At 45.6% G+C, this 72,089-nt stretch overlaps 1 protein-coding gene, 2 non-coding genes and 1 pseudogene across 3 annotated transcripts; 3 read left to right on the top strand and 1 right to left on the bottom strand.

Annotated features, from left to right (window-relative positions):
- The window catches only part of LOC124696046, a 2,451-nt pseudogene extending 310 nt beyond the window's left edge, over positions 1-2,141 (top strand).
- Positions 2,142-13,429: 11,288 nt separating this feature from the next.
- Positions 13,430-22,187, bottom strand: LOC124696045. The gene is made up of 8 exons (XM_047228829.1): positions 22,052-22,187; positions 17,805-17,857; positions 17,390-17,512; positions 16,679-17,261; positions 16,106-16,592; positions 15,826-15,907; positions 14,493-14,732; positions 13,430-13,756 (listed from the first exon to the last, which is right to left on the bottom strand). The coding sequence occupies exons 1-8, from the start codon at positions 22,185-22,187 to the stop codon at positions 13,430-13,432; spliced, it is 2,031 nt and encodes a 676-aa protein (XP_047084785.1).
- Positions 22,188-26,247: 4,060 nt separating this feature from the next.
- Positions 26,248-26,319, top strand: TRNAP-AGG. Its single transcript has one exon. It is a non-coding gene; the product is annotated as a tRNA-Pro (tRNA).
- Positions 26,320-26,623: 304 nt separating this feature from the next.
- On the top strand, positions 26,624-26,695 carry TRNAP-AGG. The gene has a single exon. It is a non-coding gene; the product is annotated as a tRNA-Pro (tRNA).
- The last annotated feature ends 45,394 nt before the right edge of the window (positions 26,696-72,089 follow it).

Raw genomic sequence — 72,089 nt, 5'->3', positions numbered from 1 at the left:
TGTCGACCTAGTTCGATCCGTAGAACCCAGCTTCAAGGCGGGTTGCACGAATGACTTGTATGCAATTATGTGTTGCGTGTGTACCACCGTTAGGGGTTCTAGCGACGGATCATGGTAATAACCCTCGGATCTTGGGTATCGATGTGTGCTATCATCCCGATACATAAATAAGTTCTGTTCTCCCGCCGAGTCCATAGAGATGTGTTTTTGGTTCTGCCGCTTGCTGGTCTTGCATTCGTTACCCGTTTGATCTGGTTAGTTCACTCATTCGGCTAAATTTCTGCATTGCTTGTCTTCATCCGCATTCGTCTCGAGCATATATTGCTACATCTTGCTTGACTTGGATCCTAAGTTCGAGGAACCATCTTGTCGGAACCTCTATTAGCAATATATCATTGTTAGATAGGTATCATTTCTGAATTGTAGATAGGTAGGCATGTGCCTTTTGCAAAACTGTTACTTGACAAGCATGTGCGAACCTGTACCTGCCCCATTTTATCTTGTGCTAAGAGACAGGGTTTCATTTGGCAGAGGCGAAGACCCTCAGTTGTAGTGCTTATAACGAAAAGGATGAACATTACAAAGATCAATCATACACTTAAGTTTGCTGTTAGATCTGAATGTAGCGTACACATTTGTTCTCACTTTTAGGTAATGGAAAATGAATTCGAGACAAAGTTCTGCGCACGGTTGTATCACCATTTCAATGCTGTATTTGTATTCAGGTTTGTACTACAATTATTTGTACACTGTTCGAAAGTCAGTTTGCAATGTTACCTTCTAATCTGACCAACTGTAGCAAGAAATATATCCGTACATACTATAGCCCGGTTAACTGCAGCTGGCCTAGGTAGATCACTAGAATAGCAGCCTGGTATTCTCATGGTTGTGGTCTCAACTCAAACGAGCCATCCCAGAACAAGATCTTGCTGGCAATTGCTAAATTACAAGATGAAGTAACTTGTATCTCTTACCTTGTATACCATGTTGGTGTTAATGATATAATTTGGCAGGAGCTGGAGGAAACAATGATCGATGGGATGTTTGCTTTTCTTAGACCTGGAGCCTAAAGAATTTATACCCAGATTTTGAGGAGGACATGAGCTTGGCTTTGGTCCCTGCTCCAGCCGACGCCCCGCACGGTGATTGGAGCTTGCTTAATTACCATAACCATTGATCCGAATGCTGGCTTAATTCGAAGTAACTGACTAACTGCGATTGTTTCAGTCACGGGAACAGACGCTCTGGAACAGTCCGGGTGGGAAGGTCTCTGGGAAAGGATCGTCGAGTTGGTGATGTGGAAGGACGTCGCGAAATCAGCGCTCTGGTTCGGGCTGGGATCCATGTTCTTCTTCTCCTCGCTCCTTTTCTAGAGAGATCACCTTCAGGTACATGCTACTCTGCTGCTTCCGTTACCTGAAATTCCTACTTGACTCATTTTCCTGTGCTAATCCCGCATAAGTTTGCCATCTACAGCCCGATCTCCGCATTCTGTCACTCCGGGCGTCATGATCTTAGGCCTAGCCTTCTTGAAAGATTCTGTGCCACGAGGTATGCAAGTGTGAACCACAGATCATCTCGCTCGTTGCTCGTATTTCAGTCAACGAAGTAATTTCAGTTCGCATTTGTAGCAGCCAGCCACTGGAGACCGGAAGGAACTTCCAGTTGACTGAAGAAGATTTGCTTCGTGCTGCCAGAGCCGTGTTGCCGTTTGCTAACTCCTTGATATCTACGGCACAAGTGATCTTCTCGGGTAACCCGTCGATGACTCTCAAAGTAAGCATCAAATTCAGCTCGTGACTTCTAGATTTTGCTGAAGCAAAATGTTTTTGCTCGACTAATTTATATAACCCCCGAAAAAACATAGGTATTGCCTGTTCTTCCGTTCGGTGCAAAATATGGTAGTCTGGTTACCTTATGGAGGCTTCTAGCCACAGGTACAATTGGATGCAAAACGTACTATTGGATCAATGTTAGCATGATTGCAGGTTATATCATGTTCTTATTCATAAAACTTTGCAGGATTTTTCTCCAGTTTTACGCTCCCAAAGCTGTATATGTGCTATTCAACTCAAATTCATAGAACAAGGATAGAGAATAACTTAAAAGTTGCCTGCTGCACTACTGTGTGTTCTTCATGATCTGTGCAAACGATGTTTTCGTTGATTATTCTAAGATAAAATGTTTGCATTAGGCTGTTTGTTTATGCACCACATTTTCATTTTCGTCCTCTAAGTGTCATCACCTGAACTTTTTGTTAGGGGCTGACCACCGTAGAACAGTATACCCTATATTTTTTGTTTGCTCAGCTGTTCACGATGTGCAAGATGTGTTGCTCGCATGTTCACCTAGTCTCATATAAACATATTTGTTCTTCAAATTTATAACTAGCAACTAGAACTTGTATTGGTTTATCCAAATCTGTTTGCACCAGATCCACACTTGTTAATTTTCGTTGACATGAATCTATTGGGCCTTATTTTCATCGCTATTTTATATCATAATTTGCACGAAGGACAAGCGAGGTCTAAGCTTGGGGGGAGTTGATACGTCCAATTTTCATCGCTATTTTATATCATAATTTGCTGTTATTCATTGATATATTTCATATTTGGAGATAATACTTATGTTATTTCATCTATTTTGCATGATTCATGATTATTGGAGGATCGCGCACCGGAGCCAGGATTCTGCTGGAAAAAGCATCGTCAGAACACAATATTTCGGAAGATCAACAATTGACGGGAATTACACGAAAACTCCTATTTTTCCAGATGACGAAGGGAGCCAGAAGGGGGAGAAGAGGGGACCCGAGGTGGGCCCACCCCATAGGCCGGCGCGGCCCAAGGCCCGGCCGCGCCGCCCTATGAGGAGGGGGGCCCACAGCCCCTCTCGCCTCCTTTTCTTCGCGTATGCCTTCGTCCCGAAAACCTAAGCCGAAGGGGTACGTCGCGAAGAGCCACGGCCCGCCTCGCGGGGCGGAGAACACCGGAGAGAAAAGAGCTCTCCGGCGGGCAGGAATCCGCCGGGAAATTCCTCCCGGAGGGGGAAATCGACGCCATCGCCACCGTCATCGAGCTAGACATCGTCTCCATCACCATCACCATCATCTTCATCATCATCACCGCCGTCTCCACCGCTGCACCTCGTCACCGCCGTAGCAATTTGGGTTTGATCTTGATTGTTTGATAGGGGAAACTCTCCCGGTGTTGATTTCTACTTGTTATTGATGCTATTGAGTGAAACCGTTGAACCAAGGTTTATGTTCAGATTGTTATTCATTATCATATCACCTCCGATCATGTTCCATATGATGTCTCGTGAGTAGTTCGTTTAGTTCTTGAGGACATGGGTGAAGTCTAAATGTTAGTAGTGAAGTATGGTTGAGTAATATTCAATGTTATGATATTTAAGTTGTGGTGTTATTCTTCTAGTGGTGTCGTGTGAACGTCGACTACACGACACTTCACCTTTATGGGCCTAGGGGAATGCATCTTGTACTCGTTTGCCAATTGCGGGGTTGCCGGAGTGACGTAAACTCCGAGCCCCCGTTGGTATATCGATGCGGGAGGGATCGCAGGATCTCAGAGTTTAAGGCCGTGGTTAGATTTATCTTAATTACTTTCTTGTAGTTGCGGATGCTTGCAAGGGGTATAATCACAAGTATGTATTAGTCCTAGGAAGGGTGGTACATTAGCATAGGTTCACCCACACAACACTTATCAAAACAATGAAGATTAATTAGCCGTATGTAGCGAAAGCACTAGACTAAAATCCCGTGTGTCCTCGAGAACGTTTGATCATTATAAGTAAACAAACCGGCTTGTCCTTCGTGCTAAAAAGGATTGGGCCACTCGCTGCAATTGTTACTCTCGCACTTTACTTACTCGTACTTTATTCATCTGTTACAACAAAACCCCCTGAATACTTGTCTGTGAGCATTTACAGTGAATCCTTCATCGAAACTGCTTGTCAACACCTTCTGCTCCTCGTTGGGATCGATATTCTTACTTATCGAAGATACTACGATACACCCCCTATACTTGTGGGTCATCAGTGTTCATCATCCAACAAGAGGGTGTAGAGTCTAGCATCTATTTATTTATTCTGTTATGTGATCAATGTTGAGAGTGTCCACTAGTGAAAGTATGATCCCTAGGCCTTGTTCCTAAATACTGCTATCGCTGTTTGTTTCATCGTTTTACCGCATCTATACTTCCCGCAATATTACCACCATCAACCACACACCAGTCCCGGACAGCAAAGCACTTTTCCGGTGCCGTTGCTACCTGCTCGCATTTATTTATACCACCTGTATTTCACTATCTCTTCGCCGAACTAGTGCACCTATTAGGTGTGTTGGGGACACAAGAGACTTCTTGCTTTGTGGTTGCAGGGTAGCATGAGAGGGATATTTTTGACCTCTTCCTCCCTGAGTTCGATAAACCTTGGGTGATCCACTTAAGGGAAACTTGCCGCTGTTCTACAAACCTCTGCTCTTGGAGGCCCAACACTGTCTACAAGAATAGAAGCACCCGTAGACATCAAGCACTTTTCTGGCGCCGTTGCTGGGGAGGAAAGGTAAAAGGCATTCATACTCCGGTCCCATGTAAAAGTACTTTTCTGTTGCCGTTGTGTGTGTGCTCGAAGCTATTTCCTTTAGATCCTGCAATTGCATCTTTTTGTTTCTTGTTTACACTAGTTTGGCATAATGGACAACAATGAGCTTCTTATTCTATTTCCCGATTTAAGACATGGATGGTTTGATGCGAAAATTAAAAAACCCATGGAACATATTAGTATGAACACTTTGAATACCATTGTTGCTAATGATATAGAAAGTTCTAAGCTTGGGGAAGTTGGCTTTGATGAGCATGATCTTTTTAGTCCCCCAAGCATTGAGGAGAAAATTTTCTTTGATGATACTTTGCCTCCTATTTATGATGATTATAATGATAGTGGTCTTTTGGTGCCACCTACTATGGAGAGTGAATTTTATTATGATTATACTATGCCTCCTACACTTGATGAGAATAATAATGATAGTTACTTTGTTGAATTTGCTCCCACTACAATTAATAAGAATGACTATGCTTATGTTGGGAGTAGTAATAATTTTATGCATGAGACTCATGATAAGAATGCTTTATGTGATAATTATATTGTTGAGTTTGCTCATGATGCTACTGAAAGTTATTATGAGAGAGCAAAATATGGTTATAGAAATTTTCATGTTACTAAAATGCCTCTCTATGTGCTGAAATTTTTGAAGCTACATTTGTTCTATCTTCCTATGCTTGTTACTTTGCTCTTCATGAACTTGTTTATTTACAAGATTCCTATTCATAGAAAGCATGTTAGACTTAAATATGTTTTGGATTTTCTTCTTGATGCTCTCTTTTGTTTCAAATACTATTTCTTGCGAGTGCATCATTAAAACTGCTGAGCCCATCTTAATGGCTATAAAGAAAGAACTTCTTGGGAGATAACCCATGTGTTTATTTTGCTACGATGACCTCTATTTTATATTTGTCTTGGAAGTTGTTACTACTGTAGCAACCTCTCCTTATCTTAGTTTTGTGCCTAGTTGTGCCAAGTAAAGTCTTTGATAGTAAGGTTCATACTAGATTTGGATTATCGCGCAGAAACGATTTCTTCTGTCATAACGAATCTGGGCCTAATTCTCTGTAGGTAACTTAGAAAATTATGCCAATTTACGTGAGTGATCCTCGGATATGTACGCAACTTTCATTCAATTTGGGCATTTTCATCTGAGCAAGTCTGGTGCCTCAATAAAATTCGTCTTTACGGATCGTTCTGTTTTGATAGATTCTGCCTTTTATTTCGCATTGCCTCTTTATGTTGTGTTGGATGGATTTCTTTGTTCCATTACCTTCCAAGTAGCTTTGTGCAATGTCCGGAAGTGTTAAGAATGATTGTGTCACCTCTGAACATGTGAATTTTTAATTATGCACTAACCCTCTAATGAGTTTGTTTCGAGTTTGGTGTGGAGGAAGTTTTCAAGGGTCAAGAGAGGAGGATGATATACTATGATCAAGAAGAGTGAAGAGTCTAAGCTTGGGGATGCCCCCGTGGTTCATCCCTGGATATTTTAAGAAGACTCAAGCATCTAATCTTGGGGATGCCCAAGGCATCCCCTTCTTCATCGACAATTTATCAGGTCACTTCTCTTGAAACTATATTTTCATTCGGTCACATCTTATGTACTTTACTTGGAGCGTCTGTGTGCTTTTATTTTTGTTTTGTTATTTTTTTTCTCTGAATAAATACATGCTTGTGTGGGAGAGAGACACGCTCCGCTGGTTCATATGAACACATGTGTTCTTAGCTTTACTTTTTCATGGCGAAGGTTGAAACTGCTTCGTTCATTGTTATATGGTTGGAAACGGAAAATGCTACATTTAGTAATTGGTAGAATGTCTTGAATAATTTGATACTTGGCAATTGTTGTGCTCATGTTTAAGCTCTTGCATCATATATTTTGCACCTATTAATGAAGAAATACATAGAGCTTGCTAAAATTTGGTTTGCATAATTGGTCTCTCTAAGGTCTAAATAATTTCTAGTAAAGAGTTTGAACAACAAGGAAAACGGTGTAGAGTCTTATAATGTTTACAATATGTCTTTTATGTGAGTTTTGCTGCACCGGTTCATCCTTGTGTTTGTTTCAAATAACCTTGCTAGCCTAAGCCTTGTATCGAGAGGGAATACTTCTCATGCATCCAAAATCCTTGAGCCAACCACTATGCCATTTGTGTCCACCATACCTACCTACTACATGGTATTTCTCCGCCATTCCAAAGTAAATTGCTTGAGTGCTACCTTTAAATAATTCAAAATTTATCACCTCTGATTTATGTCAATGTTTTATAGCTCATGAGGAAGTATGTGGTGTTTATCTTTCATTCTTGTTGGGCAACTTTCACCAATGGACTAGTGGCTTCATCCGCTTATCCAATAATTTTGCAAAAAGAGCTGGCAATGGGATTCCCAGTCCCAAATTAATTAACCTAAATAGACACTCCTCCATGGTATGTGATTGTTGGACGGCACCGAAGGATTCGGTTAGCCATGGCTTGAGAAAGCAAAGGTGGGGAGGAGTGTCATCATAATAAAACTAAAATAAAAAAGGCACTCCTTCATGGTATGAGATTGTTGGCAGGCACCCGAGGATTCGGTTAGCCATGGTTTGTGAAAGAAAGGTTGGAAGGAGTGCCACCCAAAAATAAAAATAATTCATGGGAGCCGCTCTTTGAAAGTCTGTTTGGCAAGGGGGTTAGAGTGCCCACTACCATTCGTTGACAACAACAAACACCTCTCAAAATTTTACTTTTATGCTCTCTTTATGTTTTCAAAAACCAAAGCTCTAGCACAAATATAGCAATCAATGCTCCCCTCTGCGAAGGGCCTATCTTTTACTTTTATGTTGAGTCAGTTCACCTATCTCTCTCCACCTCAAGAAGCAAACACTTGTGTGAACTGTGCATTGATTCCTACATACTTGCATATTGCACTTGTTATATTACTTTACATTGACAATATCCATGAGATATACATGTTACAAGTTGAAAGCAACCGCTGAAACTTAATCTTCCTTTGTGTTGCTTCAATACCTTTATTTTGATTTATTGCTTTACGAGTTAACTCTTATGCAAGACTTATTGATGCTTGTCTTGAAAGTACTATTCATGAAAAGTCTTTGCTTTATGATTCAGTTGTTTGCTCATGTCATTACCATTGTTTTGATCGCTGCATTCATTACATATGCTTACAATAGTATGATCAAGGTTATGATAGCATGTCACTTAAGAAATTATCTTTGTTATCGTTTACCTGCTCGGGACGAGCAGGAACTAAGCTTGGGGATGCTGATACGTCTCCGACGTATCGATAATTTCTTATGTTCCATGCCACATTATTGATGATATCTACATGTTTTATGCATACTTTATGTCATATTTATGCGTTTTCCGGAACTAACCTATTGACGAGATGCCGAAGGGCCAGCTTCATGTTTTCTGCTGTTTTTGGTTTCGAAATCCTAGTAAGGAAATATTCTCGGAATTGGACGAAATCAACGCCCAGCATCTTAGAATCCCCGGGAGCTTCCAGACACCCGAGAGCCGCCAGAGAGGGGCCACAGGGGGCCCACACATGGTGGCGGCGCGGCCCAGGAGGGGGGCGCGCCGCCCTAGTGTCTGGTGGCCCCAGACCCCTTCTGACGCCGCCCTTCCGCCTACTTAAGGTCTCCGTCGCGAAAACTCTATCACGTTCGACGAAACCAGAGAAAACCTTCCAGAGCCGCCGCCATCGCGAAGCCAAGATCTGGGGGACAGTAGTCTCTGTTCCGGCACGCCACCGGGACGGGGAAGTGCCCCCGGAAGGCTCCTCCATCGACACCACCGCCATCTCCATCAACGCTGCTGTCTCACATGAGGAGGGAGTAGTTCTCCATCGAGGCTCGGGGCTGTACCGGTAGCTATGTGGTTAATCTCTCTCCTATGTACTTCAATACAATAATCTCATGAGCTGCCTTACATGATTGAGATTCATATGATGATGCTTGTAATCTAGATGTCATTGTGCTAGTCAAGTGGATTTTACTTATGTGATCTCCGGAGACTCCCGTGTAAAGGTGACGAGTGTGTGCACCGTGTGGGTCTCTTAGGCTATATTTCACGAATACTTATTCACTGTTATGAATGGCATAGTGAAGTGCTTATTTATATCCCTTTATGATTGCAATGTGTTTTGTATCACAATTTATCCGTGTGCTACTCTAGTGATGTTATTAAAGTAGTTTATTCCTCCCGCACGGTGTAATGGTGACGAGTGTGTGCATCGTGTAGTACTTGGCGTAGGCTATGATTGTGATCTCTTGTAGATTATGAAGTTAACTATTGCTATGATGGTATTGATGTGATCTATGCCTCCTTTCGTAGCGTGAAGGTGACAGTGTGCATGCTATGTTAGTACTTGGTTTGGTTATGTTGATCTGTTATGCACTCTAAGGTTATTTAAATATGAACATTGAAGGATCGCGCACCGGAGCCAGGATTCTGCTGGAAAAAGCATCGTCAGAACACAATATTTCGGAAGATCAACAATTGACGGGAATTACACGAAAACTCCTATTTTTCCAGATGACGAAGGGAGCCAGAAGGGGGAGAAGAGGGGACCCGAGGTGGGCCCACCCCATAGGCCGGCGCGGCCCAAGGCCCGGCCGCGCCGCCCTATGAGGAGGGGGCCCACAGCCCCTCTCGCCTCCTTTTCTTCGCGTATGCCTTCGTCCCGAAAACCTAAGCCGGAAGGGGTACGTCGCGAAGAGCCACAGCCCGCCTCGCGGGGCGGAGAACACCAGAGAGAAAAGAGCTCTCCGGCGGGCAGGAATCCGCCGGGGAAATTCCCTCCCGGAGGGGGAAATCGACGCCATCGCCACCGTCATCGAGCTAGACATCGTCTCCATCACCATCATCTTCATCATCATCACCGCCGTCTCCACTGCTGCACCTCGTCACCGCTGTAGCAATTTGGGTTTGATCTTGATTGTTTGATAGGGGAAACTCTCCCGGTGTTGATTTCTACTTGTTATTGATGCTATTGAGTGAAACCGTTGAACCAAGGTTTATGTTCAGATTGTTATTCATTATCATATCACCTCTGATCATGTTCCATATGATGTCTCGTGAGTAGTTCGTTTAGTTCTTGAGGACATGGGTGAAGTCTAAATGTTAGTAGTGAAGTATGGTTGAGTAATATTCAATGTTATGATATTTAAGTTGTGGTGTTATTCTTCTAGTGGTGTCGTGTGAACGTCGACTACACGACACTTCACCTTTATGGGCCTAGGGGAATGCATCTTGTACTCGTTTGCCAATTGCGGGGTTGCCGGAGTGACGTAAACCTGAGCCCCCGTTGGTATATCGATGCGGGAGGGATCGCGAGATCTCGCAGTTTAAGGCCGTGGTTAGATTTATCTTAATTACTTTCTTGTAGTTGCGGATGCTTGCAAGGGGTATAATCACAAGTATGTATTAGTCCTAGGAAGGGTGGTACATTAGCATAGATTCACCCACACAACACTTATCAAAACAATGAAGATTAATTAGCCGTATGTAGCGAAAGCACTAGACTAAAATCCCGTGTGTCCTCGAGAACGTTTGATCATTATAAGTAAACAAACCGGCTTGTCCTTTGTGCTAAAAAGGATTGGGCCACTCGCTGCAATTGTTACTCTCGCACTTTACTTACTCGTACTTTATTCATCCGTTACAACAAAACCCCCCGAATACTTGTCCGTGAGCATTTACGGTGAATCCTTCATCGAAACTGCTTGTCAACACCTTCTGCTCCTCGTTGGGATCAATATTCTTACTTATCGAAGATACTACGATACACCCCCTATACTTGTGGGTCATCAGTGTTCATCATCCAACAAGAGGGTGTAGAGTCTAGCATCTATTTATTTATTCTGTTATGTGATCAATGTTGAGAGTGTCCACTAGTGAAAGTATGATCCCTAGGCCTTGTTCCTAAATATTGCTATCGCTCGTTTGTTTACTTGTTTTACTCGCATCTATACTTTCTGCAATATTACCACCATCAACCACACACCGAGTCCCGGACAGACAAAGCACTTTTCTCGGTGCCGTTGCTACTCGCTCGCATTTATTTATACCACCTGTATTTCACTATCTCTTCGCCGAACTAGTGCACCTATTAGGTGTGTTGGGGACGAAGAGACTTCTTGCTTTGTGGTTGCAGGGTTGCATGAGAGGGATATCTTTGACCTCTTCCTCCCTGAGTTCGATAAACCTTGGGTGATCCACTTAAGGGAAACTTGCTGCTGTTCTACAAACCTCTGCTCTTGGAGGCCCAACACTGTCTACAAGAATAGAAGCACCCGTAGACATCACTCGCCTCGTCACGCACGTCGCGTTTCGTGACTCGAGTTCGAGTTCGAGACACACTCAAGGAAGCCTTAATTTTTGCTTGGTGCGCCAACTGAGTTGGGTACGTGTCGACCTGCATGTGCATGCTCGCGCGTGTCCCTGGTTTCCTACGCGTGGCAACGCGGTCGGGGCGGCTCTCCTCCCAGGCTATACAAGGAGACCGATCAGATATGGAGAACAGTGCTCTTAGATCTGTCTCGCGAAGTTCCTTTTGTTGCGCTACTCTCTAGTCTTCCCCATCCCGGCGACTGCGTGCACAGCCGTCCGGGAGAGCAGGTCTCCCAAACCCCGTCCGTTGAGATTCTGCACCGGGAGACGGGCGATAAGGTTTTTGGGGAGCGTCTCGGCGCGACTGCTCGCTGCTCACTGATGTTCGTGTTCCTCTTCGCTGATTCGACTGCTTCATCGACGACTCCAACTACACCATGGGCGACATCAACAACTCCCATGGTGGTGGTGCTGCTGGTGGTGCGACCTTCCCGGTCGCGATATACGTGTTTTTCCTCTCCTACCTTGCACTGCTACTTGTTCCATGTTCAGATCTGATACATGTGTTTAATCTGATACGTGTGGTTAACTATGCTTGTGCATATGTAATTACTTTCAGTAATTAAACTCACACGAAAATTGCCTAATAATCCAACACAAACAACCTACATGTTTGCCTTCTCCCAGATCTCCCGGGAATCATCTGAATCACATCGTGCAATGTGGGAGTGGCGACATGGCCGTCGTACTTCCCCCGGCCTTTGTCGTGTCACCTCACCAGGGAAAGAAGCATCCCCTTTCTCGTGCACACTGTTTAGTCCCGCACTTCGAGGCAGCGCTCCGAGCATTCAGCCAGGGACACAGGGCTCCACGACAAAGCTATAGCCAGATGAGTGAAGGCTGCGGTACGGTCTGTGCTCCTCCTGTCCGAGATGGCCGCGCCTGTACTCCATCCTCCGTCCAGTACTTGCCTTGCCTGCCCGCGGCCCGCCTCAAGTGTTCCCGGCTTTTGCAAATGCCCCGCAGCTTTAGAGCAAGGCGGCCTAAACAAAGCTTTGTTTTCTTCTTCTCCAACGTTGGTTTGTTGGTTTGCGCATGCGTGCGTCCTGGCCGGTCAAAGATCGGCACCACTCTTCATACCATGCTCCTCTCCTCTCGTCGGCAGCGCGCGACGGAGCGCGTGAGGGAGTACTAGCTAGTAGTTTAATCTCTTCATTAATGTGTTTACTGTCAGTTCGCGGTAATGAAGAGACATCTCCGCCAACATTGTCTCCTCCTCTTGCGCTTAGATTAATCACAATGTATAGTATCGTATAGAAGTATCATGCATATGATATTACTACATGTTATTATCTCCACAATGCATATTATCATATACTAGTATTATAGTTTTATATAAAAGATTTGTAGAATCTCAATATAAAGTTATGTACAAGATGTATTTGATATTAAGTTTTCTAATACTACGTGCTATGATACAGTATCTACATATGATACTACAATCTTCTCTCTCATCTTTAATTGCACTGCCACATCAGTTTTTTGCATGCGTGAGATGCATGATATTACCTATGATACTTTCATTGTGGATAGTCTTAGGTGCTTTGGCAGTAATGTCAGGCCTTTCACAATGCACTTAGCGCGTTATCCTATGTAGTGATATGTTCTGAAAAATAACCTCTACAATGCATTGTTTCTTAAAGTTGTGTACATTTATTGATTTTAGCTAATGCATGCATGTGATTGGAGTAGAAATATTTTTTTTATCTATAACTTGTAGCTAAGATACAACAATCCTCTCTTTTATCAATTAATATAGTGTCACATCATCAAATGGCCTATGATACCAAAGAACCACCCATTGTGAAAGGCCTCATTCTCGGGCATGTGGACAGAGGCACCAGAAATGGCGTGCTTAAGACATCTTCAATCGCTACCCATAAAATGGAATGCATTTGGGTTCGGATGTAGCGGTTCGTGGATAAGAAAAAGACCATGGTCCTTTTGCAGCTGACAGCGAACCTAACAGTTTAAACTAAAAAAAAAGATGGATTAAAATTGAAACATAGTTTTTATATATATATAGGGGTCCACAAAGGACGAGTTTTACAGCTAAAAAACGAAAAACAGAAAGATAGTGCAAACGGAAGCTTCTGGTCCTCCTCGCTGGTGGCTTCTAATTCTCCTTGCCGAGGTCGATGAAGACCTGCGGCGGCCACACTACTGCGTGCGCTGTATGGCCTCCTCGAGGCCAATGCAATTGGCCCGCTCCTACATCTGCTCGTAGTTGAGGTCGTTCTCGTCCGCCGGCGGGCTTCGACGAGACATGCCTGGTAATACGCCTCCCACGCGAACGACAACGCCCATGGTAAGGGCTTGACATAGTTCGTGGACGCCCCGAGGCACTGCAGCCAGCGGGGATGGCCAATGCGCAGCGTGGGAAAGACAAAGTCGGGTTACTCCTCCGACTACGCCTCCTCCTCCTCCTCCTTCACGGCCACCGGAGGCGGCAGTGCCTGGGGCGCAAGTGGCTCCACGTGCGCCTCCTCCTGTGCCTTGTAGTCCACGTCCTCATCGTCAAGGTCTTCGAGGTGCGCCTCGATACCGGCGCGCCGCTCCTCGTGTTCGGCCTCGAACCACCTTGTCCACGGTGGCGAGTCCACGGCGTAGGCAGGGTCCCGCCTTAGATCTCGCGGCAGGTACGCTCGCCGTTGCAGGATCTCCCAACGGCGGGCAGGGCCACGCGCTGGGATGGCGGGCGCCAGCACCCTCGCCTGGTTGAGGTGTGATTTTTTCTACTAGAAGTGAAAAAAAAAAAACTCTCTCAAACTTAAAAGGGGAGAAGGAGGAATTATGACCACATCCGAAATACAAAAAGATTCTACTATACAAGAAAGAAACCGTGCACAAAACACCATCGCCGCGTGATCATCAGATCATCCAGTTTTACCCTCAAGAGAGTACGAATAAACTCTATACAATGTGTTCATCAAGGAAACAAGTACGTATGGTTTTGTCCTGAAAATCAAGACTTGGTGCTCGAAGGGCACCACCAAAACATAATCCTGCGTTGCCGCCACTTGCCGAGCATGCTTTAAAACACCCATCCTCTGGTGCAATCTTCACCACATCTCTATCAAGATCTGCTCGTCCGAGTCAATCTCCGTCAACTAATTTAGAAGCGAGGCCTAATTTTGAACTAAATTAGTTATCACAGGTTCATATAAGTTTAGCTAGTATTTCTCTAAATACACAATTTGAATGGAGTATTTTGCGTTCTAGTATTCATTTCTCGATGTGCCCCACGTTCTTTCACAGGCATCTCAAGTTCACAAATACTATGGGTTACAGAAAGAACAATCAGTAATTAACCTAGTTAGTATATCATCACCTTGTAAAAAGAGAAATGAACAGCTTTGGTTACACGACACTGATGACAGCAGGCACCCATTCCACACATGAACCTTCCTTCTCCTGATCTTTCTCTGATGACGAACATCATGAATAATTGAGAAGGTTGCCGCTGCTGACGATGTTGTTGCTGTTGCAGGGGAAGCAGCCGCAGGACGCCGCGTTGGTCCCGGTCCCAGCTGAGAGATGGTGGCTTATCGTCTTCACCCTCCGGGCGTGGTGCTCCGTGGTGGCGCGCCTGAGCTGCTGCAGGTGCTGTGACTGCGCCGCCGCGCGCCACTCCTCGCCGCGCCTGTGCACGCTCGTCATCCGCTTCATCAGCTTCTCCTCCAGGTTCGACCGCATCTTCTGAATCTTCACCTGATCAACGCACGTCGTTACAAAGAAAACGTGAGGACTTGTGATCCGACAGAGAAGAAACCTGTCTAAATTAAGTATCGCGGAGGGAAGGGGATTTCGGGAGGGAAGATGTTTCAAACTTTGAATTCCACGAAATCATTTGCATCTGTGCCCTGTACTCGCAGCCTGGTACACAGTGCATTCGCATCGGTTGTAGTAATGTAGTACCACGAAATCATAATGATACCGCCGTAAGCACATGTCCTGATCTCGTTTGCCGCACTCGGAGGGAAGGGTTAAAACTGCGTCGTTTGCCGCACTCGGATCAAAGGAATTCACATGGCTACTCTGACTGAGAAGGGTAGTCCAACTCAACTCAGGAACATAACGGGTTAAAGAACTGCAGTGAGCTGCTTAAGAGGATTAGGGTTTAACATCGAAAGTGATGAGCAATCAATGCTTTCCACCGTTCTAAACAATTCCCTCCGATTAGTAGCAAAGCAACATTTGACTGCCTTGAAAGTTGCGAAAGGCGATGAAACGTGGAAATGACAGAGCCGGGATCCCAACCATCCTCTACAGTTTATATTTCTGAATTTTTCTCAATGCATGGAAATACCAGAGTTACTAAACCTGACACTCCAACAGATACTAACTTCCAAGAAATGTCCAAAATAGTATTAAATTCGTGGTGATTTGTTTGATTTTTGCTCAAAATAGTATGTATGCCAAAATTAGAGGTAGTCAACTGATATACAAAAGCAGCATTAAACAACTTTTGGTCAGGTTTGGATGCTATTCTTGCAATGAAGATTGAGACAAGCAATTATTTGTGTGAACATATTTGTGAACAGAAGCATATGAGACAGAGACTCGCAATGCAAAGATCATAAGGCTCAAAATGATCACATGGTTTTCCTAAAATTGCACTATTGTCACACCTTTCGGGGCTAGCGTTGGCAAGTTTTGTACTTTTGCCATTACATTTTCAATGTTTGTTAAAATTGTCAGTTGAATTTCAGTTACAGGAAATGCAAATGTGAATGCAGTTTATGATGGCACACCATTGTTTTTCAGCATTCTCACAAGAATGACACTGAATTTTGATTATTACCTCTAGCTTTCTGGATTGTGCTTCAGCTTTGGCACTCTCCAGGTTAATCCAGGCTTGAATCTTTGCCTCTTCTCTCTGATACCTAAACAAATCAAAGACAAGAAGACAGAACCAGTTTATAAACTGCAAATTTATAAACACAATGCAAGCTTTAGTCTTGCTAGATGTCCTCACGAGATTTATAAACTAATAAAACACAAGGAAACAGAACCAGTAATTACTAGATGTCCTCACAAGGTTTAGTATTCTTTGCACAATGCAATCTGCAAAATTCACGCACCTTATGCAGCTCTTAGTTCTCTCATCATCATCCCAGCGACAATCGGTGACGGCAGCACGCTTATCGCAAGTTCCTCCACCACCAGCACTTGCCTCGAAGTGCCTGAGGCTCTTGGACACCTCCTCTTCCTCCTCCTCCTTGGAGCTCCAGTTGATGAGCATGGCGTCGAACTGCGCGCCGAGGTCCAGCTTGGCGAAATGGCAGTCGGTGAGCTCCGAGATGTCCATGCCGCTGCCGCCGTTGTACGGCACTAGGGGCCCCGACCGACCCGTCGGCGTGTTGTGCCTGAGCGGTGAGGTGCTCTTGATCGGCGTGTGGCACCGTGAGGTCGTGGAGCTCCCTAGGGGCGTCATCTCCGTGCCTATATCCCTCCGGTGGAGGTCATCGTCGCCGGCCACCACCGCCGAGGCATTCTTCGCCGGCTCGCAGTAGGAGCTCCGGAACACGAAGCGCTCCTTGGACGGCTCCACATTGTCCGTGAACTTGTCTGCAACACTTAGCGTTTCTTAGACGACGAGCACATACACTGAATTTCTGGGTGGATGCAGAACAAGAAATGTAACTCGAGCTCACCTTTGAGGAGCACTTCTGCAGGTGGTGTATACAACGCAAGCGCATTGGCATCCAGCGAGGTTCTCCTCGCCGTCACCGGCGCCTTCTCCTCCTCTACGCCGGCGCCTCTCTGAACCAGGCCGCCACCATTATGGTGCTGCTTGGAGGCCGCCTTGGCATGGTGGTGACCGCGTTGGTCGGACGGCTGCCTCAGCCACTTCTCCGCGTCCTCCCACTTGGAGGGCACCGACCTCCTCGCGGAGACGAGCTGGTGGTGGGCAGGGCTCGAGGAGGAGGTGGCGAGGAACAGCAATGGCCGCCCCGGTGTCCCCGGGACCTGCTGCTCCACTGATCTCCGTCTCTGGGCCGAGGCCGTGGAGGAAGACGAGGAGGAGGTGGTGGAGGCCTCGTTGTGGTGGTAGTAGCCGTGGCCATTGCTGCTGTTGCTCCTGGCCAAGGCGGCCATGGGGAAGGAGGACCTGACGAACTCAGAGGTCTCTTTCAGGTGGAGGCTGCAGAGTGGGTCACTGGATGTGGGCCCAAACGGGCTGCTGCTTCTTCCTCCTCCAGCCGTTGCATCAACTCCTACTCCTTGGAATGAGTTCTGAAATCAATGGAGCAAGAATCCCGGTAATGTGGGCATCAGAACTTCAGAAGAACAGGGGAACGTTTCTATGACCTTGTGTGAAAGAAGCAACTAGGAAGAAGAAGAATGGTACGGTTGCCACTTACTCGTCTTGTGGAGGGCATAGTTGCAGAGGGCTGGAGGTAGGGGGAGGAGGAGGACTTGAGCTCCATGGAACAATGGAAGTGTGTTGGTTCCTGTAAGCTGAGCTCCCCGCTTAGCTTCACTTTCTGCAGTTAGACTGCCTAAGCGCATCAGTTACAGTGGTTAGTACTTGCCAGGACTTCTTAACACATATACTTATGGGTATGGCTGTGATTAGTAGGTCCTTGCTACATGATGGTCATTATAGTACTCCCTCCCTCTATCTAAAGTTTGTCTAAATTTAGATGTATCTAGACTAAATAGCCTCTAAATACATCTAGATTAAGACAAATCTTAGACTTTTATTTATAAAAAGAGCTACTACTATAGTACATTACTATACACTGTCTACTTCGTTTAGAAAAACGAAGTACAGACAGGAGGCCCCTGCTCCGATTCAGTTAAAGTATATATATACTTGGGTTCAAATGCTGAAGAGCATTCATTCACAAGTCTGAATATTCAGTGCAGCATGGTTTTGATCCACCATCACTCTTGCTGCTGCTACATGCATGTCCACTGGTGCTCTAGCAGGTTGCTTGCATTATCACGAGCCCATGTCCCCAGCTTTTACTGCTGGTTGTTTGGTATAGTCAGCACCTTTTAGCCTCTTGAATTCGTTGCTTCAGTCCGTGAGTCTGTCTAGGTTGCTACACACTTAGAGTATCTCCACCTGTCCCCTTAAATAGTCGCCGACACGATCCGACACTGCTATATTTTTTCGATAAAGTGAATATATTAATATTAAAAGATACCAATTACATTTAGCCTCTGCAACAATACACCATCCTAATGGCACTACGGATACACACAGCGAAACCCGGAACACCAAGCAAGTCCCTCAACAGCGTGGAGACTTGAACCTCCCTTAGCTAGTCCTTCCATCCAGCCTTCATGAAATTCCCTTCTTTCGACTTTCAGCATGGATCGATAGTCACTTGATGTCAACACAGAAAAAGAGCTTCGCGTCGCTCCCTCTAGAACCAAACGGTCGGAATAAAAACATAGGTGCGCGCGACCGAATACCACCTGATCCAGTAAACTACAGGCAAAAGATGCGTTGATGCATTCGCCAGCGGAGCCTTCCGGAACTCAACAGTCCGGTTAGATGAAAAGGATTAGCATCCGGTAGGTCTTCATCTTCGTAGAAGAAGAACCCTAGGACCACCACCTTCAAACCCGAAGCAGACGAATAGGCCCCCACGCCGCCATCCGCTGACCAACAATGATGAAGGAGAATTCGGTGGACGGCGGAAACCGCAACCACACCATCCTCGCCCCGCACATCGCCGCCCCCTTCCTCGCGCCGCCAGCAGAAGCCGACGATGGATCTCGACGGGCACAAGATCCAACAGCCGCCGCCACCATCATCCATCGCCGGAGGCCGTGGTGGAGGAGCCGCCGCCGCACATCCAGGGACGCCGCCCTAGACACGGAGCACGCCGAAGCCGGAGGTCGCCGCCCCAGCGCCATCGCCGACTGTTTCCACACCGGCGTCTCTCATATGGCGCCCCCAAAATTTATTTTTCTTTTTTACAATATTTTGAAACAACATATCAATCATATTCAAACTATATTTAATAATTCATACAATCATATAAATAGAATTAAATTATTCATGCAATCAAACAAATAGTACTTAAATTATTCATACAATCAATCAAACAAATAGTACTTAAATTATTCATACAACTAAACAAATAGAAATAAAATCATGCATTGTTGGCGGCTCCTCTCCTCGTCCACAAATGCGCAGCTAGATCCGCCTTCAGTTGTACATGGACACCTGCATCTCGAATTTTATTGTGCATATGAAGAAAAGCGGCAAATTCTTGGGGTACATGCTCTACCTCAGCAAGTGGCCCTTGATAATCAAATGGTTGATCATCCTACACAGGTTCATCACGCTCGCTCTCAATGATCGTGTTGTGCATGATCACACAGACGTTAATCACATCCTATATCTGAGACTCTGACCAAGTGAGAGCAGAAGCACCCCAAAAGCATGCTCAACATCCTTGCGTGCTATGTCAAAAAAAACATCCTTGCGTGCTGCTTCCTAGCATGTTGCAAAATAAGCTTCCATTTCGTTTGCTGGAGAGAGAATTGTGTTCACAAATGTAGCATACGTCGGGTAGATACCATCATCTAGGTAGTATCCCTTGTTGTATGTGTGGCCGATTACCTCAAAGTTCACGGCAGGAGGTTGTCCCTCAACTAGCCTGACAAACACCGGAGAGCGTTGCAGCACGTTGATATCATTATTTGTTTCTGCCATGCCAAAAAAATGCATGCCAAATCCAAAGGTCCTGGTCTGCCACCGCCTCAAGAATGACACTGCACTCACCAGTATGCCCCTTGTAGATCCCCTACCAAGCAAAAGGGAAATTCTTCCAGCCTCAATGCATACAGTCAATGCTTACGAGCATCCCAGGAAACCCTCTTGATGCATTTTTTTGCAGGATCCGAGCTGTATCATATTCTCTTAGTGCTCTCAAATAGTCTTTAGCAAACACAGCTATGACGGCTCGGCAAAACCTGTAGAAAGTCTCGGTACATCTCGACTCTGCCATCCGTAGGTAATCATTGGTTGTATCTGGAGGAGCTCCGTATGCAAGACAGCGCATTGCAGCAGTGCACTTCTGAATTGATGTGATGCCCCACAAACCTGTGCAATCTTGCTTGGCAATGAAGTACTTGTCGTACTCCCTGACGCCGTAGACAATCTTCAAGAACGACTCCTTCTTCATCCTAAATCGGCGCCGAAATTCCTTTGGCGAATGAGTCGCGTCGTCGTTGAAGTAGTCGGCTTCAAGCAGCATTGCGCCGGCTTGACGATGCCGGTTGATGTTCCTCCTCTTGCCTGCCTTTGAGCCGCCGCGCCGAGACACGACGAAGAAAGGCTGACGAACGCGCAACATGCTCGTTAGAATCAGCTGATGTTGTTGCCGCCGGACAGCCTCAACGTTCTGCTCCTCCGTGAATAGTTGCACCATCATCTCGCCGTCGCTATCCATCCCGGCAATCGGATGAACACCCTGCGGGCGGGGCGATTGTGCCGCGATGGCGGTGAGCTCTGTTCCGGGCGAAACAGCGGCCGCCGGTCGAGGGGTGGCGGCCGTGTCGATGGATGGCGGTTCCTAGACATGCGGCGGTGTCTATTGCAAGCAGGGGGCGCGGTGGCGACGGTGACGCTGACGATCTAGAGGGGTGGGAGTCGGCTCGGGCGTGGGTAGGAGGCGGGAAATCGGTGTGTCTGGCTGCCAGGCGGAGCCCACGCTCGTTTTTTGACGTTCCGCGAGGCGCCGACGCGCCCGATTCGCGCTCTTGGCCAAGGGGCTGGAACAGAGATGCCAGCGATTCCATTGGACTCGAAAACTAGCCAGCGCCGTTTAGGGCGTACCGGTACGAGACCAAAAACCACATCGGCGCGCAAATACCTATCGGGACCGCTATCGGAGTCACCGGTGAAGATGCTCTTATGTTCATACTCCTCTCTCAGATAAAAGGTTTTTGGCTTTCGCTTCATTAGAGCATCTCCAGTCGCGTCCCCCAAACCGTCCCCCAAACCGCGCCGGATTGAGCGTTTGGGGGACGTGTTTTGTTCGTGCCGCGTTTGGGGGACGTCGCTCCCCAGCCGCGTCCCCCAAACGCCGCCCCCAAACATTTAAAATAATTTTTTGAACACATAAACCATTTATATCAAATGTAGCATATGAAAAAAATGTTTTCGAGGATTGTTTTCAAATTAAATTACAATAATCAATAAAACAAGTAATCAAATATAATAAAAAGGGCTAGATGATACATCAAGGTGCCACGGTATTTCCTTTGATCCTCCACAAATGCTCAACGAGATCAGCTTGAAGTTGCTCATGCACATTGCTGACTCGCAGCACAGATCAGACGCCCAAACGGCCGGGAAATCCAGCGGCGGCGGTGGGGTGGGAGGCGCGGGAAGGAAGGAGCGACGAGAAAAGAGGCGCGAACCAACGATTTATGCAAATAGTCGCCGACATGTGGAAGCCCGCCTCGCTTTTCGTTGTGTCCGGCGTCCCCGGAGCGTCCCCTGTGGGACGGGGACGGGCTCGGGACGCCGGACACCGTATCGGAGCGCGCCGGACAAAAAAGGGCTTTGGGGGACGCGGCTGGAACGCTTTTTTTGTCCGGCGCGCCCCAAATCGCTTTGGGGGACGGTTTGGGAGACGCGACTGGAGAGGCTCTTACTCCTCTTTTTAAGAGAAGTGCGGTAGGAATAGGAATCTCAACGCTCGGAATGTGTTTTCTCTGAAAGTCTATTTTCAATGGCAGATGAACCACATTGTTTGGTCGCCTGTTTTTCCCCTTGTCTGAATCTTGCGCTCTGGTCTCCTGTCATGCAGGCTGCCCTGCATTATTAAGCCATGCATCTGACACCGTTCACTGTTGCTTGGTACGTAGTTGTAGGAGCAGGACCATGCCTGCTTAGCTACCCGCCATTCATTACAGTCCTATGCCTATGGAGAAGTGTGTATCTTTGACCAATACTATAGCACTTGGACCATAATGATCGGGATCTGGTTTTACCTGTGCTCACAAGTCACAAGCCGATAAGTTAAACAGATCCTGTGAAACGAACTGGTGACCTGGCTGGTTCGGTGGTTCCCTGCCCTTGGCCATGACGCGCTCCGGCTGCTCCGGCTGGTGAACTGGTGATCCAGAAGAGTACACGGTGGTGGTGTACCGAGCTGCTCCGGCTGTTGCAGCAGGACGGACGGCCATGAGCTAGGTCACGCAGGGCCCCCTCGCCTCACCTGCAAAGGTAAGGACAACTCAAGATGCAGCCGTGGAAAAAGCCAGGTACAGCTACGGATGGAAGTCGTGCCATTGTCCTTCAGACCAGGGCGAGACATGAAGAAAGGAACTGTCGCAAACATGTTTATTTTTGCTTGGTGTGGTTTTCGCCCATTTTTCTTAATTAACCTTATGTTGTGTGTTGTATAGTTTTTGAGTTAGGTGTCCAACCTTTTCTTCTTCAATGCAATGGGAGAGCTCCCCGCCCTCTTTATGAGGTTTGTCAAGAAAAAAATATTGGCCTGAGCCAAGCACCATGAACTTAAGAAGAGGCGCTCCGTTACCGAGGAGAAACCCCATAGCATGCTCACAGCGTGCACCAACATTCCACACCCGCAGTGTCAAATGCAATGGGCCGGCCCGCGGCCCTTTATGTGAACCTCATTGCTTCCTAACATAACCCCTCTAATGCAACTTAAAATATTGAAAAACGGTTTATGTCCCTTCCAACACTCATCATTGCATTAAAGTGCATCTCTATGAGCTCATATAGGTGAAGGGCATGTTTGTTTGGGCTAGAGCTTGTACTTCTACTGATTTTGGATTTTTATAAGCACAAGCCCAAACAAACACCTAACTTTTAGGCCCAAGCTTTTACAAGCGCTTGTCTATTTTGCACTACAAGCCTGCAAGCACCTTCGAAGGAACTTGGGCGCAGCTTCCCGCAGCTGGTGAACCCCCCGCTAACTCATGCCACCAGATGTCTATGTATTTACGGACAAAATGCCACCGGGTATATATAAGGAAATCCCTTCAGAAAAATCCCCAAATCCCACCCCGTTACTCGACTCGCACAGTCCCGCTAGGGTTCGTGCCGCGCCACCGGGTTCGTGCCGCGCAGCCGGCCTCTGCTGCCGCGCCGCCGGCGTATCCCGCCGCCCCCAGGCCTCTCCCGCCGCGCGGCCGGCCTCTCCTGCCGCACCCCTGCAGGCCTCTTCCGCCTCGCCGCTCGTCCGCCTCCAGCTGCCGGCGCCACGGCGACGCGCGCGCCCGGACGAATCCTCCACGCCGGCCGCCGCTCACAGCTCGTCTGCCTCCTCCACGTCGCTGGCACCGCAACCAGCCGGCCTCCTCGACGTTGCTGCCCGCTCCCTAACCTGCTGAAAGAAGAGCAAGGTGAGAAATCTTCCTGTAATCTTATTGCTGTGTGATTCAAATTGAGGTATTAGGTGATTATGGACTCAGACCTTGCTATTATGTGTGACATACTCTTGCTATTATGTGTGACATACTTGCTGCTCTGATTATGTGTGACATACTCTTGCTATTATGTGTGACATACTCAGACCTTGCTATAATATATATATTCTTTACATACTAGTTATTCATGTATTATTAGATGGAATCAGAAAGTAAGAATCAACCCAAAGCAAATTGGGATGCAATTGCCGCCCAAGCATTTTGCGAGATTTGTGCTCAAGAGAAGCAAGATGGTAACAGACCAACAATATTTTTTAGCAACACGGGTTACAAAAACCTAGAGATGAAGTTTTTCCAAAAAAAAACTAGAAGAGCTTACACTAGAAAACAATTCAAAACCGATGGGATGCGATGAAATCTCTGTACTTGGCATGGAAGTACTATAGAACTCACGCAACCGGACTTGGTTGGGATCCCGAGAAGATGACATTTACAGCTGATGATGCATGGTGGAAGGAGATCATAGCGGTATAATTTCCATTTTATTTTCTCTAGTAATTTATGTTGCACAATTGACTCAAGTATTGCATGCTCAATTCCAATACCCTTGTGCATAGACCAACAAGTTGTGTGCTGGTTTTCGTGAAGGACCTCCACCACATTTGAAAGAACTAGAGATTATGTTTTCTAAAGCTCATGTTGATGGCACGACTTCTTTCATGCCCGGGGCTGCCACCAATGTGAATGAGGTGGTATATGAGGAGGATTAAGAACTTGAAAATCGAGTCTTCTTCAACACTATGAAGACAAATGAAGGAAGAAAAATGTGGTTAACGAGGATGTACCAAGATAGGAGGAAGAATTAGCTCACCTATGTTCCTATCATGTATCTTGCAATTTCAAACTGTTAGTTTCCATTTGCATTGAACAAGTATTGTCGGTTGTAATATCTAAACCCGGATGTATGCACTCATTTGGATGTCTTGTTTGGATATTTGCTGATGTATGTTGCTGTTAAGTGCTGCTGTTATATGCTGTTGTATGTTGTTGTTAAGTGCTGCTGTTAAGTGCTGCTGTTATATACTGCTGTTAAGTGCTGCTGTTATATACTGCTGTTACGTGCTGCTGTTAAGTGCTGCTGTTATATGCTGCTATATGCTGATATGTGCTGCTATATGTTGTTTTTTGTTGTTTTGTAGATGAGCACTAGTGAGAGTGACAGTGGAAGTGATGATGAAGTTGCTAGGGATGCTCAATCAAAAGAAGACGAGTTGATGCTAATGGTTGGTTATTTTATTATGAACCACGATGAGAAGTACTTGAACAAGAAACCGAGGAAGGTACCATTATGCACCGGTCAATAATGGGTCTTTGAAAATCTTAGCGATCCTGCAGATTGTTACTCCATGTTCAGAATGTATCCTCATTGTTTCCATGCACTTCATACCACATTGGTTGAAGACTATGGATTGAAGTCAACGCGGGAAATGTGTTATATAGAGGCTCTTGGTATGTTCTTATGGATGGTTGGAGGCCCTGAACCGGTAAGTCAAGCACAAAATCGTCTCAAGAGGTCTAAAGAAACAATTCATTGTAAATTCGATGAGGTGTTGGAGTGCTTGGTTTGTTTGGCTATGGCAAAATTCTCCACTTTGCATTCAAGGCTTCAAGACTCAAGATTCTATCCCCACTTCAATGATCATGAATAGGAGAAACATGAGCACCATCAATAATTGTGACAAAGACAAGAAGCGTCAAACAGAGATGGTTTCCTGAAACGTTTGAGTAATTGTTTTCTTCCGGTGCAACGTACGGGTTCTTCTGCTAGTATATATTAGAAAGGTTATATTATTTCAAACCTTTTTAAATACAAATCTAATGGTATAGATTTATAGACATATAATTTATATTTTGTTGACCAAATTAAATTTTGTCTTAAACTACGTGGGCGAGGGAGTATCTACTTTGGCAAGTGAAGTTATGTCCGGAAACGCTTGGCTTTCAAAAACATACTCCCACAATGATCCTGGAAGGCTGCGATGGACTACAGAGTATTCCCACAATGCGATGCTGTTTTCGTGACAAACTGACAGACTGCAATTCTAAGTTGCGGATTACTCCATGGCAAGATGTTCAGATAGGGAGCTAAACTTCCTGAATTCAGTTTTCGGTAACTCAAGGACCAAGGGCAAATCTTTTTTCCATTTTTTCTGTAAAATAAAGGGCAAATGTTCTTCGCTTATCTTCAGACAACGCGGAGTTGATGATAAGGTTTGGACAGTCGGGCATGCCAAGATCATATTTGGATTGTGAAGAATTAAGAATATACTCCATGCATGCCACCGTTTCACAAGGTTCAGGCTTGATACATCATACTGAATGGTAAATAATAGAGTTTTGGAATTCCTCTTCTGGTAGCTACATAGATAGCAATTTACACTTGATATCAACAAAAGGTTCAGACAAGAACACCTACACGCAGCATTGACCTACCTAATAGTGTGGAGCATTTCCAAATGAAATCAATGATAACTTCTGGCAGTCTTCCTACCTCCTTTGTCTACACAGTTCACCATATCAAATTACCCCATGGATGTTCTCTACTGAATTTTACAGAGCACAGAAGTAAATAGAACGACCAGCAGTTAGCCAGTTATGAAATAAAATGGTCTGCTGGCAGTCCTTCTGAACTTATGATACATGAGAACAATGATAAAGTCAATAGATGGAGCATTCAGCATGCTCTAACCTGAAAACAGGTGAAAGAAAGAAGATAATGTAAATTTGGCATCTAGTGTGCTTGTCTGAAACTCTCCACTGAAAGATGTGGCAATGAGCTAGCAGAGTTGGGGATTTAGTCTAGTGGTAAGATATTCGCTTAGGGAGCGAAAGGTCCCGAGTTCAATTCTCGGAATCCCCATGTTGAAAACCCTTTTGCAGTGCATGGCAATGCTATATTGAGCTTTGGGTGGTCTGAGGATGAGGTTTTGGACCACAGGTCTGATGAGGTTCAGAGCCTGTGTTACTATTGTGCATGGCTGGCACAACAAGGGATGTTCCCCTTTTGTCTTGTGTGGCTAACTTGAGAAGTTAGGGGTTGTCCTGCATGATGCTGCAAGCTAGCACAGCTGCAGCGCTGGACCAGTGATGAGCACCCTGGATGATGTGCATTTCTCTGAAATATGATAATATTTGTAAAGGGAAATAGGATTTATTACAACAAAGGGCATTTGGTCTAGTGGTATGATTCTCGCTTAGGGTGCGAGAGGTCCCGAGTTCAATTCTCGGAATGCCCCATTTTTCAACTTTATTTGAATTGATGATGATGAAAATTCAACTTTCTGAGAGCAGTTTCAGAGCAAGATGGCCCCTTGTTTCCCCATTTTTCGACTTTATTTTTCTTGTGAGAGCAGTTTCAGAGCAAGATGGCCCCTTGTTTTTTTCTGTATTTTTTGACCCGTGCGCGTGAGGGCGTGAGTCTCTTTTACTAGCTACTCGGTTACAACACCTGTATACTATATTAAGAAGAAGCGTCCAAAAAAAACATAAACATTGTGGGTTATCTCCCCTTATAATATGATAAATCTATCTGACGGCTTACAAAAGGTATATATAGACGGTGCATCGATCCGTACCCGGCGACGCTTCGGCTCAAATCTACCCGACAACAGATCTCCTTCCGCTTGTTAGAAGTTAGCCTCTTTTTAATATGAATTCAAATCACAAAATAACAGTCAAGGAAATCCGTGTGGCGGAGGCCATCGGCGTCGCGATGCGGTTCGTTGTAGTGCCGCGGCCAGAGATGAACCGTCACTTCGGCCGGCTCCTCTCGGCTGGTCACGGGGCGGATGTCACTTTTGCATTACCGGTGAGATGTTCAACCTGCACCGCTACGTGCTTACCGCGCGGTCGTCCGTGTTCATGGCGGAGCTTTTTGGTTCCATGAAGGAGAAGATCACGACGTGATGTATAGCCATTCATGGCATGGAGGCCAGAGTTTTCGAAGTCATGCTGCACTTTATCTACACCGACTCTTTGCTGGAGAATGGCGAAGGCGAAACATGTGAGATGGCTCAGCATTTGCTTGTAGCCGCAGACAGATATAGGGGACGTTTGGATTGTGCCCGCACGTGCCTTACCAAACCAGGGCGAGCCAAATATTTGGCGGAGCTTTTCGCCGCCGCTGTTTTGCCCAGCCGTTGGCGAGAAAAGTGACCGTATGACCAAAAAATTGGCTGCAATCCCAGAATTTGGCTTCAATCCAAACCAATACCCACGTCCGTGGTCAACGCCAAAATTTTGGCTGAGCAGTTACGGGCAACAATCCAAACAGACCCATAACCTCGAGAGGCTCAAGATGTCTGCGAGGAGAAGCTGTGCAGATATATCGACACGAGCACGGTGGGCACTAGGCGCGTTTGTTTGCTTGAGGCTCCTTGGCTCGTATGGGGGCGTAAAAAAAACGTTTGGTTGCTTGAGCTCATCCACGTTGTCGCATCGTACGATTCTTAAAGCAGTCTCGAGCCAGGTCCTTGAAAAACGTCCGGATCGATCGTTTCTAGGGAGCCACACTCGTCTCCATAAAAGTCGGCAACGCCGTGTTCCCGTAGAGCCACCCCGGGCGATGGCGAGAGCTGACACGGAACGGCGAAAACTCAGCAGGATGAATTCGGTCACCGCGCTCCAAATTTTGCCACCGTATATAGGGGCGATTCTCTCACCGCCAAATTCAAATCCCACATTTCCTCCTATTTCCTCCCATTTCGAGCTCATCCATCCTTCCCGATCTAGCGACATGGTCGGCTCTTCCTCACTCGCACGGTCGACGAGGCTGGTGGCGGCGACGTTGGCTGTGGCGGCGGGTGGCTAGCTACTGTCGGAGGATTGTCGTCTTCTTCCTCTGTGTCGATCACTCCAGTTGTTGTAAGCATCTGCAAACCATAGCCTTAGATCTAGGTCTTTTGGGTACACAAGGGGGTCCGAAAGAATCCATTGTAGGCCTTTCCTTCATCGCCTGTCAAGGTTGTCGAGGTTGCATCTGAATCTTCCACGGGGACGGTTATCGCCGTTGCATCTGACTCTTCCAAGGAGACGGTTGTGCTTCCTGCATCTTCGCCAGGGTCCCCTGCTTTCCCGACCTCGGTTCTACATGTGGCTCCTCTGACTGTAAGACAGCTCTTTCTTTTCTCGTAGTTTATTGATGTGGAGGATGTGGATGTGGTACTAGTAGTGCATTGATGTGGTAGTGCTTAAGGATGTGGATGTGATAGTGCTTAAGGATGTGGATGTGGTAATGGTAGTTCATTGATGTGCTACCGCTTAGGTATGTTCTTCGGGTGTTTATCATGTAGGCGATCATACCATTGGGATTCCCTGATCTTTCTGGTCCTACTGTCAATGCTCATCATTGTCTGTTTTCAAGCAAACCTGCCATGGTTTGGAGACCTGAGATTTTAGAGTTTGTGCTCAACCAGTTAGTTCAGCTCGTCCTTAGCGGCGTCTGTTTTAACCTGGGATTCAAAGAGGAGCAGATGGAGAAGGTATCTGCTGATGTTTTTGCATTCGTTGGCATACATGTGAGCACTCTTCAAATTTAGAATCACATCAGAATGTGGAGGACCAAGTGGAGCGTCGTACTCAAGATGAAATCCGATCGCACTCTCGACTGGAACGAAGATGGTTGCTGCTTCTATGCTGCTGATGACGAGACCACACATGAGTACATTCAGGTAGTAAACTTCATTGAGTTCCTTCATAGATCTGAAAGTATGTCACTGTCATCTGCAGTAACAGTTGTTCCTTTTGCATTGCAGCGCTACACGAGATATCGTCAATACGTCGGACCCTGATCACTAACTATGCTCAAATGAAGATGATCTTCACGCCCCGGTTTGTCTGCAGGGCGCAGCTGTTCCAACCTAACTTGCTGGTCAGGGCAATCGACTACGTTGTAGACAACAAAGAAGAGTATGCCGAGTACCGTAAGCTGCAGCCATCAGAGAGGAGGAGCTGACTTACTTAGGACCTAGCTACTCAATCAATTTGTGTTATCACCAGAATTTGACCGGATCAGAGGTGGGCCGCAATTGGAGATGGGCTTGAAGAATATACATAGAAGAAATACATGAATCGGCCTTGTGTACCAAGTTTGGGCTAATTGCACGTGTATCTGTACCATAGTAGGATACGTGTCGGTTAGAAGTTAGAGTTTTACCCGTGCACGGTTAGGTGCACGCTCGAATTAGAAAGTCCCCCGAACTATAAATATGTATCTAGGGTTTATGAAATAAACAACAACCAACGTTCACCACAAATCAATCTCGGCGCATCGCCAACTCCTTCGTCTCGAGGGTTTCTCCTCGGTAGCACCATGCTGCCTAGATCGCATCTTGCGATCTAGGCAGCACAAGCTTTTTTCGTTGTTCATGCGTTGCTCGTACTGAAGCCTTTTTGATGGCGAGCAACGTAGTTATCTTAGATGTGTTAGGGTTAGCATTGTTCTTCGTATCGTATGCTATCGTAGTGCAACCCTTATACATTTAGCCGCCCTTACACCTATTTTAGGTGTAGGGGCGGCACCCCGCTTGATCATCGTTTAGTAGATCCGATCCGTTACGGTTGCTCCTTGTTCTTCAAGGATTAGTTTAATATCCGCAATAGTTAGGCCTTACAAAGGGTTGGAGGATCCAGCGGCGTGTAGGGTGTAGTTTGCAAGCCCTAGACAGGTGATGCGTGTAGTTGACACGTCCGTTGGGAACCCCAAGAGGAAGGTGTGATGCGCACAGCGGCAAGTTTCCCTCAGTAAGAAACCAAGGTTTAATCGAACCAAGAGGGAGTCAAGAAGCACGTTGAAGGTTGATGGCGGCGGGATGTAGTGCGGCGCAACACCGGAGATTCCGGCGCCAACGTTGAACCTCGCACAACACAACCAAAGTACTTTGCCCCAACGAAACATGCTGAGGTTGTCAATCTCACCGGCTTGCTCGTAACAAAGGATTAACCGAATTGTGTGGAAGATGATTGTTTGCAAGAAAACAAGAAAAACAAGTATTGCAAGCAGATTTGTATTTCAAGTATTAAAAGAATGGACCGGGGTCCACAGCTTCACTAGAGGTGTCTCTCCCATAAGATAAAAGCATGTTGGGTGAACAAATTACAGTCGGCAATTGACAAATAGAGAGGGCATAACAATGCACATACATGATATGATAAGTATAGTGAGATTTAATTGGGCATTACGACAAAGTACATAGACCGCCATCCAACCGCATCTATGCCTAAAAAGTCCACCTTTAGGTTATCGTCCGAACCCCTTCCAGCATTAAGTTGCAAAGCAACGTACAATTGCATTAAGTATGGTGCGTAATGTAATCAACAACTACATCCTCGGACATAGCGCCAATGTTTTATCCCTAGTGGCAACAAGCACAACACAACCTTAGAACTTTCTCGTCATCGTCCCAGTGTCAATGCAGCATGAACCCACTATCGAGCATAAATACTCCCTCTTGGAGTTAAAAGCAAAAACTTGGCCAGAGCCTCTACTAGTAACGGAGAGCATGCAAGATCATAAACAACACATATGTAATAACTTGATAATTAACATAACATGGTATTCTCTATCCATCGGATCCCGACAAACACAACATAGAGTATTACGGATAGATGATCTTGATCATGTTAGGCAGCTCACAAGATCCAACAATGAAGCACAATGAGGAGAAGACAACCATCTAGCTACTGCTATGGACCCATAGTCCAGGGGTGAACTACTCACTCATCACTCCGGAGGCGACCATGGCGGTGTAGAGTCCTCCGGGAGATGAATCCCCTCTCCGGCAGGGTGCCGGAGGAGATCTCCCGTAATCCCCCGAGATGGGATCGGCGGCGGCGGCGTCTCGCAAGGTTTTCCGTATCGTGGTTTTTCGCATCGTGGGTTTCGCGACGGAGGCTTTAAGTAGGCGGAAGGGCGAGTCGGGGGCCGACGAGGGGCCCACACCACAGGCGGCGCGGGCCCCCTTGGCCGCGCCGCCTTGTGGTTTGGCCACCTCGTGGCCCCACTTCGTATGCTCTTCGGTCTTCCGGAAGGTTCGTGGCAAAATAGGCCCCCGGGTCTTCGTTTCGTCCAATTCCGAGAATATTTCGTTACTAGGATTTCTGAAACCAAAAACAGCAGAAAACAGAACCGTCACTTCGGCATCTTGTTAATAGGTTAGTTCCGTAAAATGCACGAATATGACATAAAGTGTGCATAAAACATGTAGGTATCATCAATAATATGGCATAGAACATAAGAAATTATCGATACGTCGGAGACGTATCAAGCATCCCTAAGCTTAGTTCTCGCTCGTCCCGAGCAGGTAAAACGATAACAAAGATAATTTCTGAAGTGATATGCCATCATAACCTTGATCATACTATTTGTAAACATATGTAGTGGATGCAGCGATCAAAACAATGGTAATGACATGAGTAAACAAGTGAATCATGAAGCAAAGACTTTTCATGAATAGTACTTCAAGACAAGTATTAATAAGTCTTGCATAAGAGTTAACTCATAAAGCAATAAATCAAAGTAAAGGTATTGAAGCAACACAAAGGAAGATTAAGTTTCAGCGGTTGCTTTCAACTTGTAACATGTATATCTCATGGATAATTGTCAACATAGAGTAATATAACAAGTACAATATGCAAATATGTAGGAATCAATGCACAATTCACACAAGTGTTTGCTTCTTGAGGTGGAGAGAGATAGGTGAACCGACTCAACATAAAAGTAAAAAGAATGGTCCTTCAAAGAGGAAAGCATCGATTGCTATATTTGTGCTAGAGCTTTTATTTTGAAAACATGAAACAATTTTGTCAACGGTAGTAATAAAGCATATGAGTTATGTACATTATATCTTATAAGTTGCAAGCCTCATGCATAGTATACTAATAGTGCCCGCACCTTGTCCTAATTAGCTTGGACTACCGGATCTTTGCAATGCACATGTTTTAACCAAGTGTCACAATGGGGTACCTCCATGCCGCCTCGTACAAAGGTCTAAGGAGAAAGCTCGCATTTTGGATTTCTCGCTTTTTATTATTCTCAACTTAGACATCCATACCGGGACAACATGGACAACAGATAATGGACTCCTCTTTAATGCATAAGCATGTGGCAACAATTATTATTCTCATATGAGATTGAGGATATGTGTCCAAAACTGAAACTTCCACCATGAATCATGGCTTAAGTTAGCGGCCCAATGTTCTTCTCTAACAATATGCATGCTCCAACCATTAAGGTGGTAGATCTCTCTTACTTCGGACAAGACTGGACATGCATAGCAACTCACATGATATTCAACAAAGAATAGTTGATGGCGTCCCTGTAAGCATGGTTATCGCACAGCAAGCAACTTAATAAGAGATAAAGTGCATAAGTACATATTCAATACCACAATAGTTTTTAAGCTATTTGTCCCATGAGCTATATATTGCAAAGGTGAATGATGGAATTTTAAAGGTAGCACTCAAGCAATTTACTTTGGAATGGCGGATAAATACCATGTAGTAGGTAGGTATGGTGGACACAAATGGCATAGTGGTTGGCTCAAGGATTTTGGATGCATGAGAAGTATTCCCTCTCGATACAAGGTTTAGGCTAGCAAGGTTATTTGAAACAAACACAAGGATGAACGGTACAGCAAAACTCACATAAAAGACATATTGTAAACATTATAAGACTCCATACCGTCTTCCTTGTTGTTCAAAACTCAATACTAGATGTTATCTAGACTCTAGAGAAACCAAATATGCAAACCAAATTAGCAAGCTCTAAGTATTTCTTCATTAATGGGTGCAAAGTATATGATGCAAGAGCTTAAACATGAGCACAACAATTGCCAAGTATCAAATTATCCAAGACATTTTAGAGTTACTACATGTAGCATTTTCCAATTCCAACCATATAACAATTTAACGAAGAAGAAACTTCGCCATGAATACTATGAGTAGAGCCTAAGGACATACTTGTCCATATGCTACAGCAAAGTGTGTCTCTCTCCCATAAAGTGAATGCTAGGATCCATTTTATTCAAACAAAACAAAAAATAAAAACAAACCGACGCTCCAAGCAAAGTACATAAGATGTGACGGAATAAAAATATAGTTTCAGGGGAGGAACCTCGATAATGTTGTCGATGAAGAAGGGGATGCCTTGGGCATCCCCAAGCTTAGACGCTTGAGTCTTCTTAAAATATGCAGGGGTGAACCACCGGGGCATCCCCAAGCTTAGAGCTTTCACTCTCCTTGATCATATTGCATCATACTCCTCTCTTGATCTTGAAAACTTCCTTCACACCAAACTCGAAACAACTCATTAGAGGGTTAGTGCATAATAAAAATTCACATGTTCAGAGGTGACACAATCATTCTTAACACTTCTGGACATTTCATAAAGCTACTGGACATTAATGGATCAAAGAAATTCATCCAACATAGCGAAAGAGGCAATGCGAAACAAAAGGCAGAATCTGTCAAAACAGAACAGTCCGTAAAGATGGATTTTATTAGGCCACCAGACTTTCTCAAATGAAAATGCTCAAATTGAATGAAAGTTGCGTACATATCTGAGGATCATGCACGTAAATTGGCTTAATTTTCTGAGATTCCTACAGGGAGGTAGACCCAGATTCGTGACAGCAAAGAAATCTGGAACTGCGCAGTAATCCAAATCTAGTACTTACTTTACTATCAAAGACTTTACTTGGCACAACAAAACTCAAAACTAAGATAAGGAGAGGTTGCTACAGTAGTAAACAACTTCCAAGACACAAATTTAAAACAAAAATACTGTAGTAAAAACATGGGTTGTCTCCCATAAGCGCTTTTCTTTAACGCCTTTCAGCTAGGCGCAGAAAGTGTAACTCAAGTAACATCAAAAGATGAAGCATCAACATCATAATTTGTTCTAATAATAGAATCATAAGGTACCTTCATTCTATTTCTAGGGAAGTGTTCCATACCTTTCTTGAGAGGAAATTGATATTTAATATTACCTTCCTTCATATCAATAGTGGCACCAACGGTTCGAAGAAAAGGTCTTCCCAATATAAGGGGGCAAGATGCATTGCATTCAATATCCAAGACAACAAAATCAACGGGGACAAGGTTATTGTTAACCATAATATGAACATTATCAACCTTCCCCAAGGGTTTCTTTTTAGCATTATCAGCGAGATTAACATCCAGATAACAATTTTTCAATGGTGGCAAGTCAAGCATATCATAGACTTTTTTAGGCATAACAGAAATACTTGCACCAAGATCACATAAAGCATTACAATAAAAATCTTTGACTCTCATTTTAATGATGGGCTCCCAACCATCCTCTAGCTTTCTAGGAATAGAAGTTTCAAGTTTTAGTTTCTCTTCTCTAGCTTTTATGAGAGCATTTGTAATATGTTTTGTGAAAGCCAAGTTTACAGTCGCTAGCATTAGGACTTTTAGCAAGTTTTTGTAAGAACTTTATAACTTCAGAGATGTGGAAATCATCAAAATCTAAATCATTACAATCTAAAGCAATGGGATTATCATCCCCAAGGTTGGAAAAAATTTCAGCAGCTTTATCACATGCAGTTTCAGCAGTTTTAGCGGCTTCGTGTAATTTTGCGCGCTTTGCACTAGGAGTAGAAACATTGCCAACACCAATTATTTTATCATTGATAGTAGGAGGTGCAGCAACATATGAATCATTAGCATTGCTAGTGGTGGTAATAGTCCAAACTTTAGCTACATTTTCCTTTTTAGCTAGTTTTTCATTTTCTTCTCTATCCCACCTAGCACGCAGTTCAGCCATTAATCTTATATTCTCATTAATTCTAACTTGGATGGCATTTGCTGTAGTAACAATTTTATTTTCAATATCCCTATTAGGCATAACTTTCGATTTCAAAAGATCAACATCAGAGGCAAGACTATCAATTCTAGAAACAAGAATATCAATTTTATTGAGCTTTTTCTCAACAGATTTGTTAAAAACAGTTTGTGTACTAATAAATTCTTTAAGCATGGCTTCAAGTCCAGGGGGTGTATTCCTATTATTATTGTAAGAATTCCCATAAGAATTAGCATAACCGTTACCATTATTATAAGGATATGGCCTATAGTTATTACTAGAATTGTTCCGATAAGCATTGTTGTTGAAATTATTATTTTTAATGAAATTTACATCAACATGTTCTTCTTGAGCAACCAATGACGCTAATGGAACATTATTAGGATCAACATTAGTCCTATCATTCGCAAGCATAGACATAATAGCATCAACTTTATCATTCAAGGAAGAGGATTCTTCAACAGAATTTACCTTCTTACCTTGTGGAGCTCTTTCCGTGTGCCATTCAGAGTAATTAACCATCATATTATCAAGAAGCTTTGTTGCTTCACCAAGAGTGATGGACATAAGGGTACCTCCAGCAGCTGAATCCAATAAATTCCGCGAAGAAAAATTTAGTCCTGCATAGAAGGTTTGGATGATCATCCAAGTAGTCAGTCCATGGGTTGGGAAATTTTTAACCAGAGATTTCATTCTTTCCCAAGCTTGGGCAACATGTTCATTATCCAATTGTTTAAAATTCATTATGCTACTCCTCAAAGATATAATTTTAGCAGGGGGATAATATCTACCAATAAAAGCATCCTTGCATTTAGTCCATGAATCAATACTATTCTTAGGCAGAGATAGCAACCAATCTTTAGCTCTTCCTCTTAATGAGAAAGGGAACAATTTTAATTTTATAATGTCACCATCTACATCTTTATATTTTTGCATTTCACATAGTTCAACAAAATTATTGAGATGGGCAGCAGCATCATCGTAACTAACACTGAGAAAATTGCTCTCGCATAACAAGATTAAGTAAAGCAGGTTTAATTTCAAAGAATTCTGCTGTAGTAGCAGGTGGAGCAATAGGTGTGCATAAGAAATCATTATTATTTGTGCTAGTGAAGTCACACAACTTAGTATTTTCAGGGTTGGCCATTTTAGCAGTAGTAAATAAAGCAAACTAGATAAAGTAAATGCAAGTAAACTAATTTTTTTTGTGTTTTTGATATAGCAAACAAGACAGTAAATAAACTAAACTTAGCAACTAATTTTTTTGTGTTTTGATATAATGCAGCAAACAAAGTAGTAAATAAAATAAAGCAAGACAAAAACAAAGTAAAGAGATTGGGAAGTGGAGACTCCCCTTGCAGCGTGTCTTGATCTCCCCGGCAACGGCGCCGTAAATTTGCTTGATGCGTGTAGTTGACACGTCCGTTGGGAACCCCAAGAGGAAGGTGTGATGCGCACAGCGGCAAGTTTCCTCGCAAGAAACCAAGGTTTAATCGAACCAGTAGGAGTCAAGAAGCACGTTGAAGGTTGATGGCGGCGGGATGTAGTGCGGCGCAACACCGTAGATTCCGGCGCCAACGTGGAACCTGCACAACACAACCAAAGTACTTTGCCCCAACGAAACAAGTGAGGTTGTCAATCTCACCGGCTTGCTCGTAACAAAGGATTAACCGAATTGTGTGGAAGATGATTGTTTGCAAGAAAACAAGAAAAACAAGTATTGCAACAGATTTGTATTTCAGTATTAAAAGAATGGACCGGGGTCCACAGCTCACTAGAGGTGTCTCTCCCATAAGATAAAAGCATGTTGGGTGAACAAATTACAGCCGGGCAATTGACAAATAGAGAGGGCATAACAATGCACATACATGATATGATAAGTATAGTGAGATTTAATTGGGCATTACGACAAAGTACATAGACCGCCATCCAACTGCATCTATGCCTAAAAAGTCCACCTTCAGGTTATCGTCCGAACCCCTTCCAGCATTAAGTTGCAAAGCAACAGACAATTGCATTAAGTATGGTGCGTAATGTAATCAACAACTACATCCTCGGACATAGCGCCAATGTTTTATCCCTAGTGGCAACAAAGACAACACAACCTTAGAACTTTCCGTCACTCGTCCCGTGTGTCAATGCGTGCATGAACCCACTATCGAGCATAAATACTCCCTCTTGGAGTTAAAAGCAAAAACTTGGCCGGAGCCTCTACTAGTAACGGAGAGCATGCAAGATCATAAACAACACATATGTAATAACTTGATAATTAACATAACATGGTATTCTCTATCCATCGGATCCCGACAAACACAACATAGAGTATTACGGATAGATGATCTTGATCATGTTAGGCAGCTCACAAGATCCAACAATGAAGCACAATGAGGAGAAGACAACCATCTAGCTACTCGCTATGGACCCATAGTCCAGGGGTGAACTACTCACTCATCACTCCGGAGGCGACCATGGCGGTGTAGAGTCCTCCGGGAGATGAATCCCCTCTCCGGCAGGGTGCCGGAGGAGATCTCCGAATCCCCCGAGATGGGATCGGCGGCGGCGGCGTCTCAATAAGGTTTTCCGTATCGTGGTTTTTCGCATCGTGGGTTTCGCGACGGAGGCTTTGAGTAGGCGGAAGGGCAGAGTCGGGGGCTAACGAGGGGCCCACACCACAGGGCGGCGCGGGCCCCCCCTTGGCCGCGCCGCCATGTGGTGTCGCCACCTCGTGGCCCCACTTCGTATGCTCTTCGGTCTTCTGGAAGGTTCGTGGCAAAATAGGCCCCTGGGTCTTCGTTTCATCCAATTCCGAGAATATTTCGTTACTAGGATTTCTGAAACCAAAAACAGCAGAAAACAGGAACTGGCACTTCGGCATCTTGTTAATAGGTTAGTTCCAGAAAATGCACGAATATGACATAAAGTGTGCATAAAACATGTAGGTATCATCAATAATATGGCATAGAACATAAGAAATTATCGATACGTCGGAGACGTATCAACAGGATGTTCCGGGGATCAACCTCGTGTTGGTTTTTAGGCCCTGTCTAGGATCGGCTTACGATCACCGTACGCGAGTGCGAGGCCCAATCGTGAGTAGGATGATCCGATTATGCGGTGAAAACCCTAAATCGTCGTAGATCGCTTCAGCTTTATCTTGATCAAGCAGGACCACCATATATTCGTACACCTTGTACGAATCATGGGTAGATCGGCTCTTTGAGCCGATTCACAGGATAACCTGAGAGCCGATCGAGGCTCGTATTTAACGTTTACGTGTATGCCATGCAGAAACTAAGCGAGGCATCATCCAACACCTTCCTGACCAGGTATAGGTCAGGTGGCACGCCCTTGCGACAAGCATCGGACGTGTGACCAGAAGGCTTTGCGGGCCGTCGCTCGGAGGGACCAGGGCCAGCCGCAGTCCTGGGAGATTCCCGGCTCTACGGTGTTGCCAGTCGCTGCCCGCCGGTGGGTTTCTGACCGCAACACATTCTGGCACGCCCGGTGGGACCATCTTCGACATCCACCGCATCGCCATCTACATCCGAGATGGCGGAAGGCACTCCGGTCAAGTACGAGGATCCGACCGACGAGCTCAAGAAGAAGCATGACGAGATCAAGGCAGTCCTCGAAGCCGACCTCATCGGCTCTTTCCACGTAACCCGCTCCCATGGCATCGGTGGAAGGGGTTCTCACCGAAGGCGCGCTCGATGGAGTGGACCCGTCCGCCCCGTCGAAGAACGCACCGAGTCGCCGCGTCGAGAGATCAACTTCATGGTGGCTCATTCGCTGCACCGCCACTCGAGAGCCCGGTGAACACTTTGAAGCGTGTCGCTCCGCGCGTGATCCAGGAAATCATGAGCCATCAGTATTCTCCGTCGGGACCAGCTCCGGGGACTTACCAAGGAGAGATGCCACTCCGAGCCCCGTCCACCGCCGCCGTTCGCGTTGGCAGCACCAGAAGTGCCGAACTCATCGGCATACGTCGTCTACAAGATTGGTGGTGACCCTAGTGACTACCAATTCCTACATGAGGCTCCCAAGGAGATCCCGCACGGATACACGTGCGCATACGTGCCAGACTGCAAGAATCGGACACTCTCGAGCCGAGCCGCAACAGCAGGGACCTCTCGGAACAGCAGGAGGAACGTCGGGAGCAGATCTTGAGAAGCAGACGTGGCTGGCTAAGTACGCCACTCCGACAAACCTCCGCAGCTCAGCTCCCGCAGCTTGGCTCGAACTGGAAAAACAAGCATGGCTGGCTAAGTATGCCACCCCGGCGAATCTTCGTGGTTCGACACCTTCAGCCATCACCGCGGATCAGATTTGTACAATTCTGAAAGATCGGCTCGGCATGATGCCGAAGAGGAGGACAATCGGCTATACCAAGCCGTACCCCAACGAGTACGAATTGATCCCGCTACCACCCAAATATCGGCTCCCGACTTCACAAAGTTTAGTGGATCGGATGGTTCCAGCTCCATCGAGCATGTGAGCCGATATTTGGCACAGCTGGGCACGATCTCAGCATCACACGAGCTGCGTGTGAGGTTCTTCGCACAGTCCCTCACAGGATCGGCTTTCGGGTGGTACACATCGCTGCCACCGAACTCAATCCGGACTTGGAAGCAGTTGGAAGAGCAGTTCCACATACGGTATCACTCGCAGGCTTCCGAGGCTGGTATTGCCGATCTAGCACAAGTACGATAGAAGCGCGGGAAACAAGTGTCGAATACATCCAGCGCTTCAGACCGTGAGGAACCGATGCTATTCGGTTCACGTAAGTGAAAAAGAAGCAGCCGAGTTGGCGGTGGTGGGTCTCTCATCATCGATCAAGGACGTGGCCTCCCAAGCAGTACTACCCTTCATTGGCGCACATGGTGCGTAAGCTGCCGCATATGAACAGCCGCCACCCGCATGTTTACCAGGACAAATTCAAGCGTGCGGTGGTCCCGGTTGAGGCGTACGAGGATGAAGGTGCTGCCGGAGATCAAGAGGTAGCAGTGGCTGAATGGACTCGGCGGCAAGCCCCGTGTCCCGTAAGTGGGTTAAGCCACAAGGCCCTCCAAAAGGGTTCGACTTCGACGTGACCAAAGCCGAGCAGATTTTCGACCTCTTACTCACGGAGAAGCAGACTAAAGGTACCCGAAGGCCACAAGATCCCCACGGTGCAGGAGTTGAACGGAAAGCCATACTGCAAGTTGCATAACACGTTCACCCACGCCACTAACGACTGCAGGGTGTGGCGTCAGCAGATCCAAATGGCGATAGAAAAAGGGTGGCTAATTTTCAACCAGTACGCCATGAAGGTCGACACACACCCCTTCCCCGCCGTTAATATGGTGGAGTATACTTACCATGGAGGGTGCCACCAGATTTCTCGTGCAATATCAACATGGTGGGACCTGGGCACCACTCGGTAAGGACGGAGATGAGGGCAGCTGCTCTCATAGCAAAGACACAGAGGAAGCCGCTCCACGCGATCGGCTCCGCCACGACGGCAAGCGCTACATCACGAGGGAGAAGTGAGGAACGTAAGATATCAGCCGACCTCTCTCCGACCACCTCCTCAACAAGTATGTGGGTCAATACGACCAACGCCGGCGATGATGAAAAAGATCGTCTGGCTAGGGACGACGGGAGACGTCGTCGGCGTGATCACGACGAGGAGCGACATGAGCGCCACGCCAAGGAAAAGTCGAGAGAGCAAGACGACGTGGATAGGCACCGGGACTGCCCCTTCTTCGTACACTCGCTGGGATTCAGGAATGAGCCGATTGCCTACAATCGGCAATTGCCCGTAATGTAAACAAAAGAAGAAGGATGCAGCTAACGTGTCCGTGTTCAAACGTCTAGGGCCTCTCCCGCCTCGGAACAAGCATGCCGAGTCCGCTCGGGTGGAAGATCTCGAGGAACTAGAGGACGATGATGAAGAAGAAGACAAGTATCATCGGCCAAGGTGGTGCCCCGATGGGCTCAGCCCGTTCCCAAAAGCGAAGGGTTCAGCGTCTACGTGGGTTGGAGGAAGCTGAAAGGTTATACCGCACACGTTGAGGAAGGCGCGGCCTGATCCGGCCGCCAAAATTCAGCGAACCCCGGACGAAGAAGGTCGTCCACAAAGAAAAGAGTGGCGCCCCGAGCAAAAGAAAGCCGATGATGAGACATCGGCCGGCACAAACATGGTGTTCATCCTTCCAACGGAGTTTAGTGCTCCAGGATTAGACGAAGCACCTATGGCACAACTTGATCGCGGCCCACGGCCGGTCATCTTCGAGAAGCCACGAGAAAGAAGCTACGGTGCATCCGAAGGCCCTGTACTTGCGAGGTTACATCAATGGGCAGCCTGTCAACAAAATGTTGGTGGACACCGGAGCGGCAGTTAACATTATGTCGTACTCCATGCTACGTCGGTTGGGACGCTCCAGCTCGGATCTGATCAAGACCAATGTGACACTGAGCGATTTCAACGGCCAAGCATCTGACGCACAAGGTGTTCTGAATGTGGATCTGACCGTAGGAAGGAAAACTGTCCCTACGACATTCTTTATTGTCGACAACGAAGAGCTCCTATGCTGTCCTACTAGGGAGAGATTGGATCCACGCCAATCGTTGCATTCCATCCACAATGCACCAATGCCTAATACAAATGGGATGGAGATGAAGTAGAAGTCATCCACGCAGATGATTCAGCCGAGATTTCAACGGCTGGCATGAACGTTTGGGAGACATCAGGCCAAGAGCCACTCTCAGGTATCAATTTGGACGACTGCGAGCGCATCGACGTGACAAAGAACGGGGTTAGGCTGGTTTTATCCACCGGTCTGACCGTGTAATAAGAGCAACATCGATGGACAAACATGGCGATGCCGATCCAAGTGATCGGCCCCAAGGATTTATGGAGGAACATTGCAGAAACCTTCATCGAGCAAGCAACGTGGAGGCCGATTCCAGCAATCGGCCAAAATTATCCTCACCATCCATTCTGCCTGGGTTCAACGCCAATCTAATGGGCAATGGGGTTACGTCGGATAATGAGCTAGAAGAAGTCCACACTGGTCCTAATCCAGCCGACGTTCGCATAGAGTGCCTTGGCTAATCATAGAGCCGATTTCAGCAGTTACCTGGCAGAATCGGCTCGGGGGGCACCTAATCAGATGAACATGTGCGATACATGTGCAGTGAAACATTGGGGGCCGATAGAAAAATCGGCCTGTAAAAAATTAAAAATTCTCACGCAGACTCTAGCACAATGACACAGGATCTTCCAGTTATGTGTTCAAAACACAAGGACCTCCAGCTCGGTGTCAGAGGAATTCTGTTTCTGAGCCGTTGTGCGAGCATCTGCAATATCGACTTTCCACGGAAGGAAGGTGATCGGCTCTGGTTGACTCTGCGTGTCCGCATCACTGTCTTCACCTCGACTGAGGCTCGGGGGGCAGCTGGCCTGGTGGATGCTCTGTTTTTGGAAGCCGATTGGGTGGCCATCGGTTAGTCCTGCATCGCGATTTTCGTCAAGGGTGGTGATCCAGCAGAACTCGAACTCATTGGTCGAAAAGATGAAAGATAGATCATAAGGGCTTGATGCGCTGACATCGGCTTATTGAGTTTTGACCAAGTTCACGATCACCCCGTGGTCGAAGGGATGAAGGACGGATTATGAGAAACCGATGCGTTGCCATCGGCTCATTGAGAATCGGCTTAAAAGAAATCGACAAAATCAAATTGGGGAAACTTCTTCATTAATGAACAGGATTTCTTACAAAGAAAGAGCCGATTGCTCAAAGAAGGAAGAACAAAAGAAGGGTCTGTTGACCAATCTACTACTACTAGGCCTACACTAGTAGATCCTAGTCTACGGGCCATCGCTACCCTCGTCGTCATCCTCGGAGCTCTCATCAGCACTACTGCCGATGGGCTCCTCGTCGCTGCTCCCGTAGCCCTCTACGGGAGCTTCCTCCTCCTCTTCATCGTCGCTGCTGTCGTCGTCCCACCACATGCGGAGGCGTTTCGCCGGCGGGTAGCCCTCGAGGGAGTCGTCGTCATCGTCTTCCTCCTCTTCTTCTTCTTCTTCTTCTTCTTCAGAGGAGGGGCAGCCGTCCCAGGGGAACAGGTCATCCTCGCTTTCCGATTCCAGTTCCCCATCGGCGAGGAACTGGAGATCTTCATCTCCGCTGGTCAAGGACTGGTCGTCCTCGGACCAGATGGAGGAGGCATGGTCTTCCTGGTCCCATTCTTCTGGTGCGCGGATGTCCTCCGGCGTCTCGCGGGAGGAGGAAGACCCATAGGAAAGACCGGAAGAGGAGGAAGAAGACATGGTGACACAGGAGGGTTTTTTGGGTGCTAATGCGAGGAGGATGAAGGAGAAGCAAACTGTTTGGAACAGTTAAATAAAGGGGATATGGTAGAGATTCAATGCCACAGCTAGCTTCGAGGAAGTTGTGCCCAACGTGAAAAATTTCGCAGGCCACGTGGAGAAGTGGAAGAGGCAAGGCATCGTAATGAAGGATACTGCGGCAGTCTTGCTCTGCCACGACATGACCCGACGAAAGAAAGCGTAATGATTTTGGAAATGTCATTTCCAAAACCAGGGGGGCATGTGTTATCACCAGAATTTGACCGGATCAGAGGTGGGCCACAATTGGAGATGGGCTTGAAGAATATACATAGAAGAAATACATGAATCGGCCTTGTGTACCAAGTTTGGGCTAATTGCCCGTGTATCTGTACCATAGTAGGATACGTGTCGGTTAGAAGTTAGAGTTTTACCCGTGCACGGTTAGGTGCACGCCTGAATTAGAAAGTCCCCCGGACTATAAATATGTATCTAGGGTTTATGAAATAAACAACAACCAACGTTCACCACAAATCAATCTCGGCGCATCGCCAACTCCTTCGTCTCGAGGGTTTCTCCTGGTAAGCACCATGCTGCCTAGATCGCATCTTGCGATCTAGGCAGCACAAGCTTATTTCGTTGTTCATGCGTTGCTCGTACTGAAGCCTTTTTGATGGCGAGCAACGTAGTTATCTTAGATGTGTTAGGGTTAGCATTGTTCTTCGTATCGTATGCTGTCGTAGTGCAACCCTTATACATCTAGCCGCCCTTACACCTATTTTACGTGTAGGGGCGGCACCCCGCTTGATCATCGTTTAGTAGATCCGATCCGTTACGGTTGCTCCTTGTTCTTCAAGGATTAGTTTAATATCCGCAATAGTTAGGCCTTACAAAGGGTTGGAGGATCCAGCGGCGTGTAGGGTGTAGTTTGCTAGCCCTAGACAGGATGTTCCGGGGATCAACCTCGTGTTGGTTTTTAGGCCCTGTCTAGGATCGGCTTACGATCACCGTACGCGAGTGCGAGGCCCAATCGTGAGTAGGATGATCCGATTATGCGGTGAAAACCCTAAATCGTCGTAGATCGCTTCAGCTTTATCTTGATCAAGCAGGACCACCATATATTCGTACACCTTGTACGAATCATGGGTGGATCGGCTCTTTGAGCCGATTCACGAGATAACCTCGAGAGCCGATCGAGGCTCGTATTTAACGTTTACGTGTATGCCATGCAGAAACTAAGCGAGGCATCATCCAACACCTTCCCGACCAGGTATAGGTCAGGTGGCACGCCCTTGCGATAGCATCGGACGTGTGACCAGAAGGCTTTGCGGGCCGTCGCTCGGAGGGACCAGGGCCAGCCGCAGTCCTGGGAGATTCCCGGCTCTACGGTGTTGCCCGTCGCTGCCCGCCGGTGGGTTTCTGACCGCAACAATTTCCTGCTTAGGGCATCTCCAATGGGGCGACGCAAACGGACGCTAAGCGACCATTTTGCGTCTGCGCGGTCAAAAAAGTGCGCATGCACCCTGTTCCAGCGGGGCGACACATATTGACCGGGGCGTCCGCAGAGACGTGAAACGCGGCCCGAATATGCGGCACGTTTGCGTCTCTGCGGACGTTGCACGGTCACGCCAAGTGACCTCGTTGGTTGCATCCGGGACCATTAGGCAGTGACTAGGTAAGCAAAATATTTCATCGTTACTATTGATTGGCCAAAAGGATCATCTTTACAGAGATGGTTAGTCGAGTTAACGTAAAACTACGATGGATGTACCTACTCTCTGTAGCGCGGCCTACCATGGCCGGGTTACTCACAGTCGTGCAACCTACTACTGGCCGCCAGAGGGGCTGGTGCCATCGTCGAAACGCGACCGCCAGACGCACTCCTTGCGCCGTGCACCCCGCCGATCGGACACCTCGTCCTACCGCCTACGGCGTTGGAGGGCTTCAGCAAAAGAGGAGTCCTAATGGACTCTCTTCGTTGTTGCCACCATTCAGCGTGGTAGCCGGCCATGTCCCTAGCCGCTGCTGCCACTGCTTCGTCCCTGGGGGCGATGGCGTTCGCCAGCTCGCGGTTCTCCTAGTCGACCCGCGCGGGCTCCGGTCCCCTCCGCGCGACCGAATCTAGGTCGGAGCACAGGTACACCCGACTCATGGCGAGCGCATGGATGCGAGCTTCCTCCTCCGCTGCCCGAGCCTGATGGCGATCGACGTCCCTAGGTAGGCTCTCGAACGACGCGAGCAGAGCCCACTGGTCGCCACCGAACAAGAAGCGGATGTGGTCGTCCTCGTCTTAGTCGGTGATGTCATGGATGACGGCATCCACGGGTGGGGCCGCCGGCAACGGAGGAGCCGCCACAAGGGCGGCACTAGCCGCCGCCATCTCCGTCTGCGCCTCAGCGAGCTCCGCCCGGAGTTCCGCCCTGGCGTCGGCAATTTCCGCCATGGCCGTCGCCCGCCGCTAACGCTCTAGCGCGCGCCCTGCCGCCTCCCGGTCTAGCTGCTCGGCCTGAAGGGCGTCGGTGGCGAGCTGCTCCTCCTCCTCCGGGTGGACTTCGCGACACATCTGAACAACTTGATCCCAGCTAAGGTTGTGCTCGGCCATGGATGGATGCTAGGGTTTAGGTTGAGGTTTGCATGTCACCCCCGTTGGCGTCCACCATATATAGCCACGGCGGGGCGGGAAACGGCGTTCGCGCGCAAGTCGTTTCCCGCATGCGCGAAACGCAGGCAAAACACACCAATCTATTGGGCACACGCGGAAACCACCATCGTCGCGCGGGAACCGGTAACCGCCGGTGGCAGGCCACGACGGGATGTTAAACCGCCATTACCTACCTTGACGGTGTCAGTGCTAAAAAAAATGTGTCCACACCGCTAGGGATACCCCCGATGCAAACAGTCATCCCGGGCCATATGTGCGGTGATCCAGCATACCACTGCATGGTGTAGTACGCAAGTCGTTGACATAACACAAGTGAAACACCGTTCCACTCATATTACATCCCTCAGAGTGGTACAACAGAAACATATGTGAGTCCAAGGCATGTCTATAGAAGGATACATGAACTGTCTACAGAAGATCAACACAGCCTCCTACTTTACAGTGAGGTAAAACTTCAAATAAAGCTACAAAAGAAAGACTCGTAGTCTAACTAATTGCTAATTCTAGCTCTAGAGATACTTGGCTTGCTATAGAACTCTAGATACTTAGGTACTAAGATTAGGTAAAAGGTTCCCTTCTATTACTAATCTAGGTTTCCACTCTAGCTGATACAGAAGTTGTGATACGAGGATCCTACGAGATCCTCTCGGGTGTTTGCCCGATCTTTCACAGCGAGACAATCTGGTAGTAGATACTCCCAATCACGCGCGGAACGCAACCTGAAGTAGAGGAACGAATCCAACCAGCAACGTATCGAAGAATGACACGCCTCAAACCCTAGCTTGATAATCCTTGATGAACACAAGAACCCTCGCAGCAATCTTTATTGGAAACAGATAAACAGCATCGCCGTCCCCGGAGGGATGCTAAACCACGAGCACAAGCGAGAGTACTTAGACTAAAATTCAAACGTATGCTCCCCTAACCCTAGCCGACCTATTCCCTTATATGAGGGGGTGGCTGGGGCGCCCCACTAGGTGGGCTGACCTGGTTTGGTTTGGACAGGCCCAAAACCAAACACAACACTAATTTGACCCTAATTGGCCCACCACATGACCTGACTACATTATTTCCTAACATAGAATGAATGACACAACCTTAGACTTAATTATTACATAGCGTAGGTTGTCCTAGCGTGTGATACGTCCAAAACGTATCTACTTTCCCGAACCTTTTTGTTATTATTTGCCCTCAAACTTGTGTGTTTTTAATGCAACTAACGCGGACTAACGCTGTTTTCTGCAGAATTGTCCTGGTGTCTTGTTTTTGTGCAGAAAATAAACTTTCAGGAAAAATCCCAGAAATATACCCAAATGCCTTATTTTCCCGGGGAACTCACGGAGCCAGAAGGTGAAGAGCAGGGGGGCCTGGAGCTACGAATACATGGCCCGGGCGCGGCCCAGGCTTGGCCTCGCCCTGGGGCCTGTATTCCCGACCCCTTCGTCGTTTCGGCCTCCCCTTTCAGCTATAAGATCCTCGTCACAAGAAAACCCCAGGGGGTTCGAAGTTATTCGAGAGAAAAGTCCGTAGCGCCGCCGCCTCGTGAAACCCTATTTCGGAGGCAGGAACTCCGTTCTGGCACCCTGCCGGGACGGGGAATTGGAGGAGATCATCGCCATCGCCATCACCGACGCCTCTCCATCAACCATCCATGATTCCCCCATCCATGTGTGAGTAGTTCGCTCGCTCTAGGCTGAAGGGGATGGTCGGGATTGGATGAGTTCGTTCATGTAATAGCATTAGAATTGTTCGGGGCATAATGCCTAGTATCCATTGTGAGTATTTTATGCATTGTTGCAACTTGTTATACTTAATGCTTCTCACTTTGGGCCCAATTGCCATGATCTCAGATCTGAACATATTGTGTTTTCATGATGATGCTTTATATATTTTTCTTGATCATATCTGCAAGTTGCATACACATATCATTGTCCGGAACCCGAGGCCCCGAAGTGACAATAATCTGGACAACCAGAGGGGATGGCTTTGATGTGAGGATCACGTGTTACTTTATTACTGCCACTGCTATAAAACTGTTGCTACTGATAAACCTCTGCGAGCTAGTCTATTTCCAGGTGCAGCTGAATTGACAACTTAACTGTCAAGGCTTATATTTATTCTTTGGCTCCCCTTGTGTCGAATCAATAAATTGGGTAATACTTCCGTCGAAGACTGTTGCGATCTCCTATACTTGTGGGTCATCAAGACTATTTTCTGGCGCCGTTGCCGGGGAGCATAGCTTTATTTATAAGTCAACTTGGAAGTGATCTTGTTCGCTGCTATTCATTATGGGGGATGAAAGAGTCCCTATATTTCCGTCCACTACAAGAAGAGGTACAACTTTAAATACATCTGCTGCTCTTTATTCGCCGTCTGTGATGAGTAAGCTTCTTACTCCACCTTATGTTGATCATGCTACTACTTCTGCTGAATCTGAAAATTCTCCTAATGATTTGGATGGTGTCTCTACTGTGTTTGATGAAAGTGGTTCGTTAGGTCCTTTCCTAGACACCACAATTGCTAGGGCTAAGCAAATCAAAAATGAAAGAAGTACTTTTTCGCCCTCCGGTTCACCTGAGCCCGGAGAGCATGCTAGTGACGATTTTGATGAAGCTTATATTGAGCTTGATGATGATTTAATTGATGAATGTCACGCCCATATTAATGCAAGCGCTGCTAAAAGCCTACTTGCAAGGCGCGCTATTAAATATATACCGCCTATTGATTCTACTTTTGCCACATCTCCCATAGACATTAGGGATAAGGATTATGATTTCTCTCTAGATTTATCTTGTATATCAATTGTTGAGAAGGAGCCCTTTTGTGGTACTGAAACTGAAAGTGCTATGAAGCATATGAATGAGCTCAGTGCTTTGAGTAATGTTTTTGCTGATGATAATAAAATGCGCACCTACTTTATTACTAAGATTTTCCCTTTTACTTTGAAAGGTGTAGCGAAAGCTTGGTATGATAGTTTATTGCCTGGGTCTATTAAATGTCCTAAGGATTTAATTGGAGCTTTCTTTCAGAAATATTTTCCTGCTAGTGCTCAACATGCTGCTTTGCAAAATATTACTGACTTTGTGCAGGAGAAAGAAGAAATGTTGCCTGTCGCATGGGCAAGGTTTTTCTCATTAATTAGAGGAGTAATGAATTGTCCTTTTGCTAAAAATGAATTACTTGATATATTCTATAATGGACTAACCGATGAATCTAGGGCATACCTGGATAGCTGTGCTGGTTGCGTTTTTAGGCAAATAACTCCTACTGAAGCCGAAGAATTAATGGCTAAAATAAGCAAGAATTATGATGATTGGTATATTCCTGAGTCTACACCAACCCCGAAGAAAAGTGGGATGATTGAATTAAATGATGAAGTGATGAAGGAAGCCAAGAAATCTCTCAAGGAGAAGGGTATTAAATCCGAAGATGTGAAGAACCTCCCTCCTATTGAAGAATTATGTAAGCCAATTCCTCTTCAATTCAACAGCGGAGACGTTCCTTATGGTAAGACTCCCGAACAATGCTTATATGAGTGTGATAATTATTGTATTAAGCAAGATAACTTTAATAAGAGAGTTGGGAGACATTTAGAGGAAAATTCTAGAGCGATTAGTAATTTACATGATATTGTGGAGCGAACCTTGAATGATGTGAAGATGCTTGTTAAGCATTTCCAAATGGTTCAAACACAAATAGATCAGCTCACCAAAGTGCAAAATGATTTTTTAGTGAAAGCTTCTAAAGAGAAGCATGCTTATGAGATTAGAACTAGAGGTGGTGCTACTACCCAGGATCATTTATATCCTGAGGGTCACCCCAAGATAGTTGAGCAAGATTCTCAGCGCGCTGACGATACTAGGATTAAATCTAAGAAAAAGAAGAAGAAGGAAAATAGAACACCTGTTGACGAGGCGGTTCCTCGGCAATGCCCACCATGAGGGGCTTGGGTTTTAGAGAAAGGCGACGATGGAAGTTCCGGGAGCGAGGGAAGACACGACGTACCCAGGTTCACGTCCCTGCGGTGGAGGATCGCTACGTCCTGCTAGCAATCCAGTATGTAATAATATGAGTACACTGGGCCGCCATAGGCGGAGCTATTGTATCTAGTCTAGTTCTAATCTGCGGGTTGCGATGTCTAGGCGTGTCGCCTCTAAGATTTATGTTTCTGAATATGTCCCTAAGGGGTGCCCCTGCCTGGCTTTATATATCAGCCAAGCTAGGGTTTACAAGAGTCCTAGTAGGATTCGTATTGGAGTCTTCTTTCTTGTAATTCAAGTTGATTTTTCTTGTGGGTCCAGCTTGTTGAGTCCTTGTGCTGGTCCAACTTCATAATTTGCACCAGGTATGGCAACGTCGAGTACCCGAAGGGTTATGCCCACATCAGTAGCCCCCGAGTGTCTGGCCGAAATGAAGCTTCGGCAGGGACTAAAGTTGTCATCGTCTGAATGTCTTGATCATCTGTTGGATGTTGAATCTTGCTTGATGTCGAGTCGAAGTTTATTTTTATCGGGTGCGCGAAGCGCTCCCGATAGGAGTAGCTCCTGAGTCTATGGACGGGTGCTTGCATCCGCACATAGACTCAAGTTGTACTACTCGAAGATCTTGATGTTGATGCTGACGTCTTCTGGTTTATTTTTCTTTGTCGACGAAGCTACCATTTTTTTATTCGGTTGCGCTACCAGCGCTCCCGATGGGAGTAGCCCCCGAGCCTGTAGATGAATATGAAATAGTCATGTATAGGGTGTTAAAAATGTTGGGTCGTATACCGTAGATTTCCTCGAGTTCCAAGAATATTTAGATGCTTCCGATGATGGCGATGATCATAGATAGAGGAGTCGATGATTTGGATGATGTCACAGAGGACTCGATGATTCATATGATATCCCAGAGGACTCAATAATTTGGGTGATATCCCGGAGGAGTCGCTAATTTGGGTGATATCCCGGAGGAGTCGATAACTTGGGTGATGTCACGGAGGAGTCGATGATTCAGATGATATCCCAGAGGAGTCGATAATTTGGGTAATATCCCGATAGGAGTCGATAATTTTATCGGGTGCGCGTCCAGCGCTCCCGATGGGAGTAGCCCCCGAGTCTAGGCACGGATGCTTGCAACCGTGTGTAGACTCAAGTCGAGCAACCCGATGTTATAGTTTTCTTCAGGTGTCGTTGACACATTGCTGTTTGTTTCAAGGGGCAATTCTTAATGCACCTTGAGCATCGTTGATGCTATTATTTGTAAGTTTATCGGAGGCGAATCTTTGAGTGATCAGCTCTTGTTGCAGGTTTGCTAAACCCGTAGTAATGTGCAACTTCGCTTCAACCGATGATGTATGTTTGGGCGGCAGCCCCCGAACGAATCGAAGGAACTGTGCCTGCCGTTGACTCCGTCGCTCTTTAACACTTCTGTAGTTTAAAATACCGGCATGGGCCTTGTTTGTAAGTATGTGTATCCTTGCTATTCGCAGCACTCTCGTAATCTTGAGGCTTTAGCAAAAGGATATTTGTATGTTTAGAAGTTCCGCTTGTTTTGCCTTCTATTGCAGCACTCGTGTTTCAGAGTCTTTTAGACGGTAATATGCGTGTATAAAAAGTTTTCAAATTTGCTTGAACTCCAGCGAATCAGCGCTCCCGATGGGAGTAGTAAAACTAGTCGGAGATCTTCATGTCTTCCAGCGCTCCCGTCGGGAGTAGTAAAAATAATCGGAGATCTTCATGTCTTCTTGAATTTCAGCAAACCAGCGCTCCCGTCGGGAGTAGTAAAAATAGTCGGACATCTTCATGTCTTTCAGTGCTCTCGATGGGAGTAAACGCAATAGTTCGAAGATATTTCAGGAGCCCCCGAGTAATTCCAGCGCTCCCGACGGGAGCGCATCGGGTCAATATTATATAAGATGATATTGAATATTCGAGATGATGAATCCACTGACCCGATAATATATCGGATCAATATTATACAGCCATAGGAGATAAATCCATTAATAACCATAGGTGATATGTCCAGAGCCGGAGAAGATAAATCCATCGAGTAATCATAGGTGATGAACCCATTGACCCGGGAGTTCATCGGGAGAAGATATATCTAGAGCCGAAGAAGATAAATCCGTCGAGTAATCAAGAGTACTGGAGGAAATGGCGCCTCCCTAAACATCGGGTGTGGCGAAAGGAAGAGGAACACTGAGTTCGACTGCGGCGAGGCCAATGTGAAGGTAGGTCGCATGGTAGACGCAGTCGAGGTAATCAATCACAAATAGTTGATGTAGCGGGCGCAGTCAAAATAGTCGCTCGGCCAAAGATAGTCCATGTGACGGGCGCAGTCGAAATAGTTGCACCACCAAAGATAGTCCATGCAGCGGGCGCAGTCGAAATAGTTGCGCCACCAAAGATAGTCCATGCGGCGGGCACAGTCGAAATAGTTGCGCCACGAAAGATAGTCCATGCGGCGGGCGTAGTCGAAATAGTTGCGCCACCAAAGATAGTTGATGTAGCCACGCGGCGCTTGGCTGACGTGGCCAATGAAGAGGACAGGTGAGCACCCGAATATATCGGATCCGCGATGTCGGGTCCATGGCAGGCGAGCCCCCGAGCACATGGCGGGTGGGCGATGGCGGACGCGGTCGAAACTTTGTTTTAATCTGCAGTTATATTGTAGTGCACAAGCCCGGACGCAAATAATAGACCGAGCTAAAAAATATTTGGCAAAATAAATTTTGCAATAGTAATTAATTGGAAATATAGCACCTGATATTTTTGCGTCGCTGATGAACTTTGGACGATGTGAATTCCTAGTTGTGTCATCTTCGTATACGTAGATAATCCCAGTAGTATCTTCTATCAACGTATGAGATGTCACTGATGATTTACTCGGGTGGTTCTGGTCGATGGGTCCGTCGAATCCGACTAATCAGCCTATTGATACGTCTCCAACGTATCTATAATTTCTGATGTTCCATGCTAATTTTATGACAATACCTACATGTTTTGCTCACACTTTATAATGATTTCATGCATTTTCCGGAACTAACCTATTAACGAGATGCCGAAGTGCCAGTTCCTGTTTTCTGCTGTTTTTGTTCCAGAGAGGCTGTTCGGGCAATATTCTCGGAATTCGACGAAACGAAGACCCAACATCATAATTCACCGAGACGGACCAGGACACCGAAGGAGAGTCGGAGGGGAGGCCTGGGGCCCCAAGACCATAGGCCGACGCGGCCTGGAGGGGGGGCGCGCCGCCCTATGGGGTGGGACCCCCAGACGCCCCCTTGCGCCGCCTCTTCGCCTATAAGACCCCTCGTGACCTAAAACCTCGATACCAATTGACGAAACTCCAGAAAGACTCCAGGGACGCCGCGGCCATCGCGAAACTCCGTTTCGGGGGACAGAAGTCTCTGTTCCGGCACGCCGCCGGGACGGGGAATTGCCCCGGAGTCATCTCCATCGACACCACCGCCATCTTCATCGCCATCGCTGTCTCCCATGATGAGGAGGGAGTAGTTCTCCCCCGAGGATGAGGGCTCTACCGGTAGCTATGTGGTTCATCTCTCTCTCCCATGGTGTGATCTTTATGTGATCATGAGCTTTGTATCACTATTAATTTATGTGCTACTCTAGTGATGTTATTAAAGTAGTCTATTCCTCCTCCATGATGTAATGTTGACAGTGTGTGCATCATGTAGTACTTGGCGTAGGTTATGATTGTAATCTCTTGTAGATTATGAAGTTAACTATTACTATGATAGTATTGATGCGATCTATTCCCCCTTTCATAGCTATTGTTGAGAGTGTGTATGCTATGTTAGTACTCAGTCTAAATTGCAATGGTCTATTATGCACTCTAGAGGTTACTCTAATATGAACTCCGGATGTTGTGGAGCTTGTTTACTCCGGCTTGGGGTGTGCTTTTATAGCCCTACACAATGAATGGTGTTTGTTATCCAACAAGAGAGTGTGAGAAAGTAGCACAAGTGAAGAGAAGTTATTTATTTATGTGATCATTGTTGAGAGTGTCCACTAGTGAAAGTATGATCCCTAGGCCTTGTTTCCAAATATCGAATCAGCGTTTATTTACAGTTCTGCTACATGTTTGCTTGCTGCCATTTTTATTTCAGATTGCAATTACTACTTACAATCATCCATATTACTTGTATTTCACTATCTCTTCGCCGAACTAGTGCACCTATACATCTGACAAGTGTATTAGGTGTGTTGGGGACACAAGAGACTTCTTGTATCTTAATTGCAGGGTTGCTTGAGAGGGATATCTTTGACCTCTACCTCCATGAGTTCGATAAACCTTGGGTGATTCACTTAAGGGAAACTTGCTGCTGTTCTACAAACCTCTCCTCTTGGAGGCCCAACACTGTCTACAGGAATAGAAGCGTGCGTAGACATCAAGCTATTTTCTGGCGCCGTTGCCGGGTAGGTAAGGTAAAAGGTATTCACATCCTCCGACTACTAAGCTATTTCCTAGCACTGTTGCTGGTGTGTGAGTGCTCGAAGCTATTTCCTTTAGATTCTGCAATTATATCTTTTTGTTTCTTGTTTCTATTTCACTAGTTAGGCTTAATGGAAAACAACAAAAAATTAGAGATCTTTATGAACTTTATATTGAATTAGGACATGATGTGTTTGAAGAGAGAATTAAAAAACCCATGGAACTTTGTTTGCAAAATAGTTGTAGCAATGTTATTAGCATGAACTCTTTGAACACTATTATTGCTAATTCTGAAGAATTTAAGCTTGGGGAAGCTGGTTGTGACATTTTTAGTCCCCCAAGTTTTGAGGAGAAAATTTTCTTTGATGATACTTTGCCTCCCATTTATGATGATTATAATGATAGTGGTATTTTGGTGCCACCTACTATGGAGGATAAAGTTTATTATGATTATACTATGCCTCCTATATTTGATTATTATGGTGATGAGAATAATAATGATAGCTACTTTGTTGAATTTTCACCCACTACAATTAATAAAATTTATTATGCTTATGCGGAGAGTAATGATACTTTTATGCATGTGAATAAGAATGTTTTAAGTGATGGTTATATTGTGGATTTCATCAATGATGCTACTGAAAGTTATTATGAGAGAGGGAAACATGGTTATATGCATCTTAATAATATTAAGTTTCCCCTCTTTATGTTGAGAATCTTGAAGTTGCGCTTGTGTTGCCTTTCTATGCTTATTGCATTATGCCTACATGACTTGTTTATTTACAAGATTCCTATGCATAGGAAGCGGGTTAGGCTTAAATTTGTTTCATACTTTCTTTTTGATGCTCTCTTTTGCTTCAACTCTTATTTCTTGCGAGTGCATCATTAAAATTACTGAGCCCATCTTAATGGCTATAAAGAAAGCACTTCTTGGGAGATAACCCATGTTTTTATTTTGCTACTGTTTTGTTGTGTCTTGGAAGTTGTTACTACTGTAGCAACCTCTCCTTATCTTTATTTTATTGCATTGTTGTGCCAAGTAAAGTCTTTGATAGTAGGGTTGATACTAGATTTGGATTACTGCGCATAAACAGATTTCTTACTGTCACTAAATTGAGCAGCCCCGTCTGTAGGTAACGCAGAAAAATCTGCCAATTTACGTGCGTGATCCTCAGATATGTACGCAACTTTCATTCAATTTGAGCTTTTTCATCTGAGCAAGTTAAGTTCCCCTGAAAAATTCGTCTTTACGGATGTTCTGTTTTGACAGATTCTGCCTTTTATTTCGCATTGCCTCTTTTGCTATGTTGAATGGATTTCTTTGTTCCATTAAATTTCAGTAGCTTTGTGCAATGTCCAGAAGTGTTAAGAATGATTGTGTCACCTCTGAATATGTGAATTTTTGATTATGCACTAACCCTCTAATGAGTTTGTTTTGAGTTTGGTGTGGAGGAAGTTTTCAAGGGTCAAGAGAGGAGGATGATACAATATGATCAAGAAAAGTGAAAAGTCTAAGCTTGGGGATGCCTCCGTGGTTCATCCCTGCATATTTCAAGAAGACTCAAGCATCTAAGCTTGGGGATGCACAAGGCATCCCCTTCTTCATCGACAACTTATCAGGTCACCTCTAGTGAAACTATATTTTTATTCCGTCACATCTTATGTACTTTACTTGGAGCGTCTGTGTGCTTTTATTTTCGTTTTGTTATTTTCATTCTCTGAATAAATTCATGATTGTGTGGGAGAGACACACGCTCCGCTTGTTTATATGAACACTGGTGTTCTTAGCTTTACTTTTAATGTTCATGGCGAAGGTTGAAACTGCTTCGTTCATTGTTATATGGTTGGAAACATAAAATGCTTCATGTGGTAATTGGTATATTGTCTTGAATAATTTGATACTTGGCAATTGTTGTGCTCAAATAGATCATGTTTAAGCTCTTGCATCATGTACTTTGTACCTATTAATGAAGAACTACCATAGAGCTTGTTGAAATTTGGTTTGCATGATTGGTCTCTCTAAAGTCTAGATATTTTCTGGTGAAGTGTTTGAACAACAAGGAAGACAGTGTAGAATCTTATAATGCTTGCAATATGTTCTTATGTAAGTTTTGTCTGTACCGGTTCATACTTGTGTTTGCTTCAAACAACCTTGCTAGCCAAAGCCTTGTATTGAGAGGGAATTCTTCTCGTGCATCCAAATCCTTGAGCCAAAAACTATGCCATTTGTGTCCACCATACCTACCTACTATGTGGTATTTCTCTGCCATTCCAAAGTAAATTACTTGAGTGCTACCTTTAAAATTTCATTCTTTATCTTTGCAATACATAGCTCATGGGAAAATACCTTACAAACTATTGTGGTATTGAATATGTCGCTTATGTATCTTATTTCTTATAAGTTGCTTATTGAGCGGTAACCATGTTTCTGGGGACGCCATCAACTATTACACCTTTGTTAAATATCATGTGAGTTGCTATGCATGTTCGTCTTGTCTAAAGTAAGGGTGATTTATCATGATCAAATGGTTTGAGTATGCATATTGTTAGAGAAGAACATTGGGCCGCTAACTAAAGCCATGTACCATGGTGGAAGTTTCAGTTTGGACATTAATCCTCAAATCTCTTATGAGAATATTATCTGTTGTTGAATGCTTATGCATTAAAGAGGAGTCCATTATCTGTTGTCTATGTTGTCCCGGTATGGATGTCCTTAGTTGAGATCTATCAAAAACGAGAAATCAAATGCGATCTATCTCCTTGGACCTTTGTACAGGCGGCATGGAGGTACCCCTTTGTGACACTTGGTTGAAACATATGTTATGCAATGATAATCCATGTAAATCCAAGCTAATTAGGACAAGGTGCGAGCACTATTGGTATTCTATGCATGAGGCTTGCAACTTATATGATGTCTTATGCATAACACATATGAATTATTACTACCGTTGACAAAATTGTTTCTATGTTTTCAAAATGAAAAGCTAGAGCACAAAAATAGTAATCCATGCTTCCCTCTGCGAAGGGTCCTTTCTTTTACTTTATGTTGAGTCAGTTTACCCATTTCCTTCTATCTTAGAAGCAAACACTTGCGTCAACTGTGTGCATTGATTCCTATATATTTGCTTATTTGCATTCATCATATTACTTTGTGTTGACAATTATCCATGAGATATACATGTTGAAGTTGAAAGCAACTGCTGGAATTTATATCTTCCTTTGTGTTGCTCCAAAACCTTCTACTAAGAATTTATTGCTTTATGAGTTAACTCCTATGCAAGTCTTATTGATGCTTGTCTTGAAAGTACTATTCATGAAAAGTCTTTGCTATATGATTCAGTTGTTTAGTCATTATCTTTACCATTGCTTTGAATCACTTCATTCATCTCATATGCTTTACAATAGTATGATCAAGATTATGTTAGTGGCATGTCACTTCAGAAATTATTCTTGTTATCGTTTACCTACTCGAGGGCGAGTAGGAACTAAGCTTGGGGATGCTTGATACGTCTCCAACATATCTATAATTTCTGATGTTCCATGCTAGTTTTATGACAATACCTACATATTTTGCTCACACTTTATAATGATTTCATGCATTTTCCGGAACTAACCTATTAACGAGATGCCGAAGTGCCAGTTCCTGTTTTCTGCTGTTTTTGGTTCCAGAAAGGTTGTTCGGGCAATATGCTCGGAATTCGACGAAACAAAGACCCAACATCATAATTCACCGAGACGGACCAGGACACCGAAGGAGAGTCGGAGGGGAGGCATGGGGCCCCCCAGACCATAGGCCGGCGCGGCCTGGAGGGGGGCGCGCCGCCCTATGGGGTGGGACCCCAGGCGCCCCCTTGCGCCGCCTCTTCGCCTATAAGACCCCTCGTGACCTAAAACCTCGATACCAATTGACGAAACTCCAGAAAGACTCCAGGGATGCCGCCGCCATTGCGAAACTCCGTTTCGGGGGACAGAAGTCTCTATTCCGGCATGCCGCCGGGACGGGGAATTGCCCCCGAAGTCATCTCCATCGACACCACCGCCATCTTCATCGCCATCACTGTCTCCCATGATGAGGAGGGAATAGTTCTCCCCCGAGGCTGAGGGCTCTACCGGTAGCTATGTGGTTCATCTCTCTCTCCCATGGTGTGATCTTTATGTGATCATGAGCTTTGTATCACTATTAATCTATGTGCTACTCTAGTGATGTTATTAAAGTAGTCTATTCCTCCTCCATGATGTAATGTTGACAGTGTGTGCATCATGTAGTACTTGGCGTAGGTTATGATTGTAATCTCTTGTAGATTATGAAGTTAACTATTACTATGATAGTATTGATGCGATCTATTCCCCCTTTCATAGCTATTGTTGACAGTGTGTATGCTATGCTAGTACTCGGTCTAAATTGCAATGGTCTATTATGAACTCTAGAGGTTACTCTAATATGAACTCTGGATGTTGTGGAGCTTGTTTACTCCGGCTTGAGGTGTGCTTTTATAGCCCTACACAATGAATGGTGTTTGTTATCCAACAAGAGAGTGTGAGAAAGTAGCACAAGTGAAGAGAAGTTATTTATTTATGTGATCATTGTTGAGAGTGTCCACTAGTGAAAGTATGATCCCTAGGCCTTGTTTCCAAATATCGAATCACCGTTTATTTACAGTTCTGCTACATGTTTGCTTGCTGCCATTTTTATTTCAGATTGCAATTACTACTTACAGTCATCCATATTACTTGTATTTCACTATCTCTTCGCTGAACTAGTGCACCTATACATCTGACAAGTGTATTAGGTGTGTTGGGGACACAAGAGACTTCTTGTATCTTAATTGCAGGGTTTCTTGAGAGGGATATCTTTGACCTCTACCTCCCTGAGTTCGATAAACCTTGGGTGATTCACTTAAGGGAAACTTACTGCTGTTCTACAAACCTCTGCTCTTGGAGGCCCAACACTGTCTACAGGAATAGAAGCGTGCGTAGACATCACCTATCCACCTTTTCCTTCATGTTACTGTATATATATGTGGAATTGATGCGCTCAGTGTTAAGTAGAGGAGATTGCTTTAATCGAGGAATCAGGATCTTGTGATGACTCCAGGATCCAGTAAATACACTGCATGCTTTTTCTTTAGGACTTGTTTCAGCTGATGCTTTGTATTTTCCGCTCCCGTGAAGTGGCCGTTTCCTTTTTTTTTTGCTTTTCCCGGATCGATCTCCACAAGCCTCCGCGAAATTGCTAATTTTCCGTGATGAGGAATACGAAAACGTTGGCGCAGCCAAATATGTCAATGACGAGCTTCATGATGACGAGGTAGAGGGATCTCGCCCGGATAACAAAATTCAGTCGTCGCTTTCCCACAGACGGCGTCAATTGACGAGGCGGTTCCTCGGCAATGCCCACCATGAGGGGCTTGGATTTTAGAGAAAGGCAACGATGGAAGTTCCGGGAGCGAGGGAAGACACGACGTACCCAGGTTCACATCCCCGCGGTGGAGGATCGCTACGTCCTGCTAGCAATCCAGTATGTAATAATATGAGTACAGGGGGCCGCCATAGGCGGAGCTATTGTATCTAGTCTAGTTCTAATCTGCGGGTTGCGATGTCTAGGCGTGTCGCCTCTAAGATTTATGTTTCTGAATATGTCTCTAAGGGGTGCCCCTGTCTGGCTTTATATATCAGCCAAGCTAGGGTTTACAAGAGTCCTAGTAGGATTCATATTGGAGTTTTCTTTCTTGTAATTCAAGTTGATTTTACTTGTGGGTCCAGCTTGTTGAGTCCTTGTGCTGGTCCAGCTTCATAATTTGCACCAGGTATGGCAACGTCGAGTACCCGAAGGGTTATGCCCACATCACCTGTAGAATCTTCTGATCCCTCTGTAGATCCTAATAGTATATCTATTTTCGATGCCAAAACTGAAAGTGGCAATGAGAAAAGTGAGGTTTCCGATAAGGAAGAAGTAGAAGAAGCTGAGGTTGCACCTGAAAAGAAACATAAAAACGTGAAGTACACTAAGGAAGATTTCATTGCCAACAAACATGGCAAATAAAGAGACCTTGGGTGCAAAAACCGATGCCTTTCCCTGATAAAATACACAAATCAAGGGAAGATGAACACTTTAACCGGTTTTGTGAATGGATAAAACTTATGTACTTGCAAATTCCTTTAACTGATGCTATTAAATTGCCTCCTTATTCAAAGTATATGAAGGATATTGTTTCTAACAAAAGGAAAATTCCTACTGAGGAAATTTCTACTATGCTTGCTAGTTATTCCTTCAATGACAAAGTTCCAAAGAAGCTCGGAGATCTAGGTATACCTACAATTCCTTGCTCTATTAAAAATAGTTATGTTAAGACTGCTCTATGTGATTTAGGAGTCGGAGTTAGTGTCATGCCTTTTTCTCTTTATAGAAGACTTGATTTAGAAAAGTTGATACCTACTGATATATCTTTGCAAATGGCTGATAAGTCCACTACTGTTCCTGTTGGTATATGTGAGGATGTTCCTATTCAAATTGCTCATAATTGTTTAATTTTAACTGACTTTGTTGTGCTAGAAATGCCCGAGGATGACAATATGTCTATTATTCTTGGGAGACCTTTTCTTAATACTACAGGGCCTGTTATTGATTGCAATCAAGGCAAGGTTACTTTTAATGTTAATGACAAGGAGCATACCGTCTATTTTCCGAAGAAGATTAATGGGGCATATTGCCTAAATTCTATTATCAATATTGAGACCATTCAAATTGGTCAAATACATGTGCCTATGTCAAAGCTTCATAAGGAGTGTGATATTATTATGATTGGAGATATTCCTATTCAAATTGAGGTAACTTGATTATTTTGTGAAAATGCAAGGTTTTACTTCATATAAAATTATTTTTGATGTCAAGACCTGATCAACCTTGCCACCAAAGTGATTTTGATGAATGAAACAATGCTTTCATAAGTGCCACTACTGTTTAGTTTTCATATTATAATGTTTTAGAGCTACTGGAAGTTTTATTTGGTTTGGTCTTTCATCGTTGTTTATATTTTTCCCTCGCTGAATCTTTTGTTTTAAAATCTGGAATTTGGTCAAAAATGAAGTTTCTCGAAAAATTCCAGAAAGTTTACCAAAAAAATTATTCATGGAATGAGGAGGATTGGGACCCGAGGCTGCTCAAGGGGGGCCCAGCCCGGTCATACATGGGCCAGGTGCGGGCACCCCCCTGGCCACGCCTGCTATGTGTATGGGGCCCTCCTGGCCCCACTCACTCATCCCTTCCACTCATTCCAGTCTATCTCCCGAAAAAACTCATACCAGTTCATTCTCACTCGCATTTTCGCCCGAGAGCTCAGGATTTCTCGATCTCCTTACTCAGCCCAGATTTCTGTCTGAAATTTGGCACATTTGCTCTCCGGTATGTGACTCCTCTGCTCATCCAAGCAGAATTTTGTTTGGTGGAGTATATCTTGAGTATTTTACCATCTTAGGTGACAGGTTATGTGAGCTTTCATGCTTGATTTATGCTCTTAGAAGTAGTTTTGATGCATGTTTAGCCTTCCTACTTGTTGTTTTAGTGTTCTACCTTATTTGTTTGTCTCGAAATTAATTTTTATATTGTGGGCTTCAAATTTCAGAAAAGAGCATGAACCAGCACAACTTTGGTGAGTTCTTTGAGGGGGAACCAAGGAGGTCATCGAGACCTTCGAGGTCTTCCACTCGAATTAGGATATCCTACAATAAAGATGACATCGCGCCAGACATCGGTGACATGGATTTTGGTGATGCAAATGCATGCACGTATCCTTGCTATGATTTCTTGAACGATAAAGGGATTCGTGGAGATTTCCTACACCTTGTTGATAAAGCTGGACTAACCTCTTATATGAGGAATGAAGTCCCTCAATATGCATTGCTCACCAAGATTTTCACTAAGGGATTCAAGCTCAAATCTAGAGAATATGATTCTACTGTGTCCTTCAAAATATATGATAGAACTATTGTCATGCTCTTGACAGAATTTTCCAGCATTTTTTAGGTCTTGGTGCGTTTGGTGTAGACAAGAAGATTTCAAACAGTCCAGCTGAACTTGCAGACGTCTACAGGGAAGTAACCGGTTACGACACTCGCAGCTCCCAGCGAGGGAAGATAAGAAACATCCAATTCCCTGTTGTTCGTTATTTTACCTATTTTTTGTTACTAGTGTTTTGGGAAGAGAGAACACTAGTAATATCTCTAACCATCACTTGGCTTTTCTCGATGCGGCCATCAATGAAAGCCCCAAGTATAATCTTGGTGCTTTGATTGCTCGACGGTTGTCAGCAAAAGGTCCCGGTTATGGTGGGATTATTGCTACACGTGCTCTTCTCCACTATGATCTCCATGTGGATCCTACTGATACTTTGATGGTGTCGCCAAGGCTTGACCTTGCGGTAATGAAAATGCATCATTTTGTTACCAATGATTCGACTTTCGGAAACTTGATGTATAGATTGTTCTTCGCTGAGCGTGAGGAAAGCCACTTGCCTTTGCCTCGACAAAGTTTGTTCAGTGTTGTCAACAGGCCTCTCTTTGTTACATTGGAGAGAGTGGAGGATGAGCTCTACTTGGTTTCCATGAGCAGGACTACCCGGAACCCCAGGAATATCAGGAGGCACCCCCTGTCGACTACACGGTGTATTATTCTGGTGCATCCTCGAGCTCTCATCCGGAAGATGGTGCTACCTCGGAGTATATCACAACACCTACTACATCATGGGACCCTTGGTACTGAGCCTCACTTAGGCCAAAAGCCTAAGTTTGGGGGGAGGTACGCTGGCATCACTCATTCACTGCATATTACAATTGTCGGTCATTTGTATATACTTGTTTCGCTTCTTTTGGTTATTTCTCTTTCGTTTATTTTTATTTCAGTAGGTTCTTATTTTAGTTTTTGAAGGTTGTTACTATTGTAGTAACCTCTACTTTCACTTTTTTTACTTCATTCGTGTGCCAATGGTTGCATCTAATATGAGGAAGATGATATTTGGGGAAGTGCTGTCTAAAAACCAGATTCTGGAATGATACTGAAAAAATTCCTAAAAATAGCCAGAACGTTATTTTGAGCTGCCAAGTTTTGTGCATGCTCCCCAGGTTATTATCTAACTTTCATTAGTTGAGCACTTTTCGAGTTGAGCAGCATAAGATTTTTGAAAAAAATCATTACTGTACTGCTATCAAGTTTTGGCAGATTTCTGCCACTTTGCTTTTGTGTGACCCTTTTAGTTTTCTTTCTCTTGTTTTTGCTTTGTTTCTTTTCTAAAACACAAAAAGACAAAAAATATTTCTGCTGTTTCTCTTTATCATTTGTTTATTTGGTTTCTTGTTCCTATTTTGCTTTATTTACTATCGTTGGTTTGCTATGAGAAAATCCAAAAAGATTTTACTTTCGTTCGGTGACTCTAATATCGAAAATCCAAAAATATTTGTTGTTCTTATTTGGTTTTGTATAGTTTGATGCAGGGTTCAGTGGTCTCTCAAGGCTATATTGGAGCATGGTTTTCATTTTATATCATTCAAGCCACACAAGTATAACAATAATGACGATCTACGACAATCTGCTTGTGGTGAGAGGCTGATATGAACTCTATTTGTTTTCATTTTTGTACATATACTCATCTATGTGAAGGTACTTAGTTTATTCATGTGGGGTGTATGTTACTCAATTATATTCAGTAGTACCGCTCTCTCACGACTGGTTTCAATTTACATTTGGATGGTAACATTTTACATTTGTGCTTGCTTGCATTGCTCTTTTCATATAGCGGTATTGACATTGTGGTATCCTCCTCTGACTTTCATTTGAATCGACTTGGCACGTGCTCACGCATGCATATGATTGAACAATAGTCAATTAATCCTTGATGATTTATTTTGCCTCAGAGTTCTTGCATTGCTTTTATGCCGTTTTTAATCGCGTTTTGTCGCAAGCATGATTATAACCGCCAATGCATTTTTGATTGTCGCTTCCCAGTCTTTTGCTAGCCTTCATCTGTACTGAGCGGAGTTACTGCTCGTGCATCCAACTACTGAACCAAAGCATGCCAAATGAGTCCACCATATCTACATACACGTGGTATTTCATCGCCACTCCAAGCAAATTTGCATCTGCTACCTTTAAAACCTTCAAACAAATCCTTGTTTTGTGACACCGTTTTTAGCTCATGAGGATGTGAGAGTTATTATTGTCGTCTTCCATGCTTTACTAAGTACCTCAAGACTCGTGAGCTTCATCTCGCTTGTCAATAAAAAATGATAGATATAAAAATAAGAATAGTTGGTTTGACCACAACTTCCAAAAGGGGAAGAAAATAGGAAATTATAAGAAAGTGGCACTCCTCCATGGTTTGTGATTTTTGGTCGGCACCCGAGGTTTCGGCTAGCCATGGTTTGTGTAAGCAATAGACGGGAGGAGTGTCACAGTTTTATAAATAGCATAGATGAAAAGAGGCTTCGTCCAAATATTTCGAAACCGCTCTCAAACTTGTTTAGTATGGAAGATGACAAAAACCCTTTTACCGATTCGTTGACAAAAGCAACCACCACTCAAAAAGCAATTTTACCTCAGTTTTACAAATGAAAAGCTCTAGTACATGTTTAATTTCTGCTTTCCTTTGCAAAGAACCATTCAACCACCGCAATGTTGAATCACCATTCTCTCTTTTAAAGCACTTTCCTAGAAGCATTGGCAGTCATTCTTAGTGTAATGTGCTTGTCCCAAGACAAGATTATTTATTGCATATTTGTGATGCTTGCATCTTTCGATATCTTTACTTCTAGTCTTCTTTTGGACTTCAGAGGTGCCCTGTGCATTTATGTTTTGCTTCCAAATAGGGGCAAGCGAGATACCACTTTGTGTTACTTCATTATGACTATTTCAATCTTGCAAGTGTTTATGCTTCATGTTGCTTATCATTGCTATTGGTATCCATTCGTGGTTTGCATTACTGCTGACAAATACCTATCGACGGTCGGCTACGCGCAAGAGACGTCATCGAGTTCTCCACGACTTTGAAGTCGGCTACGCACATCTTCATCATCAACGCTTGTGCGGGAGCGTAATCCCGCGTACGGTCTATGAGGGTATGTATTCCGCACCGACCGTTACTATACTACTGCATTGATAGATCTTGGCGTAGGCGAATATAGTTAGGATTTTTTTTTGTTTTCCGCGACGTTCCCTAACAATTACTCCAGTAATGTGTTGCCGGGGTTTAAAGTTTTTCCATACTCCCAAATGGGGCCTAAGATAATAAAAGAAAAAACTGATATGGTACAAACCATGCATGGAACCGGTTGGTGGGGAGAGTATATGCATTTGCTTATCCTCCTGTTGTTCTAATTTGTGGCACATGATTCATCATCCCCAGTCTCTTTGTGTCCTCACGGTGCGCATCGCCCCCGGATGAAGATCCTTTTAACCGTAAGCTCAGCACTTTCTGCTATTTCTTACATATCTTAGGAGCTTTTAAATTCATCCGGGCCAAGCAGCGCCGAAAAATTCGAAACACAGTAGATGCTGGTCGAGATCGAATGTTACAAATTTAAACGCAGCAACAGTTCTCTGTACATCGAGATGAGGCGACAATCATCTTAGGAGGAACCTAACAGTGCAGGTCGGGATGCTGGTGGAGGACGTGAGGGAATGCCGGCTCCATGCTCGGAGGCAGCAGATTGATCTGCGGATTTATAAAGGGATCCACCGCCACAATATACTACCTCCGCTCCGAAATATAAGCCTTTTTAGATTGATCTGCGGTTTTTTAAAAAGGCTTATATTTCGGAACGGAGGTAGTAAAAGGCAGTAGGGTCTTATTCGCATGTGCCAGCGTGGGAGCAACTACACTACTTACGTTCAATCCTGCCCCTTGAATGCGAATTGATGGTCCAGATCTATTAGGAATCTTCGAGCATGCAAATTCTCCCGGTTGGTGGGCGCAAGTTCCTTCGCTGGGAACACCATGGCGTAACCCTAATCTTCAACCCGTCCCGGACCTTCGCTATAAATTGAGTGCCTTCCATTCCCTCCTCCACAACACCTCAAACATTCTACCTCTCTCTCTCAACACTCCAAAGTCCAGCGCTCCACCGTCCACTCCAAGTCCCAGCATGAGCGGGCGAGGCGGCGAAGGAGGGAAAGGGGCAGACGGCGGCCCCCAGCAGGCCGGTGGCCGAGGCGGGAAAAGGGGCAAGGGGAGTGGGACTAGCACCGGCGGTCAGGGAGGGAAGGGTGGCAGGGGCGGGCAGGGCGCCGATGGAGGGACGGGTGGGGAAGGCGGCAAAGGCGGCCGCAACTACGGAGGCGGCGACCGTGGAGGCGGCGGCGGGAAAGGCGGCGAAGGTGGCCTCTCCGGGGGAGGTGGCAAAGGGGGTGATGCGGGGGGTGACTGACGGGCGCCGCCTAGGTCGCCGTGTGGCGCAGTGGTCGTGAGCGGGCCTAAGTAATTGGTAACGCCCGTGTGTGTTCCTCCCTGATGGAGAAGTCGGTGTGCTTTCCTTTCCTTTGTGTTGTGTTTCGATTAGTGCTCGGATCCCTCATGCAGAAGATGATGTGGTTGTTGTTGTGTTTCGATTAGTGTTCTGGAAGAAAATGTTGTGTGCTCTGTTCCTTTGTGTAACACTTGGTGTGGGCTAAATAACGACTAACCCTTTGTGTAATCGAAAGAAGTCCACATAACCCCGAAAATATGCAGGAGAACCTCGCCACCGAGGCGAGGTCGATATCGTTGCCGTCCCTTTGGTTGAGATTAGTACCGTATGCAGTGGCGGGGACGTTCTAAAAGTTTGGTAGGGCAAATCATAGGCATACACTATTATTTAACTTGAATCATGGGTAGTTTGGGGGGTGGGGCAAATGCCCCCTCCCCTATATTTGTATTGTGCAAGTCAGTTTTTTCAATTTTTAAAGGATTCCAATCAAGATTTGATCGCATCACTCAATGTAAAAGTTGTTTATTTGAATTGGTATACTATTTATAAACGCAAGATAATAGCAACATCTTTAAATAGAAGTAGAACCTATAAACATACCAAAAGTGAAATTTTATTTCCATCCAAAAGTTGTAGACAATGAGAAAAGCTATAGCTTCTTTTTAAAAATCTTTCTTAGTTTCAGCACGATAAGAATGCTACACTTACGGGAGATTCGTACGGTTTTTTTAAAAAGGCTTATATTTCGGAACGGAGGTAGTAAAAGGCAGTAGGATCTTATTCGCATGTGCCAGCGTGGGAGCAACTACACTACTTACGTTCCATCTTGCCCCTTGAATGCGAATTGATGGTCCAGATCTATTTGGAATCTACGAGCATGCAAATTCTCCCGGTTGGTGGGCGCAAGATCCTTCGCTGGGAACACCATGGCGTAACCCTAATCTTCAACCCGTCCCGGACCTGCGCTATAAATTGAGTGCCTTCCATTTCCTCCTCCACAACACCTCAAACATTCTACCTCTCTCTCTCTCTCTCTCTCTCTCAACACTCCAAAGTCCAGCGCTCCACCGTCCACTCCAAGTCCCAGCATGAGCGGGCGAGGCGGCGAAGGAGGGAAAGGGGCAGACGGTGGCCCCCAGCAGGCTGGTGGCCGAGGCGTAAAAAGGGGCAAGGGGAGTGGGACTGGCACCGGCGGTCAGGGAGGGAAGGGTGGCAGGGGCGGGGCAGGGCGCCGATGGAGGGACGGGTGGGGAAGGCGGCAAAGGTGGCCGCAACTACGGAGGCGGCGGCCGTGGAGGCGGCGGCGGGAAAGGCGGCGAAGGCGGCCTCTCCGGGGTAGGCGGCAAAGGGGGTGATGCGGGGGGCGACTGACGGGCGCCGCCTAGGTCGCCGTGTGGCGCAGTGGTCGTGAGCGGGCCTAAGTAATTGGTAACGCCCGTGTGTGTTCCTCCCTGATGGAGAAGTCGGTGTGCTTTCCTTTCCTTTGTGTTGTGTTTCGATTAGTGCTCTGGATCCCTCATGCAGAAGATGATGTGGTTGTTGTTGTGTTTCGATTAGTGTTCTGGAAGAAAATGTTGTGTGCTCTGTTCCTTTGTGTAACACTTGGTGTGGGCTAAATAACGACTAACCCTTTGTGTAATCGAAAGAAGTCCACATAACCCCGAAAATATGCAGGAGAACCTCGCCACCAGGCGAGGTCGATATCGTTGCCGTCCCTTTGGTTGAGATTAGTACCGTATGCAGTGGCGGGGGACGTTCTAAAAGTTTGGTAGGGCAAATCATAGGCATACACTATTATTTAATTTGAATCATGGGTAGTTTGGGGGGTGGGGCAAATGCCCCCTCCCCTATATTTGTATTGTGCAAGTCAGTTTTTTCAATTTTTAAAGGATTCCAATCAAGATTTGATCGCATCACTCAACGTAAAAGTTGTTTATTTGAATTGGTATACTATTTATAAACGCAAGATAATAGCAACATCTTTAAATAGAAGTAGAACCTATAAACATACCAAAAGTGAAATTTTATTTCCATCCAAAAGTTGTAGACAGTAGAAAAGCTATAGCTTCTTTTTAAAAATCTTTCTTAGTTTCAGCACGATAAGAATGCTACACTTACGGGAGATTCGTACGGGTTTTTTTAAAAAGGCTTATATTTCGGAACGGAGGTAGTAAAAGGCAGTAGGATCTTATTCGCATGTGCCAGCGTGGGAGCAACTACACTACTTACGTTCCATCTTGCCCCTTGAATGCGAATTGATGGTCCAGATCTATTTGCAATCTTCGAGCATGCAAATTCTCCCGGTTGGTGGGCGCAAGTTCCTTCGCTGGGAACACCATGGCGTAACCCTAATCTTCAACCCGTCCCGGACCTGCGCTATAAATTGAGTGCCTTCCATTCCCTCCTCCACAACACCTCAAACATTCTACCTCTCTCTCTCTCTCAACACTCCAAAGTCCGGCGCTCCACCGTCCACTCCAAGTCCCGACGCATGAGCGGGTGAGGCGGCGAAGGAGGGAAAGGGGCAGACGGCGGCCCCCAGCAGGCCGGTGGCCGGGGCGTAAAAGGGGGCAAGGGGAGTGGGACTGGCACCGACGGTCAGGGATGGAAGGGTGGCAGGGGCGGGCAGGGCGCCGATGGAGGGACGGGTGGGGAAGGCGGCAAAGGTGGCCGCAACTACGGAGGCGGCGGCCGTGGAGGCGGCGGCGGGAAAGGCGGCGAAGGCGGCCTCTCCGGGGTAGGCGGCAAAGGGGGTGATGCGGGGGCGACTGACGGGCGCCGCCTAGGTCGCCATGTGGCGCAGTGGTCGTGAGCGGGCCTAAGTAATTGGTAACGCCCGTGTGTGTTCCTCCCTGATGGAGAAGTCGGTGTGCTTTCCTTTCCTTTGTGTTGTGTTTCGATTAGTGCTCTGGATCCCTCATGCGTAAGATGATGTGGTTGTTGTTGTGTTTCGATTAGTGTTCTGGAAGAAAATGTTGTGTGCTCTGTTCCTTTGTGTAACACTTGGTGTGGGCTAAATAACGACTAACCCTTTGTGTAATCGAAAGAAGTCCACATAACCCCGAAAATATGCAGGAGAACCTGCCACCAGGCGAGGTCGATATCGTTGCCGTCCCTTTGGTTGAGATTAGTACCGTATGCAGTGGCGGGGGACGTTCTAAAAGTTTGGTAGGGCAAATCATAGGCATACACTATTATTTAACTTGAATCATGGGTAGTTTGGGGGGTGGGGCAAATGCCCCCTCCCCTATATTTGTATTGTGCAAGTCAGTTTTTTCAATTTTTAAAGGATTCCAATCAAGATTTGATCGCATCACTCAACGTAAAAGTTGTTTATTTGAATTGGTATACTATTTATAAACGCAAGATAATAGCAACATCTTTAAATAGAAGTAGAACCTATAAACATACCAAAAGTGAAATTTTATTTCCATCCAAAAGTTGTAGACAGTAGAAAAGCTATAGCTTCTTTTTAAAAATCTTTCTTAGTTTCAAGCACGATAAGAATGCTACACTTACGGGAGATTCGTACGGGTTTTTTTAAAAAGGCTTATATTTCGGAACGGAGGTAGTAAAAGGCAGTAGGATCTTATTCGCATGTGCCGACGTGGGAGCAACTACACTACTTACGTTCCATCTTGCCCCTTGAATGCGAATTGATGGTCCAGATCTATTTGCAATCTTCGAGCATGCAAATTCTCCCGGCTGGTGGGCGCAAGTTCCTTCGCTGGGAACACCATGGCGTAACCCTAATCTTCAACCCGTCCCGGACCTGCGCTATAAATTGAGTGCCTTCCATTCCCTCCTCCACAACACCTCAAACATTCTACCTCTCTCTCTCTCAACACTCCAAAGTCCAGCGCTCCACCGTCCACTCCAAGTCCCGCGCATGAGCGGGTGAGGCGGCGAAGGAGGGAAAGGGGCAGACGGCGGCCCCCAGCAGGCCGGTGGCCGAGGCGTAAAAGGGGGCAAGGGGAGTGGGACTGGCACCGACGATCAGGGATGGAAGGGTGGCAGGGGCGGGCAGGGCACCGATGGAGGGACGGGTGGGGAAGGCGGCAAAGGTGGCCGCAACTACGGAGGCAGCGGCCGTGGAGGCGGCGGCGGGAAAGGCGGCGAAGGCGGCCTCTCCGGGGTAGGCGGCAAAGGGGGTGATGCGGGGGCGACTGACGGGCGCCGCCTAGGTCGCCATGTGGCGCAGGTGGTCGTGAGCGGGCCTAAGTAATTGGTAACGCCCGTGTGTGTTCCTCCCCGATGGAGAAGTCGGTGTGCTTTCCTTTCCTTTGTGTTGTGTTTCGATTAGTGCTCTGGATCCCTCATGCAGAAGATGATGTGGTTGTTGTTGTGTTTCGATTAGTGTTCTGGAAGAAAATGTTGTGTGCTCTGTTCCTTTGTGTAACACTTGGTGTGGGCTAAATAACGACTAACCCTTTGTGTAATCTAAAGAAGTCCACATAACCCCGAAAATATGCAGGAGAACCTGCCACCAGGCGAGGTCGATATCGTTGCCGTCCCTTTGGTTGAGATTAGTACCGTATGCAGTGGCGGGGGACGTTCTAAAAGTTTGGTAGGGCAAATCATAGGCATACACTATTATTTAACTTGAATCATGGGTAGTTTGGGGGGTGGAGCAAATGCCCCCTCCCCTATATTTGTATTGTGCAAGTCAGTTTTTTCAATTTTTAAAGGATTCCAATCAAGATTTGATCGCATCACTCAACGTAAAAGTTGTTTATTTGAATTGGTATACTATTTATAAACGCAAGATAATAGCAACATCTTTAAATAGAAGTAGAACCTATAAACATACCAAAAGTAAAATTTTATTTCCATCCAAAAGTTGTAGACAGTAGAAAAGCTATAGCTTCTTTTTAAAAATCTTTCTTAGTTTCAGCACGATAAGAATGCTACACTTACGGGAGA

Source organism: Lolium rigidum, chromosome 3, assembly GCF_022539505.1.
Source record: "Lolium rigidum isolate FL_2022 chromosome 3, APGP_CSIRO_Lrig_0.1, whole genome shotgun sequence".
Taxonomy (NCBI): Eukaryota; Viridiplantae; Streptophyta; class Magnoliopsida; order Poales; family Poaceae; genus Lolium; species Lolium rigidum.
This window is presented reverse-complemented; position numbering and strand designations above follow the sequence as displayed.

Bases quoted from the DNA above. Each gene is read 5' to 3' on its own strand.
- LOC124696045 (XM_047228829.1), bottom strand. From the start codon at position 22,187: ATGGCCGTCCGTCCTGCTGCAACAGCCGGAGCAGCTCGGTACACCACC. The intron at 17,513-17,804 runs GTCTGTACTTCG...GTCTAACTGCAG, and splicing joins AATCGGAGCAGGGGCCTCCT to AAAGTGAAGCTAAGCGGGGA. The intron at 14,733-15,825 runs GTAATAATCAAA...TGCGTTGATCAG, and splicing joins CACAATCCAGAAAGCTAGAG to GTGAAGATTCAGAAGATGCG.